This window comes from Oculina patagonica, chromosome 9 (assembly GCF_052425735.1).
Source record: "Oculina patagonica isolate OP01 chromosome 9, crgOcupat, whole genome shotgun sequence".
NCBI classification, from domain to species: Eukaryota; Metazoa; Cnidaria; class Anthozoa; order Scleractinia; family Oculinidae; genus Oculina; species Oculina patagonica.
The window spans coordinates 10,988,736-11,060,824 of record NC_135766.1 but is presented as its reverse complement, the minus strand read 5'-3'; the positions used below and the strand labels follow the sequence as shown (position 1 = coordinate 11,060,824).

General features: G+C 37.1%; 4 protein-coding genes and 2 non-coding genes across 6 annotated transcripts; all 6 read right to left on the bottom strand.

Annotated features, from left to right (window-relative positions):
- Positions 1 to 1,484: 1,484 nt before the first annotated feature.
- Trnap-ugg (transfer RNA proline (anticodon UGG)) lies at positions 1,485 to 1,556 on the bottom strand. Its single transcript has one exon. It is a non-coding gene; the product is annotated as a tRNA-Pro (tRNA).
- An 18,928-nt stretch (positions 1,557 to 20,484) lies between these two features.
- On the bottom strand, positions 20,485 to 21,582 carry LOC144666586 (putative G-protein coupled receptor 19). Its single transcript, XM_078527993.1, has one exon. The coding sequence runs from the start codon at positions 21,580 to 21,582 to the stop codon at positions 20,485 to 20,487; it is 1,098 nt and encodes a 365-aa protein (XP_078384119.1).
- A 10,447-nt stretch (positions 21,583 to 32,029) lies between these two features.
- On the bottom strand, positions 32,030 to 33,127 carry LOC144666584 (putative G-protein coupled receptor 19). Its single transcript, XM_078527991.1, has one exon. The coding sequence runs from the start codon at positions 33,125 to 33,127 to the stop codon at positions 32,030 to 32,032; it is 1,098 nt and encodes a 365-aa protein (XP_078384117.1).
- Positions 33,128 to 43,335: 10,208 nt separating this feature from the next.
- LOC144666583 (putative G-protein coupled receptor 19) lies at positions 43,336 to 44,433 on the bottom strand. The gene has a single exon (XM_078527989.1). The coding sequence runs from the start codon at positions 44,431 to 44,433 to the stop codon at positions 43,336 to 43,338; it is 1,098 nt and encodes a 365-aa protein (XP_078384115.1).
- A 19,950-nt stretch (positions 44,434 to 64,383) lies between these two features.
- Positions 64,384 to 64,458, bottom strand: Trnat-ggu (transfer RNA threonine (anticodon GGU)). The gene has a single exon. It is a non-coding gene; the product is annotated as a tRNA-Thr (tRNA).
- Positions 64,459 to 65,334: 876 nt separating this feature from the next.
- On the bottom strand, positions 65,335 to 70,104 carry LOC144666043 (uncharacterized). The gene is made up of 4 exons (XM_078527397.1): positions 70,015 to 70,104; positions 69,584 to 69,891; positions 67,585 to 67,699; positions 65,335 to 66,937 (listed from the first exon to the last, which is right to left on the bottom strand). Exons 1-4 carry the CDS (start codon positions 70,073 to 70,075, stop codon positions 66,570 to 66,572), a joined length of 852 nt encoding a protein of 283 aa, XP_078383523.1. The 5' UTR covers positions 70,076 to 70,104; the 3' UTR covers positions 65,335 to 66,569.
- Between the last annotated feature and the right edge of the window lie 1,985 nt (positions 70,105 to 72,089).

Genomic DNA, 72,089 nt, shown 5'->3' with positions numbered 1-72,089 from the left:
ATTTATATAATTATGTGATTTAGGAAGGTAAATATCTTAGTGGAACGTTTTTTAAAACGAGTAATGTAGATTTTTATTCGTGGCTCGGAGACTCGACGGCTCTTCAGTGGGTTTAATGCTTTGTAGAACGAGCAAGGTATATTCTTCGCGGCTCCTCAGTGAACTTAACCGTTTTATAAGCAACTACCGAAAACGTGCAGGGTCAATTATAATGAAACGGCTTGACGGCTCGTCAATGGAATTAACTCTTGCTATAGGGAAAGAAAGGTATATTTTTCATGACTTGACGGCTTAACGGTGGTCTTAACACTTTGTAGAACGAGAAAGGTGTTTTATCTTTGCTCGCCCATTCGCTTTAAAATTGGCTAGTGCAGAACGTTTGAAATACTTTAAATTGCCATAAATATTTTTCCTCGCGGTTTCTATTGCTTACATAAAACAAATTTAAACTTCAACTCCTAATTGCATATAAACCGAGAAACAAACACACAAACAGTGACAGAAGAAAGCTTGGAAATATAAACCGTGCTTTACTTAGTTTTGATGCAAGTTTGAATTAAATAACATTTAAAATTGGTGGCCCTTTGTCGACAAACGTAAGCGATTGATTTGACAGATGTGGGATTGTAACAATAATAAATATTTAATAACAACACGTTGAAAGCTGTGATCTGCTTAATGCTCTGTTGGAGATAATCGATGGAAATAGTTTTGCCTCGTGTAACATTTTGTTTTAATTTTTCTTAGCAGTCGAGATCAAGCTTCGTGTTTTATATAATGTTTACAAAAAGAGAGGAAAAGCTTATAATAATAATAATAATAATAATAATAATAATAATAATAATAATAATAATAATAATAATAATAATAATAATAATAACTTATTTAAAGAGGGTAAAAACACTTTACAATTAAAAACTGAGAAACTAGTGGCCCTTATTATATTATACATAAAAAATGATAATTGAAATGACTAAAAACAAAATACTAAAATAGAGTTAAACTTAAGAAATAGAGAAATGGTCGAGACCTATGTATGATTCCTTGAATGAAAACGATGTAAACGCTATCGATCACGGCGATAACGAAATGGCCCTCCTCCTCCACGGTCGAAGGCAATTAAATAAAATAATTATTCGCCGACAATGTTTCTCAAAAGATCATGATGATGTATTTTGTCATCTTACACAAAAGTAGACTGAGGTAATTTCCAAAGGTAACATAATAAAAATTATCAGTTAAATTGGCAGATTTTTTGTCGTTTTTCCACCGTATATTACCCTACATAGAATATATTTTTATTTTTAAACCTATATCCTGATATATAATGTTGCTAATCTTGCGCGAGTAAAAAGCGAATGTATGAAATGAATATATGAAATTCATATATTTGTACTGCGGATATACATTTTAAGCAAATGAAAGATCATCGCAGTAATGTACTCAACTTAAGCAGTTGAGAAAAGCAAGCCTGAAAAAAATTCAGGCTTAAACGGGAATCGAACCCATGACCTCTGCGACCAGTGCAGCGCTCTAACCAACTGAGCTATCAAGCCAACTGGGAGCTGGTCACTTGTGAGTTCGTAATATACCCGTGGATGGAGAAGATATGAAATGAATATATGAAATAAAAAGCGAACGTAATGTACTTTTCTTGGAAAAAAGTAGGGAAAAGGAAGAAAAATTAGGAAAGGAAAACGACTTCTTTCTAATGGTTTGATACCTTCCATCGATTTATAATAAGAAATAAATCAAACGTTACTTTAAATGCTAAGTTCAAATCGACATGGAAATTGGCCACAATTTTGTAAAGAATAAACCGCGCGGTTTGTTTTTCAACTTGGTTGTTTGTAGTCGTTTTCGAAGTGCCTGATTTTGCCTACCTGTGATCGTCGACTAGACTTTTCTCCAAAGTGATTTCTTCTACTTGATGTTGCTAATTGCGTCTAAATATCGCTCTCTTTTCTCAGCGATGAGTTTGGTCTGACTTGATTCTCCGTTCTGTGGGGTTTTCTTCAGAACTAACCAAATTTATAATGCTGGAAAAGCTTTGTTTTCACTAAAGACCTCATTTTATTAAACAACATAAAAGATACAGCGGAAAAATATATTCAAGTGTCATTCACATATTTCGCCATTAAGGTCAGTTAAAAGCCAAGAAATGATTTCCCATTTTCAAGTTTACTTTCATTCACTAGCACATCGAAAAGAACAATAACGCTTCCCCTTAACACTATTATTGTGTTGAGATACTTGAACATTGGTAGCGAGGAGGAAAGTGAAGCGATGACGAGTTTTTAAATGGCATGATTTTTCTGAGACTAAACAATTTATGCAATGGAGATAGATATAATTTGCAGAATTATATGTGAATTAAAAATGAATTTTTTAGGTAAAATAATAATTGCAAAAAAAGTGAAATGACATGATAAAACTCCGAGAAAGGAATACATATACCATATCAAACGTAAGGAATTGTTTTCATTCGTCCGAAATAATCGAAGTGACTCTGATGATTTTAAAGTGCTATCATTGAGTAATGGATATTTCTCGTTAAAAAGGTCATTAAAAATTGCCAGAACTATTAAAGATAGAAGTTAAAATCTGTAACTCTTACGTTGGATATTTAATAGCCGGAAAGCCAGAGCTGCTAAGTTATTTGTCTTATTTGTTGCCAAAGAATTCAATTATTGCGACATGACGGTTTTTCACTATTGATAATCACTGGTTTAAATTCCATTCAAAAGGACAAGTACAGGGGGTGATTCCATTTCCTCCCCATGCTCAGTAAAACAAATCTCTTAGTGTGATATTTCTTATGATCGGTCGGACGACACACAATGTCTATGAAATAAAGTGCAGTACAATTTCGCTAGCAGGAGAAAAATGTAAACGTGTTTCAACCTGTCCTAACTTCATGACCTGTAAAAATTTGTCTTCGTTTCCAATCAATGCAATGATAATATGCTGGAAAGGAACACCATTTCTTGAAGACCCGGCCTACGCATATAATTCAAAGCTTAAAATAAGTTTAAAGCTTTGTAACTCTTGAGATTTATTTCTGAAGTACTTATACTGCGTTAATGGACATGCTCCGGCCAATAACAAGTGTTCATGTTAGTAAAAATGCTTCTTGTTAACCGGGAGAGTTAAAAGCCGGAAAATGTATGTAAATTAGTTCTATCATTCTTCGACTGGATATTACAAAGCGTGTTGATCTCTTTTTGATGTTCTTAAAAACCCAAGCCAAAAGATATGAGTGATCAATCCGGAGATATAGCTATTATGGATTTTAAAATAATCAATTTCAGATGCGTGAAACAAGTTGAAGATGCATCTACTTTTGACATGGAGATATGATTTTGTGAATAATTTTTTATGTTTTTATTTTTATTGGAATTAAAAGGGATCCTTTTTCGCGTATCTTAAAAGGTCGCAAAACGAGCAAATTACCTGAAATATTCATTAGAAACCACTATCAAATTACAATGTCGAATGTTTGCCTATCAGGGAAAAACAAGTTTTGAACTCAAATAACGCCATGTCAAATTACTGTTTTTGAATATGAAACAAAGAAGACAGTTCGTTCCTGGAGGAAGCGAAAATGAGGATTTTAGATTTTTCATTAATACCCGTGCCGTTTCTGCTAACTATTTTTAAAACAACTTCTGAAAGGATTGCATGAGATTTTCAGATATAATTCTGCCTTCTAATGTTACGTTTTCAAGTGATGTTGCACTGCTATTGTATTTTAGCATCCCACATGTACAATTGTATTTAGTGAATAATTTTGACGGTATTAATTCTGTTATTTTCTGTTCGCTGAAAACCCCACATTTTCCAATTTTTGCGAAAAATCTGTCTAACATATTTAATTGTATTTTGCATGAATGTTTAATTAGAGCCAATTTCTATGTTCTGAAATTTTGAGGTGGAGTCACAAGTGTAGATTTTGAGAAAAACGCCATTGAAATTGAAATTGTGCAAGTGCCTTGTCCCCTCTTAAGCATTCAGTCGTTCATTTTGGCTGTTTTTTTGTTCCTGTTTAGAAGCATTTTTATCGTTCAAATGTCGCACATGATGGTTGTACGCTTTAAAAAATAGTAACAAGAAAATCATTTTCTGAAGATTTTACAAAAGAGTTCAAATTTGAGCTCATTTGCAGTAAGTTCGTAATCGCGCGGTTTGCTTGCCGGGTGATCCTAGAGGCTGGTTCTCATATGATCTCCCCGATCGTTTCTATCGCATCGATCGTTTGCAACTACTGAGACGATCGCAGGCAAATGGAAGCGATCATGGGGTTCTCATATGATCGCCCTCATCGCCTGGTATGAGCGAAAACCTACTCAATACAAACATTTAAGCCCTAGATACAGCACAACGACAGCCTTCAATGAAAGAGCAAAGCTTAATTGTGGCCTCATATCTTCTCAGTTATTGCAGATTTACGGCGAAGAAGGGAAAGAGAAGCTAGGAGGATAGAACAATGGCGATCCAAGCGATTGTGATCGTCCCGATCGTCTGTGTAATGTTCTCATATAATTGCCCCGATCGCAAGAAAATTTTTTGAAGTGACAGAGGCGATAGAAACGATGGGGGTGATTATATGAGAACCAGCGGCGGGCTTAATGTACTATTTTTCAAGCCAAGCAAATTGCAATGAGTACTTATAAACACACTTTATTAAGCATCACAGACCTTTCGCGTTAAAGTTGTCCATACATTAAGTGATTAACATGAGCTTCTTCTTATGACAATGGAAATTTTTGATCTAATAGATATACAAAGAGTTCATCACCCCAATTTGAATATATATTCATATGTATCCAAAGCTTTAAACGTCAAATCTAGATTGGATTTTATTTTAATTGCAAAGAACTTGACAAAACATGTTAAAAGCATCGGAATTACTAATTCAATAGCACCAGATCATAAAACAGTTTTTCTTTGTTTGTCATTACCAAACAATTCTCCAAGGGGACCAGGATTCTGGAAGTTCAATAACACCTTACTGAAAGATGACAGTTATATATTTAAAATCCGCGATCTTATCCCTCGATTACGTGAGAAGTATGCATCTTTGAAAGACAAAAGACTAGTATGGGAATTAATTAAAATGGAAATTCGTGACAACACCATCTCTTTTGCTAAAAGAAAAGCGAGAGCTGCTTTAAAACGGGAAGTACAAATCTCCAAGCGACTGGAAGAGCTAGACCATGAAATATGTAACAGCGATAATTTATCAGATATAGAGAATACGCTAAATGAGTACGACAACCTTAAAACAGAGTTTCAATCAATATACGAAGAAAAAGGGCGCGCTGCAATTTTCCGATCGAAATGCAGGTGGGTAGAGAAAGGAGAGCGGCCGACTAAATATTTCTTTAATTTAGAAAAGCGAAACTATAATAGGAAGACAATAACCGAACTTCAAACTAGCGATAACGTAACAATAAAAGAAGAGGTTAAAATCTTACAACAAATAGAGAAATTCTATGAGGACCTTTACAGCTCTAAAACAACTGTGACCCAAGAAGCTTTTGATGAATTTATTCGGGAAATTGAAATCCCAGAACTTAGTAACGAAGAACAGGAACAAGTGGAAGGGATTTTTACCATGGAGGAGTGTAAAAGGATACTAGAATCTTTTGAAGATAATAAATCTCCAGGTGAAGACGGATTCACCGCTGAGTTCTATAAACATTTCTTTGACTTAATAGGACTTGATCTGATCCAAAGCCTTAATCAAGCCTTTGAAGATGGAGAGCTCTCCATTTCATAGCGAAGAGGTGTAATTACTTTGATACCTAAAGAAGACTCTGACCTACTAGACATTCAGAATTGGAGACCTATAACCTTACTCAACATTGATTATAAGATTGCATCTAAAGCGTTAGCCAAAAGAATAGAATCAGTACTTCCAAAATTAGTTCACTCCGATCAAACCGGATTCATGAAAGGTCGTTATATTGGAGAAAATATACGCCTGATAAATGATGTAATGGAGTACACCATGTCGGAAAAGAAAGGGGGCATTCTGGTATCACTGGACTTTAAGAAAGCCTTTGACACCTTGGAATGGCAATTCATAATGAAGGTATTAGATCTCTTCAACTTTGGCGATAATGTCAAAAGATGGATGAGAATTTTTTATACAAATATCGAAAGTACGGTATTGAATAATGGCTTTACCACCAATTGGATTAAACCAACAAGAGGGGTTAGGCAAGGCTGCCCGCTTTCCCCATATCTTTTCATATTGAGCGCAGAAATATTATCTAACAAGCTTCGCCAGACAACGGAAATCAATGGGATTAATTTATTTGGAAATGAGGTTAAAACTAGTGGTAACCATAGGTTAGAAAGTGCGGGCCGACGCACTTAGAAAAGGTACTGGTACGAGAGTGCGTAATTTTAGGCCCGGTTCATACGTCGCATTTCTGCCGTGTCGAATTTAATTCAATTTAGCGCGGCAGAAATGCGACTTGTGATTCATACGTCGCACTTGTGTCGCACTTAATTTGGAGGTTATACTGCAAGTTGAGTTTACTGGCTAGCCGAACTATATATCCAAACGCAAAATATGTGTATCTTTTTTCAGATTCGACACGGCAGAAATACGACGTTTGGATTGGGGTCGCATTTCTGTCGGATAATGCGACAAGACTAGTCGAACGTGCGACAGAAATTCGACAGCCGATTCAGACGTTTAACTTCTGCCGAATTTAATTCGTTTAATTGAATTCGACACGGCAGAAATGCGACGTATGAACCGGGCCTTAGATGGCAGTGTCGATAAATAAAGCCTGGTTTTCACTAGCGACGCAAGCACAAGCGCAAGCACAAACGCAAGCATAAGTAGTTCATGCCAAGTGAAAACGAACGTCGACATAAGCACATTAGCATAAGAATATGATGTTTACAAGTTAGAAGGCTCCGTTCTCGACTCCGTTCTGTCGGCAAATATTGTGGCAGAAACTCTCAGACATCGAGTGTTGTTGTCTCCTCTACTCTTGTGACGAAGAAAGCGAAAGCGACTTATAAAGGAGAAAAACGAAACATTTGGGTTATAGATATTTTAAAAGAAAGCATTCATCTCCATTTCTTTCGTTACTAGAGTCCGCGCTTGTGTCTTTTTGTTTTTTTGCCCACGCTCCGAACAATCTCGAAAAACGTTTATCAAAATCAACCGCGGCCACTGCGACTTTGTTCAAATGCTGGAACGAGTGTTTTAATTGGATAGACACCGGCAGACTTAAACAATTTTCTTGTGCTCTTTAATTTTCTTGTGCTCTTTGTGCTCTCTTTCTTGGGCGCTTATTCGAGGTGGGCGCTTATTCGAGGCTGGGCGCTTATTAAATGTTCACAATTTTCAGCAAATAGTAAGTTTATTTTTGTAATAAAACAATGAATAATAAATAAACGTGAAGATGTACCAAAGCAGAATTTTAACTGTTCAATGAAAGTTTCTGTAAAATACTAAGAAAACTCGGTAAGGGGGAAGTCTTCTTAGTAACACTTAGCCAATTTCAATAATCAATACTCCTCTTGTGCACTTCAGTTTTTTGTGGGGTGGAGGGTGGGCGCTTATTCGAGGCTGGGCGCTTATTAATGTGGAATGTTGATAGCTGTGTAACCGCTCCTCCAGTAGTTTTCCAGTAGTTCAGTCGGGATGAAACACGTTGTCAATTGCTTGAATTAAACAGAGTTGCGTTCTCGAGTTTTGGCCGGTTTATTGGCTCTAGAATATTACATCGGCGACGAGGTCCGGACAGAACCATGGCATTGATCGGGAAAATCGAGGAATACAATGAGAACGACAGCTGGATAGAGTACACCGAACGTCTCGAGCAGTATTACGCAGCGAATGAGAGTACGGACAACAACAAGAAACGGGCGGTTCTGCTCAGTGTATGTGGTGCGAAAACTTACAAACTCATCAGGAATTTGGTTAATCCAAGGAAGCCTACCGACAAGTCATTCGTAGAGCTGGTTAATCTGGTAAAGAATCATTTGAATCCTAGACCATCGTCCATCGTGTATCGCTTCAAGTTTAACAGCCGCTTTCGTCAGCAGGGAAAAACAGTACAACAGTATGTCGCCGAACTGCGGAATTTATCGGAGCACTGCGACTTTGGCGACCAACTGGAGAAAATGCTTCGTGATCGACTGATTTGCGGATTGAATGACGAACGCATACAGCGGAGATTGCTTGCTGAAAGTCAACGAGAGTTCAAGAAGGCGATGGAATTAGCCACCGCGATGGAAACTGCCGACAGGAATACACGTGATCTGAAGAATGGAAATCCGAGTGAGATCGAGAAACCCGAAGAATCGCAAGTTAACCGCGTGACCCAAGACCCACCGAAACAGCCACCAAGGGATCCGAAAAAATCGACCAAAGAATGTTATCGTTGTGGAGGAAGATTCCACGATCCCGAGAAGTGCTGGTTTAAAGACGAAGAGTGCTATAAATGCCGTAAGAAGGGTCACAAGGCAAGCCAATGTATCGGTAAGCGTAAACCGTGGTTTCCAAAGAGCGGCAAATCTGGAAATACACATCACTTGGAGACAACAGACGAGTTGAGTGAGGAAGAATGCGAAGAATACACGATGTTTCACATGACCACCAAGGAGAGAGAACCGTATCGAGTCGAGCTACAGCTAAACGGAGTTCGGACGAGCATGGAAGTGGACACTGGCGCCGCTACTACCATCATCAACGAAGAAACTTACAAGAGAATCACTGAAGGGAATCTGGTGAAGAACCGACAGCAATTGGAAACTGCTAAAGTGAAGCTCCGAACGTACACAGGTGAATTAGTCAAGGTCATAGGAACTTTGAATGTTATTGTGAAGTATGAGAAACAAGAAGAGGAACTGCAAACGCTCGTAGTGGAAGGCTTTGGGCCTAATTTACTAGGAAGGGACTGGTTGAGTGTTCTGACACTCAACTGGAAGGAGTTGTTCAAAATGCAAGTTGTCAAAAACAACCAAGAATCTTCACTTGAAAAATTGGTTGACAAGTACTCAGAAGTGTTTAAAGAAGGACTTGGGACCTTTAAGGGCCCAAAGGCAAAAATTCATGTGGAATCAGAGGCACAACCAAAATTCTTGAAGGCAAGACCAGTGCCGTATGCTATGACAGGGAAGATTGAAGCTGAACTCAAGAGGCTGCAAGATGAGGGAACGATTGAACCAGTTCAGTTCTCGGAATGGGCGGCTCCCATTGTACCTATCCTGAAACCAGACGACTCAATTCGCATCTGCGGAGACTACAAAACAACTGTCAATCAAGTGTCAAAGCTAGACAGTTATCCTATCCCCAAGGTTGAAGACCTCCTGGCGACACTAGGAGGAGGTGAAAAATTCACGAAATTGGACATGAGCCAAGCCTACCAGCAACTGCTTCTGGATGATGAATCTAAACAGTACACCACCATTAACACACAAAAGGGATTGTTCCAGTACAACCGCCTACCCTATGGGATATCGTCAGCACCAGGAATATTTCAGCGGAACATGGAGAATCTACTGCAGAACATTCCTTATGTAATTGTCCGGGTGGATGATATCATGGTGTCCGGAGCTTGCGATGAAGATCACTTAAACAACCTGGAAGAAGTCTTGAAACGACTAGCAAGTGCTGGCTTACGACTTCGAAGAAACAAGTGTGTGTTCATGGAACCTCAAGTAACTTACCTGGGTCACAAGGTCAGCAAAGAAGGTATTCAACCCCTGGATGACAAGGTCGAAGCAATCACCAATGCACCAGCACTAAAGAATGTGTCGGAACTCAAATCATACCTAGGCATGATCAACTACTACCAGAAATTCCTGCCTAACCTGTCGAGCGTGTTGGCTCCATTGCATGAGTTACTACGTAAAGAGACCCGCTGGCATTGGGGTAAAGAGCAGATGCAGGCTTTCCAGAAGTCTAAGGATTTCCTGAAGTCCTCTAGACTCCTTGTCCATTATGATGGTCAGAAGAAGTTAACCTTGGCATGCGATGCATCACAATATGGCTTGGGAGCTGTTCTCTCGCATCGGATGGATGATGGCTCGGAACATCCAATCGCATATGCTTCCAGGACACTGTCCAATGCAGAAAGAAATTATTCCAATCTTGAGAGAGAAGCACTTTCCCTGGTATTTGGTGTGAAGAAATTTCACCAGTACATTTACGGCAGACATTTTAGCCTAGTGACTGATCACAAACCATTGGAATCATTGTTTAATGAGAAGAAGGCCACACCTCCTATGGCAGCAGCTAGAATTCAGCGTTGGGCCTTGACTCTAGCTGCATACAACTCTTCTATTGAGTACAAACCAGGACCAGACCACGCTAATGCTGATGCCCTCAGCCGACTACCCTTGCCGGTTAGTCCTCCAACTACGCCTTTGCCTGCAGAAACTGTGTTTGCAATGGAACTTCTCAATTCGACACCAGTGAGTGTGAATGAGATCAGAACTGGAACCAGATGTGATCCAATACTGTCACAAGTAATCAAGTTCGTTCAGCATGGTTGGCCTAATCACAACTCAGATGAAGCATTGAAGCCCTACTTCACTAGGAAAGATGAATTAAGTGTTCAAGATGGATGTTTGCTGTGGGGCAATCGAGTAGTGGTCCGCCTAAAGAAAGAGCAAGAGTGGTAGAAGAGTTACACGAGACACACCCTGGAATTTGCTGTATGAAGGCGTTGGCGAGAAGTTATGTGTGGTGGCCAAAGATGGATGCAGAGTTAGAGCAGAAGGTTCGCCAGTGCAGTCCCTGCCAGGAAAACAGGAAGTCACCGCCGGAAGCCCCTTTACATCCCTGGGAATGGCCTCAAAAACCCTGGGTTCGACTCCACTTGGACTATGCAGGTCCGTTCCTTGGAAAAATGTTCCTCATCGTGATGGATGCCCACTCCAAGTGGATGGAGGCGTTTCCAATGAATACGTCAACTTCAAGTGCTACCATTGAGAAGTTGAGAATCGCTTTCGCGACACACGGCCTACCGGAAATTGTCGTCACAGACAATGGCAGCAACTTCGTCAGCAAAGAGTTTGAAGATTTCCTCAAACAGAACGGTATCCGTCACATCAGAACAGCACCCTATCACCCGGCGTCTAACGGACTGGCTGAGAGAGCGGTGCAAACATTTAAGGAGGGAATGAAGAAGATGAGTGGAGGAAGTGTGGAGACACGAGTTACAGAATTTCTAGCTCGTTACAGAATCACCCCGCAGACTTCAACAGGTGTGTCCCCTGCAGAATTACTTCTAGGAAGGAAACCCAGATCAAGATTAGACCTAGTCTACCCTGAAATCGGAAGGAAAGTGCGACAAAGCCAGGCTTCTCAGAAACAGGCACATGACTGGCACGCTAAGGAACGCTCCATGCAGGAAGGAGAAGCAGTCTACGCAAGCAACTTTCGAATGGGACCAAGATGGCTACCTGGAATTTTGAAAGAGTCAATGGGTCCAACCTCTTTCGCAGTCCAGCTAGAAGATGGATGACTCTTAAGAAGACACCAGGACCACCTCATACAGCGATCCTGCATGCCCCAAGCGTCCGCTGATAATGAAGAGGTTCCAGCCGACCCCATTGCAACTGGAATTGCTGAATTGCAGCTGGAAGAAACCCCAGTACAGCCAGCTGCTCCTGTGCATTCACCTACCAAAGGTGTTCCGGAGAAGCGTTATCCCACGAGGAACAGATACGCCCCTCGATATTTGACTGATTTTGTAGCAAAGTGACTTTTTAGCGGAGCTCCCACGCGCCGAAGGCGCGTAGCGTAGCCCCATTGGTAACATGCGGGTACAAGGGAACAGACAGGGCAAATGGTATCCTATCGAACCGAGAAATTTTGGTTGTCGCGTACGTACGTACGTCCATCCGTACGCACGGATTAGGCCTGGGAACGAGCTAGGCTCCAGTGGCAACCCGCGTCTTTTGGCGGGAAAAATCATTACTATCAGGCCCTCAGCAAATAAGTTTTTTAAAAACGCCTTTCTACTCAGCTAAGCTTATATAGTAGACGGTTTTTTAAAACGCGAGGGAAAAAAATCATTCTTAGCTCTTGTTGACAATGTTAGAATTACATGAAGGGGAGACTAACTTGAGGAAGTCCGCTGTTGGCTGTCCGGCTCGTCTGGATTTATCAGCTTCTAAGCGAGCTTATTTTAAACTTGTGCATGGATTGATTTGCCAAATGTTCTGGTTCATACGTGATAAGCTCTCGGGAAACGGTAAGGTGAACAGCAGAATTTTGAATATGGTTCAGAGTCAAAAGTCAGGAAACAATCTCACAGCATGCCGATTTACCAAGCGTACGCATGAGTTCACTACTAAGCATGAAGACTCCGCGATTGAAGAGCACACGAAGGACTCAGTTTTAAAGACAGTTTATTACAGATACATTGTTTCTGGATATATTTCTCGTTTCACCCGCGATGACAACCATAGTTAGTAGAGGAGTAAAGATTGTGGCCGATCGAAATGGAAATCTTCCAAGCTTCTTGGTGAGTTTGAAGCAAAGACGGTCAAAGACAACATTCCTTTACGAAAACAAGGTGAGCTATTGATGTTCATTTTTTTAACAGATTAGAAAAGTCTTTGGTATTTAGATTAACCAGCATTCAACCTAATACATTATTTTTAAACGAAGCTGGGTTCTAGCTCTCAGTCGTGTACCGGTATGTCAAACAAGGACATAGACTTAGTGAACTGAAATTCGTTTTGTCTTAAACACGAATTGTATATTCAAAGCATACCTTACTTCTGGCGGGTTTTTCCTATCCGCGTTAATTTGTTTATTCTGTAGTTAAATCACCGAAGAAGGAAGAACACACCACTTTTAAACGTTGGAAAGAGTACAGAACAAGTAGAGAACAAAATTTACATGAAAATTTGTAAGAATGTGGTCGAGTCAGATGCAATGTAGGGGACATTGCTAGCTGAGAGTCTTAGCGAAATATAGTTTCTCCATGACCTCTGTTATTTTTCACTGAGAACTTTGCGTAGTTTTCCTTATTTTTAAATTTTTATAATATGAATGTTATGAGTGAAAACGTTTTGTGAAAGTTTTGTATTTCTTATCTGATAACAGCCTTTCTCAGAATAAATTGATTAGTTTATTCATATTTTTTATAACTTACCGTATTTAATCGATTAAACGCCTCCCTCGAATAAACGCTGCATCATGATCATGCGGCATTCATTTGAATAACAGACTCGGAAAGCAAATGCAGTAATAATCAAGCTTGAGCAGGCCAAAACAAATATTTTTCTTGATTGTAACAAGGTTTTAAGGTATTGAAATTGACTTTTCAGGCATGTACTAAAACATGTTTCTGTTTTTGTTTTTTTTAATTAAAGTGTTCAGTTACCATACTATTGTTTACAAGAAATAAATTGAATTTTAAATGAACGGCGTCCTCGTATAAACGCTTCCCTCTAATGAACGCCGCACTCGAATCACGAAAAATTAAATAAACGCCGTGGCGTTTAATCAAATAAATATGATACATAAAAGAATATAGCACAGTTTCTAAAATGTTATGCAAAAGATCATGAAATTTTCTTAAGTTATAACAACCAAACTGATCCTGAAGTTTTAATGTAGGATAAGGGCTTGGAAAAAAATAAATTCCAGATTTCCCTGTGGTTGACAAGCAGCTCTCAAATTTTGCTTGCCTAGGACTGTGCATGATAGATAGATAGATGGATAGATGCTTTATTAAAACTAAATTGCAACCCAAGGGAATGATAAATGCCACTATTTTGCTTGCGGCTGGCTTTTACTCCGGTTTGCTAGCAGACAGCTGTTATTTTTAGTATCGGGAAATAATACTGTCACTGTTCCAATAGGGGCCCCGTTTGGGGGGTGGGGGGTGGGGGGGGGGGGTTGGACAAGCTACATGCAAAACTTTCCAGTTGTATGCTTTGTATAGCTATAACATACCAGTTATGGTGGGTCTATGGATATTTTCTAGAGCAACGCTTTCTTTGTTCTAGTTTCTCTTTGAGAGTTTATATACCTTTGGGAGGTTATGCACAAACTGCTAGATGATTATCCTCTTTTGATTGATCAACTATTTTTACTTTTATTTGGTGCTGTTGTTCATGGTGAAAAACAATACATAATATATATAAAGAAAATAACACGAATAAAAAATCATTCTAAAAAAGATGTGAAAGGGCATATAACCTGGGAGCTCCGCTTTTAGGCTTGCCTAAATCTATATATTAGATTGTTAGGACAGAGAAACTTAAGAACTACGAGTCGAGCTAGCAGTTTGTTGTTGTTTTTTTTGTATTAGTTCATGACTAAGTGGGGGAGTGTGGAATGTTGATAGCTGTGTAACCGCTCCTCCAGTAGTTTTCCAGTAGTTCAGTCGGGATGAAACACGTTGTCAGTTGCTTGAATTAAACAGAGTTGCGTTCTCGAGTTTTGGCTGGTTTATTGGCTCTAGAATATTACAATTAACTTTTCCTACCTTCAGGGTGGGCGCTTATTCGAGGTGGGCGCTTATTCGAGGCTGGGCGCTTAATCGAATAAATACGGTATTTTACCACATATAATTCAGAATATGTATGGCCTTACTTCAGTCTCGCCTGCCTTTTTACATGCTTGTGAAATCACTGCCGTTGCCAAAGAATTTCACGCAACCGTAAAAACACACGCAAACACACACGCAAATGAAATTAAATAGAAATAACGGGTTCGCAAAATACAGCAAAAAAATATGAATGACACCCTATTTTATACATTTTGATCATAAAAACTGCTGGCTGCTATTTAGTATTTTTCGGATCTTACCAATATGTGACATTCTTTAATTTTACTATAAATTTTACGTTGCTAAAGGAGCAAAAAAATTGTCATATGAATCCCTAAGTAAACAGAAGGGCAGAAGATATCATCTCAAGGCAACCAATTACAAACGTCAAGTGTCATCAACAGCCAATAGAAAAATGCGACAACAGTTTCAGCATATTCCACGTCGTCAATTTGGTTTTAAAATAACCGTCCTTATTTTAGTTGGTTCAGACTGTTTGTTTCATAGAGAAAGTCAGGTAGGTTGAGAACAAGACTAAGCACTTTTTTCAAATTTTTTCATGATCTCTCTACGTATAACATTGCAACTAAATCTGCGACCGTTCGCTTATGTTCTGCAGGTCAGCCGATCAATTGCTTTAACTGAAGTAAACATTGATAAAAATCATTCAGCAAATACCCAAGGTAGGTAAGATCTCAGTAGTCGCGACAAAAAATGCATAGATCGTTGTATTGAATGGTCCTTCAAAAAATGCGCGTGTAGAGTTTTCACCAAAATTCAAGGGTCTCGACATTTCGAATTTTTCACCAACATATCCTACGTATACAACAACTGCTCGTGGGACTTTGTTGGACTAATGACTCAACAATCATTTGGAACACTCTTTTTAGAAATACGTGCACCGAAGGCAGGCTTAAAGACTTCTTACTAAAGCACCGGTAAACAAAAAGGAGTCGAGTGCAGTTACCATGACAAAATCCGCCGTATATAGCGTAACAAGTTCAGCTGAAAGAGCGGTTTAAGTGATCGTTATGAGGAAAAACGTGTTCTGTAAGCCCTTGTTGTTTAAAGTTGTATACATTTTTTTTTTATTTAGGTTTGGTTTTTATTGCTGAATACGCAAACCAAGTTTTTGTTTGCCAATTGATGATTTTCATGTAGCTATAAAACTTTTGTTTAGCAAAGAATTACCGAAAAACGCTTTCCTTAGCGACATGCTTGACTTTTGCAAAAATGGAGACAAAATATGAATTGTAAATATCGATGATAATTGAGGTGTTACTTCCAAATTCCGCACGATCTTCTACCGTCAGGGAATACATGTGCAGGAAAGTGCAGGAACGGTATTTGTCATTTTAGTAGTAACTATTTCAGGCTGTGTTATTTCCAAGTGGCAGAAGATCGTGCGGAATTTGAAAGCAACGCCTCTCTTCGAAAACAACAGTATAATTTCATTCGAAATGCGGGGTTTACAAAGCGACCAAATCTTGGAAAGTAAATGTACTTGACTTTCCGACCGAAATTCTTCAAACCGTATGATATGAACACGCTGAAACTCGGCACAAATCTTTGCAATATCCTGTTCTAGCTGCAGCTTTAAAAAAATGAAAAACAAATCGACAAATTTTCCGCAATTCTAAATAACGTCATTTGTTTGATATTTTCAAAAATTCGGCTGAAAACCATCCATCTTTATTGACTGCTAACATTTGATGTATATACACGATCTTTTTAACTTTTACACACAAGATTAAGGTGACATCAGACTCAAAACTGGCTGGTTCTGGGTTAGTATAAGTATCAAATTTATGCGACGGTCAAGTCAGACGCATAACACAACAGTTTTTAAAGGCAAAATAAAGATGTCGCTCGTTCAGGAAATCTACGGAGTGGATTTTCCTGTAAGTTGTTGTGAGTAAACTTCAACTGTTTGGCAGCGTTTTGGGGTAATTACAGAAAAATTCACCGTTGCATTTTCAAAATAATCGCATTTTATTAAAAACGAAGGCTTCCAAAAATCGCTTATAACTTTAACAAATCGCGTTTGATCGCCATAAAATTTATCATTTTATACAATTTAAACATTTTTTTTTCAGATTCCCAAAAATCTAAGCAATCGCTTCACGTTTTGCCGTTTTAAAACGCGCTTGAAAGAGGGAACTGTCAGCCTCATAAATACCCGCGGGCCACCTTAAATGGACAAAAGACAATTATCCCGAGTAACGCGTCACGCAAGGAATGCATGTTTTTATCAGTTTTGGGAAGTGTAATCGAGCACGCAGTGTGAATTGCGATGTAATTTTTCTCAGTCGGTAAACTCGCTATGTTGTGCTCGCCTTTTATTAACGTGGCGCGATTAATGATAAATCACGCTTAATTGCCGCTAACCGGCCGCGAACCAGTCAGAGTTGTTTTTTGTCGGATTGACAGTTTAGTGAACTGTAGTCGAGCACGCGGTGTGAATTGAGATGTGATTTTCCTCGGTCGATAAACTCGCTATATTGTCAGTTATAACGAATTTCTCGAGAATAACCGTTGTTGGAATCATTCGCTTTGCCGTGGTTTATGCGTGATACAATCAGAGCAAAAGCAACACCCGTAAAACAAGTCTGCAAATTGTAATGTTTGCAATCTTCCATGTGACAGAAGCCTAGATCTTATGTGACAATCGTTCTTGGAGAACAGATTTTCTCTTCCGGTGTTACGACAAACTGTCGTGATTGACACATTTTTCGCATTCCGATCGTTCTTAGTGGAAGAACAAACTTTTCAACTTCCGTTTTCTGTTCGCTATTTATTAACGTGGCGCGCACGCGTAAAACGCTATCCGCTGGTCACTGTCAAGATTAGGGTTGCGGGCCTCTCTTGGGCCCGCAATTAGTCAATTTGCAGATGATACTAACTTATTTTGTGCAGATATTATTTCAGTAGAAAATTCCCTTAACATAGTCAATAACTTTGGAGTCATTTCAGGCTTAAAATTAAATGTAAAAAAGACTAAGGCGATATGGTTGGGAAAGTGGTCAAAGAACAAAACTACACCGTTACAATTATAGTGGGTAAACAAACCTGTCAAAATTCTAGGGCTATATTTCTCATATGATGATAATAAGAACAAACATTTTAATTTCGATTTAAAAGTAAAAAAACTACAAACAAAACTGGATTTATGGAAAGCAAGATACTTGACCTTATTTGGAAAGGCTTTGATTATTAAATCCCAAATAGTCTATGCAGCTTCCAATTTAAACACTCCAACCGAAGTCCAATCCACCATCAAAAGTAAGCTTTTCAGCTTCTTATGGAACCAAAAAAAGGACAAAATTAAAAGAGAAAGCATTTATCAGGATTATGATCGAGGTGGAATCCGTATGACGGATATTGATCCTATGATAAAGGGGTTAAGACTAGCTTGGATCTCAAGACTACTTCACCCTGAAAGACGCAATTTGAAATCAGTACCAAATTATTTTTTTACAAAGCTTGGAGGATTAAATTTCCTCCTTAGGTGTAATTACGATGCAAAATACTTGATACAAAGATATTTTGTCTTTTTTTTCGGAACTAAAGTCTAAGTACAACTACCAACAAGGACAGGAAACAATTCTTTTTAACAACAAAGCTATCCTTATAGGAGAAAAACCATTCTTTCTTCAAGAATGGTTTTCCAAAGGAATCATATCTATTCAGGACCTTTTAAATGAAAACGGACAGCTAATTTCTTTTCAACAGTTCCAAAGGAAATATGACTGTAAAACCAATTTTTTTAAATTTTATCAAGTTAGAAATGCCATTCCAAAAACGCTCCTAACAAGGGCACGTAATTTTGGAAAACTTCCAAAAGAAAGTTATTTGGGAGATCAATCCAAGTTCCAACTAGAGGAAAACATCGAAATTGACTTAGAGAAAGCAAAGGCAAAAGATTTCTACTGGCTACTAAATAATAAGGTAAACCATTCTTTTCCTACCGGCCCAACGAAATGTAGCAAAAACTTGAATTTAAACTCCACTGATTGGGGGTACTTTTTTAAGTTGACAAAACGAATTTGTAAAGAAAATAAATTGAAAGAATTCCACTACAAGTTCTTACATAGAATTATAGTCACTAAGAAGGAGCTACACCGTTTTGGTATTAAAGATGACGAGGATTGTTTATATTGTGGAAATGAAGACTCTATTGAGCATACGTTCATTCACTGCCAATTTTCAAAAGCTTTTCAAAGGAGAGTTATTCAATGGTTTAATAGCGTGAACAACTCCAGTCACCATCCATCTGTTAAAGAAACGTTATTCGGTTTATCTCCCGCCTCTTCACTTGAAAACAAAACTTTGATACCTTGCTGTATATGCGTTATTATATTTATACCAACAAACTGCATAACAGAGCAATTACTCTCTCCGATTATGTTAATAAATTACACAACAAGTATAAAATAGAGAAGATAGATTAAAGTATTATACCTTATTTATTAAATACCTAATTGTTTAAGATGCTCCTTCTCCTGATTCTTCTCCTTTTATTTTTTTTTCGCTTTTTTTTTTCTAAACTTAATAGTGCATCTAATTTATTGTAATTGTGATTTATTGTAATTTAGTGTAACTAGTGTGATACGGACAATTGTAATTTATAATGTTCTATAATAACAATGTAATTGTTCTGTAATAATAATGTAATTGAAGGTAATTGTATTATGTGTATAATAGCAATAAAAAAAATAAAAAAAATAAAAAAAAAAATGAACAAACGAGTCTGGATAGATCAATGCCGGCAGATAACTTTCAAAGCATCTTCATTTGTACCTTGCCTGTTGTCTCCAACAGAGGCCAACCTGGTTAAAAGTTACAGACCGTCTTTCTTCAGTTACTTGCAACAAGTGAACGAAATACAATCCAAAGCTATAATTTTATATAAACACTATCCTAGAAGGAATACGGTAACCTTTATTACCATGAAAAACGTTTCTTGTATATTTTACCAAATATAAGAATACAAAAGAAATCTCTTCTTAAGATGTTAAATTTAGGTCAGTTTCCGTCTCTGTCCAGACCGAGCACGTTCATTATGTCACATAGGCCGTATGGTATTGTGATACACTTACAGCAAGTAATAACAAGGATACGAATAATAAAACTTATTTACCCAAGTAAAAATGAATATTTGAAGTTATTTACATAACATAGGAAATAATTTGCTTCAGACGTAATTAAAATTGCCTGAACCACTTGGTGTACGAATTGATCATGAGAACCGGCACTGCAGCGACCTTAATATTTTTGCCAAGATGATATTTGTTCTGTCCTACAATTCGATGGCACTACTTATTAGTTGGAATATTTTTTTTATAGGCAACTGATTACGTCAACGCAAACCACAGGCTTATCAACTATATTAGGAATTCTGCTAAGTTTTGTGGCATTATGGCTACATGATACAAGTTATCTCAAAGTAACTATATAAATAGTTGAGACTTCATAACTTACTTACTTACTTACTTACTTACATATTTACATATATATTCGGACCCCCTAAATAAGTAATAAGTTAAGTTAATAAGTTAAAAATATCAAACCTCAATGGAATATTTGCCTTGTTTATTTTCTCCCCATATCGAGCTAGTCTTTCTATGAACTTCATATTTAAACGGTTTTTGGTTTATCGTGCACCTGCCAGTTCCCCCCCCCCCTTAAAGCTTCTGTCAGAGAGCTTACCGTGAAGCAACTAAGAGTGACAAAAGATAGAAAAAATTCCCATTAAAAATGTAGAAATGATGACGAAAAACTTCATTAAAAAATGATAGGTTATTTCAAGCAGCAAGGTCGCAAAAAGCATTGTTATTCAAGGATGAAGAAGTTTAACTCTGTTTTGTAAATGTAAGATACATCGAGGTTAGTTACCAAAGCTTTCATGGATATTCTCCCGCTTAGGTCTTCCTTTTCAAGGGTTTCCTTGTGGTTGCATCTCTACACCTACTACCCCTGCCGGAATGGCCTGGTTATGAGTAAAGAATCTCAACATGAACTTTCTCTTCAAAAAGGTGCGGAAATCTTTCATTTGCACAAGGTGTATTGCTACGTTGATAGCACCGTTTGAGAGAGCCATTATGACACTCACAGTGCGGATGACGTGGTCTGTTTCAAAATCCATCTTTGGCTGAGCTACCATGTGGTAGATAACATAAGCAACGTACAAAAGATAAGGAGTAACAAATGCAAAAGTAAGAACAACAACAGTATATATACTACGGATCCTAGCAACCCTTACCGCTGACCTGATACCATTATCTCGCTGAACATCGATGGTTCTCCTTGCTCTTGTCCACAAAGTTATGATAAGAGATATATTTAGTTTAATTAGAATACAACTTGGTATTATGTATTGCAAAAAAGTGAAAGTTACAAAGATAATCCTGAACATAAAATATTGATTATTGGGTCTGCAAAGCACCGTGTAATGTGTATCGTTTATATCATATCTTAACCCTTCGTGTGTGGCGGCAGGAAATAAAGCAACCACAAACCCTGCTAACCAAGCAAACAACACTATTCTTTTGACAGTAGAATGACTAAACGTGCGAGGAACTTGACGGGTTGAAAAATATTTCCCAAAGCTTATTACCAGCAGGTTGTTAATGGTGATACAAGGAAACAGGATGACCAAATACCGTCCAATTTTACAAGCCCAGCCTCTTTGCATTACATCAAGATACAATTGGAGGCTCACATATGGAAGTGAAATTACACTTGATAGGACATCTGAAATGGCTAAACTCTTAATGTAGAAATTAAAGTTCATTAAAAATGAACATGTCCTCATAAACGACTTCGCCCTATCCTTGGTCTTCAGAAAGAGTAGTATGAGGACATTTCCCACAAAGGCTATTATCCCAATGGCAACCAGTGACAACAGCAGTGCGAGTTTGGTCGAGGGATTAATTGGTCTAAAGACGTAGATTTTACGAAAAAAGTCTGTTCCGTTGTTAAGCACAGAGACGTTGTCTTCGTGAAGGCCGGACATCACATGAAATTTATTCATTCCTGCCATTTTCATCAACAAAGGAAATCTAAGCCGGGACAAAAGTAAACAAATTAACGAGAACTAGTGGAATGTGTCACAGATTTGCAATAATAAGACGGCTGACAGTGCATGTCACTCTAGCACCTTTGGCGTTGTATAACCATGGACTTAAGGTGATTTCCTAGTATTGCGTTGCGCATCCTTACTGCGCAGAATTTAGCGCGAGCACATAAACAGAATGGCGGCTTTTTCCTGTGCGGCTTGGCTCGCGAGAGAGAAAAATCATCGTTTTCTCGTGAACGAGTTCGATGACCTATCACTTTTTTCTCTTAGTACGAAAGTAGCGATCAAATTCTTTCTATAAAATGAATACAAATCAACGTCTATGGCAGAATAATACATTATCACCGAAAACGTGCACTTTGCCAGTACTCGCAAAGGAAATATAAGGAATTATATGGTAAATACAAGCTCTTCCTGCTCCTAAACGAATACGGTGACCCCCCCCCCCCCCCCCCTTTTTATTTTAAAATTTAGCTTTCCTTAAGGTAAACAACCAACTGGCAAAGTTTGGTTGGAATTCTATGAGCAGTTCTATTTTAAGGGAATTCCCTTAAAATGTTTACAAATTACTTTAACACAATATTGTAATAATTATTCATTGAATAAAATGTTATGTTTATTAAAGACGTCAATATCAGTTAAGATTTAAACACCACGGGGGATAATCAAAAATGGCCGCATTTGTCGTTTCGATTCTTAAAACTTTAAGATTTACTCATTTCTTACTTTTTCGAGTAACAGTTTTTAATTAATGCAATTAGTACAAATGTATACTTCGCTCATCAGAGTTTGCCCTTTGTATTTTAAAATTTTGAATGTGAAAATTGAGTTTTATATGTGTAAAGTGAGAAGCACAGCATTAAAAATCACTACAGAGCGAGGTTAGAATTCGAAAAAACAAATAACTAAAAGAAAAGTTAAAATAGCGAAACGTCATGAAAGTACCGTTTGTACTTCAGTGGAAAACAGAATAAATACATAAATTCAGTGAAAGAAATCGTGCTTTTTTCTATGTAATGAAATGAAGAAATAGACTTTCTTCAAACCTATAGATATTTATTATTTTGCTGTTGGTTTTCTTGTTTAATTTCCAACCAGTATTTTTTCTCTTGCTCAGAATTTCGGCAGGCGAAAAAAGTAACGATGCTGCAGTTAAAGTACACAAACGAGAAAGGAATTGCCTCGCTCCCACGCCTCTCGACACGTGACCTGTCGTATCGCATTTGAATTATACGAAAAATGAATCAAAAGAAGGGTGTTCTCTGTTGAACAGTTACTTGCATGCCGAAGTTTTTAACTCAAGCAATTTTGCGCTTAAATACTAGTTGAATAATACCTACATACCTTGATAGTAAATGATAACCAGCTAGATCTTTCTCTTGTGTGACACGGATGTGGTTATTCACGAGTGAAGAATATGTGCTGCTGATGTCTCCTTTCTACCTAAAGTGAATATCGGTGCTTGTTAGTTATCGGGTGGTTGTAACACGCCAATCAATAATATAATTTAAGTCACTGGAAGGTTGATTTGCCAGTAGTCTTGCGACATTCAGTTTGCATTTAGTAAATATAGGTATGAATAGATGTAATCAGTCCTAGGTTTAACAACTTTTTTTGGTTTTCAAGTTCACACTGTTGCCGAACTAACTCCATGGCAACGTTAGGAAATTAAATCAAATTTGCCTAAGAAAAGTTGATTGCTTGCTCTTTTCAAATCTTGATCGAAGGACTTTTTCGTAAAATTGTGTTAAAAAACATCTAAAACATGTTTTAAGAAATATTTCTAATGAAAGACGTTTCGCGCAACAACCCAAAAAATCATTGATATATTCCCTTTCCCCTGATTTTCCCTATGTATTCCCTATATCTTTTGCAGTGGAAACACCTTGTGTGGTTACGAGATTTGTATTGAATGTTAGTCTCCAAGCAAACGAAAATTCTATTCGTGAACTTTTACTCTAATAATTAAAGACTAAGAATTTTAGTATGCCTGCCAAAGTACACCATTTGTAAATATATTTTAAAACAATTACTGTATAACTTCTAATCTACTAATGGTACTTACTGTGCGATACTGCGCGATCAAATGTTTTCCTTTTGCCAAGAAATTAAACAGAAATGAGACTTCACTGTATAGGACAACTGAGTTCATCAAGGTTTTTAGTTTCCGCTGAAAACGATCAGTTTAAAGAGAGTAGATAAGTTAAAAAGCTAAATTTCAAAAACAGCAGCGTTCGCAGATATTCTTGAAAATCCATTTAGCAAATTAATAAACGTGGAAAAAAATTGCCTTATTTTGTGAAGTATTTCACACAAACGTTTTAATACTTCGATATCAATAAATGTAAGTTGATATTAGCTGTTGAGTCGCGAATTTCCACCGTAAGATGTCATAAATAAATAAAATATATTTCTCCTTAGTAATTTGATATATTCCCAACCCTTGTCAAATAAAATAAACACTTTTTTCCATGTGTGCCTTTGATTGGTCTTGTAAGTTTAAAGAAAAACAATGCTGTCACTCTAAATCAAAATTCTGTGAGCCATAAAACGGTTGCTTTTACGAGTTCGCACATGATAGAGCCCATTGGGTTTCAAGGTACTTCACACCGGTTTTAAATTGCAATATATTTTCATTTAATCAATTCAATTAATTCTGATTATTGCAAAAAAACTGCTTTGCAAATTGTCTGTGCTTACAAAATGATCATTTGTAAAAAAAATAATGCTATTATGCTATAAGTGCGGAATTAATCAACGCCTTCTTGTTTCTATTTTCGTTTCCAATGCAATAAATCTGCTCTACAAGTATTAATGGTGATATTTTTCCTCAGCTTTGAAATAATCTTTGAAATAAACTTAATCTTTGAAATATTATGTCATATAACATATCTGATTATTACTTATTTTATAAACACCAAGATTGCTCGAAGAGACAAGATGAAGAAAGGAAATCACAAAAAACAAATTATGCCGTAGGAAAAGGGTTATGAAACCGGACAAACTTCAAAGAAGCAAAATGATTCCAAGTCTTTGATAGGGCAGTATATGACCGTACACGATTTTCTCTTTTACACTCACATTCTTTCCCATAACTTTTCTCTTGCTTAGTTGTTTGTATGCATTTTAAAACCTTGTGTGATGCTACACGATCAAGGCCTGCAAGCGAACAAAACAAATAGTTTTACCGAGCGTTAATATCGTTTACCAGCTGCCAACCCTTAACTTGACAGTTGGCTTAGAATTTCTGGTCGTCCTATGGCAGCAAGTGTAAACCAACCGTCCGTATAAATGCAAAATGCACTTTTTCGTAAAGTGGCGTGTTTTCAAAAGAAAAAAATTCCTTTATCTTATTTTATGGACTAACTGCCAAAACGACATCTGCCTTCTTTTGCTAAGATCACCGAATCACAAGACAAGACCCAGATATAATGAAGAAAACTTTTCTGGATTGCCAGCCGTTATTTTATGACGAAACAGTAGTTCTCACTGTCTGAATTTAACTGAACCGTTTTTTGATCTTTACGTAAAATTTTCGCCTTTCAGCTGCGCTTGTCGAAAATGAATATAAACAGGATTTTTTTCAATTGATTGAACTGCAGTAAACCCATTAGTTGTCTTCACTTACCGTGAGTTGATTATATTAAAAATAAAAGTAAAAATTAACTGGAAAACATACGCATTATCTGCCTACCACATATTCGACAATAAATCTCGAGCATCAGGCCGTCTATGATAACCTTATCAACTGAAGGAAACGCACTGTAAGGGTTTAGAAAGGAACAGCGGTAAATGCAGCTGTCGTTTTAAGGCTAGGCTTTTTAGAGGATTTTCGTCTGTGTCATTGGCTATTTTACCACACAATTAGTTTCCTTTCTTGCTCAAAAGAACAGAGGTGCCTCTATGACGTTATAATATACACGTGACAGTAGCATGACATTACAAAAAGGAACGCTAAAGAAAAGAGAATGATTCTCTCTGCATGCAAAGAAATCAACAAGAACATAACACATTATCAAAAAGCATTGTTAACTCGTGTTTGCTAAACCCCATATTTTGACAATTGAGACTTCAGGAAATATTAATTGGTTGTATTTACTGTAGCCCATGTTTCCAAAATGTATAGCCTGCGTAGCTGGCGGTATTTTTGGGTCGCGTCCAAGCAAGCGGCGAAGCCGCGACAACGAGCGGCGAAAGCGAGTGGCTTGGGGAGAAGGCGTTGAAATACCGCCTGCCCGGATGGGTTGCTTTTTTGAAGAGCCCGTACGCTGGCGTACGGACCATTCTGATTGGATCAAAATGCTTAGCTCGTCAATCAAATGTTTTGGTAATCTCCCTAGGGAGCGTTCCAAAGGAACGGCGGCAGTTCTTTGCCGCGAACAAAGCAAATCAAGCATGGCACATCAAGCTTTATCGTGGGCCTTATCGAGTTTGAATATGTTACGCGAAGATGGAGAAATTTTTTGAAGCAAGAGCAACAAGCGACCGCAAACGATGTGTTTCGTGAAAGAGTTGTGATGGCCATTTTGCTAACCGCATTGCAGTTGATTTAATTTAGTGCGACTCCTGGTGCGATTCAGATAAAAGTTTAAGCGAAATTTTGGCATTACGCTTTGGTCTTATTGTATTGTCAAGAAAATCTATGACGTACCTTTGCTCGTTTTGACAATTTGGAAGCAGAATTCAACAAGATAAACTGTTTTTTTTCCTTAATGTGACCAGATTGGATTGGAAGCGGTTATTTTAGCCGAACTTGTTGCGTGACATAGCTTTGAAAAGCACATTTCCTTCCGATATACTGGAGCGCTCTTGTGTAAGCCTAGTTAGTTTCGAATGATGAACTATTTTGTTCGCTGGATTTTGTCGAATGAAGAGTCCGATTTGTAGATCTTTGTCGACTGCCGGTATGAAACGGAGTTTTCCGTGGACGTGACTGTCGAAATAGATCGCCTGGATTATTCAAAGCCACAAAACCTGTCAACAGGTTGTCAAAATACAAATAAGGGGCGGAAGCCAAAAAAGCAGCACATCCGGGCAGGCGGTATTTCAACTCCTTCTTCCCAAGCCACTCGCGGCTGCGCCGCTCGTTGTCGCGGCTTCGTTGCTTGCTTGGACGCGCTTTAAAACCCAAAAATACCGCCAGCTACGCAGGCTAAAAAGGTATGACCCTCAACATTCGTCAATCAGGTCTTACAAAAGTGAATTAACATGTACAAAATATCTGTCATGTAATCATGAATGGTGAAATACAACCATGTACATAAAAATACCAGCGCGGTTGAGTGGCAGCTGAGTAACAAAAGATAAACTTGAAACAAGCAAGTGTTCCACCTCATTGATACTCTGCAGTGCAGTGTTCTTATCCTGTTCTGCCATAAAGGTGATGTTACACGGGACAACTTGCAACAACGATTTTTCGCGCAACAATGTTGCGCGAAAAATCGCTCACAGTGTAACATAGTGTCGCGGACGATTTTTGCGCAACTTTTGACTCGGCAACAAGATGGGAGTTTTTCAACCCCAGTCAAAAACTCACAACGTAAGTTGACGAATATTTAGAAACTTGACACGTGTATCAGGGTCGCCGTCGATTTTTCGCGCAACATCTTCCCAGATTATGTTCAAGAGACGGACGCTCGCGCGCGAAATGTTGCGAGTTGGCGTTACACTGAAAATCTTCGCATGTAACATGCCTGTTGCCAAGAACATTTTGTACGATGTTGCGCGAAAAGTTGACTCGTTTAACATACCACGAAAGGTTGACGCGGTGTAGCGCGAAAAATCATTGTTGCAAGTTGTCCCGTGCAATATCACCTTAAAAGAAATGACAAAAGAGTGTTAGAAGCTGACGAATCGATACCATTGTTAAACAAGAAAAGATAGTGCTTTGCCACTGTTTACTTCATACAATATAGTTCAGCCGCCCCGTCCTTTCGGGTCCTGCATTGTTTTGACAAACGTGTATATACAACAATTACCTTAAAGTGCCACTAAACCGAAACTTATGTATGGAACTCATGTTATCTGAGGGCAGCATATCAACCTCTTGCTAGATTATTCTCTCTTACATACTTGGGTGGTGAGTTCCTAATGGAACTCACGTTATATGACTGGCAGCATATTGACCTCCTGCTAGTTTATTATGTTTTACTCGTGTGGTGAGCTAGTTATGGATCTCATGTTATCTGAGGGCAGCATATTGACCGCGAACTGGAATATTATGTCTTAATCGGGTGGTGAACTAATTATGGAACTGACGTTATCTGAGGTTAGCATATTTACCTCGTGCTGGATTATTCTGTCTTACTAGGGTTGTGAGTTCCTTAGGGTTCTCAGGTTTTCTGAGAGCAGCATATTGAATTCGTGCTAGATAATTATGTCTTACTTGGAGGGTTAGTTCCTTAGGGAACTCATGTTATCTGATGTTAGCATATCGACCTCGTGCTGGATTCTTCTGACTCACGTACTTGGTTCTTGAGTTCCTTACGGAACTCACGTTATCTAAGGACAGCGTATTGAATTTGTGCAAGATTATTCTGTCTTACTTTTTTGGGTGGTGAGTTCCTAATGGAACTCACTTTATGTGAGGTCAGCATAATGATAAATAAAAATAAAACTTTTTTCTGCTTTTGTCGCGTCTTTGTTTCTTTATACGCTGTCTGCAAGTTGGTGGTCTGGAGTCGAGTAACTTATAGGCGGTCAGCCGGAACAAGGAGACTGGAACCGAGAAATATTCGGAAACCCTCGTAACTCTTAGTATATGACAAGGGAGGAAACTTAGATGACAGACTTTAAATTTGACATGAATTCACAGCCAACTATTTGTCTGAATTTTACCACACTTACTCGGCAGACAGGAGAAAGGTTGAACTTGTTATCCATGGGCTTATTTTGTCCAAATGTTCCTAGGGTAAACGATATTTTGGCGTCCTTTTTAAATCTTTGATTTGGTTAAACGTTTCTGCCAGTTAAGGGTCACGAAAGTAAAAATTTCAAATCCTTGATTGACAGATTTAAGGCGGAAGTAAATGGCATTGTTTGTTCTCATTGGTTCTTTTCAACTCCGGTAGTATTTTTGTCTTGTTTCGGAAATAGAATGATCGACTGAAATTTAATTTCGTTCTCAGATGAGATTTGTAAAATATGCAAAGATTTAAAAAACCAAAATGCACGTGTAGAACGGTGGTTGCTAATAAAACCTTTTCCTAGGCGGTTCTCGTTGCCAATGAAATACATCGGCCGCGGACTAGATTTGTTTATTATTTACATCATTACCTACCATTCTGTTATTTTGAATTTGCTTGTCGAGGAAAACACCGCCTTTTCCCAAACTTATCGTCATTAAGCCGAAACAGAAATTGCAAATCAGAAGGTCGCAGAACAAAATGCGTAATTAGCTGAACACTGCCTGCACGGTTCTATGCAAAACAACAACGAGAATAAATAAATACAGGATATACTTTTTTCAGAACGTGTAATTTTACAGAAATTTTTATTTAGATTTGAAAAGTTGCTTTTAGTATCCGGCTACAGGGAGGTACTGAACTGACAGACCAAATGAATGTCTTCAAACAAAAGCATGACAGTCTAGTTTATTTCAATATTTTAAAATTTACGCTTCCTTCAATTCAAGAACGCCACCGAAGTTGTTTTTACAACTTTGCGCAAACTATATATAAGGATTTAAAATGTTTGGTTGGTATTTAGACTATTTTTGACAAGTCGGGAAGGTATAAGGACATTTTGCATGCATTGCTGTCTCTTCTGCACGTTACATTCTTACTTTCGGTTGTAAGATGGCATTCCACTTCCGTGACCCTTAACTGGCAGAAAGGTTCGACCATAAAAGCTGAGAGTTTCCTCCCTTCTCACTATATAGCACTCGTATAGTGATCAGATGTCGTCCCGAGAATTAATATTTCCGAAACGAACGACCGTCCCGGACCCCACACTTTTCTCGACCGCTATGAAATAAAAACGCAACAAGAGCACGTATGATTTTTTTTTATATGTCCTCATAGCTGATGCGAGGGCCCCTTGTGTTTTGACTGCTTTAAACTTCTGGTCTCGTAGATATTTTCCATTTTTATCTCTAGCTGGTAATTTTACTGCCTGCGATTTTAAGTTAAATTTACCAACGTTTGCTTGTTCTCTTTACTTTTTATTCTCGTCAAAGATTTTGGCTCTTCCATTTACTATTTTTACCCGAAACCAGATATTGTATGTGTACATTTGTTTTTAACTTTCTCACCGCACTGCAAATGTAACCGGTCTAGATGCCGGTCTAGATCGGAAAATCTAGATCGCGGTCAATATCGGTTTAAGCCAATCAAATTCATGAATTCGGTAGGTCTCAGTTCTTGTGAGACACGGCTATATAACAATTTGTTCTTATCAACCAAGTCACATGGCTTGGAAGAATCTTGTTAGAGGTGATGACTATAAACCGAGAGCAGTGAGGTTTGTACTGACCACCTCGGTCAAGATTCTCCCATATTGACCGACTAAGGTTTTTTTTTAACAAAATTGTATTATATGGCCAAAATAGAAAGCCGAAATTCGCGGAAGTGAAGCCAGCATTTCGTACTTGCATGGTTTGGCTTGCTGAGTGATCCTTATGTTCTTTTTTCAAGCAAAGCAAACAAGCGATGAATTCATTTAAACACACTTTATTAAGCATAAACACACAGTTTATTAAGCATAACAGCCCTTTCGCGTTAAAAGTCGTCCATGCATTAAGTGATTAACATGTATTTACAAAAAGTGGACGAATGAGTCTGGATGGATCAAGGAAACAAATACCTTAAAAATCCTTCATTTGTACCTTGTCTACTTGTCTACAATCCATGTTATTGCAGTAACTTGCAACAAGTGAAGACTCGAAAGCTATATTTTCGATAATCATTGTCCTCGAAATCGTCAGGTCCCGTTTCCATCGAGACCGTGCACGATCACCAGTCACAGAAAACGTATCTTAATCTAACTGCTCTACCGTTAATTCACAAACCGTAGGTAGTAAGAAGGCTATTGGTATTAATATTTTTACACAATGTTATTCGTTACATTACGGTGCAGGTGGTTTGCTTCTGACGTCATGACAACTGCAAAATCTGAACTCAAATGAAAATGCTCGTCTAAAAAAACCAGTACTTTCAGTCTATTGCTAGCTTTTTTGCATAACAGGAAATTTATTGTAAAACTTTAGTAAACAACAAGAACAGTTTGCTGTATGATTTTCAGTTGACGTCTTTGCCAAGTATTTAATTTCGAGGCCATGATGGTGTACTAAGCAATCGGCCGTCAGTGGTCTTTTAGATTTTTGCCAAGATGATATTCTCACTACTAATTAATTCGTTTAAAGAAATTTGCTTTAAAAGCAACTGATTACGTCACCACAAACCACTAGCGCCATCAACTTTATTTTGAATACTTCTTAGTTTTGTGGCATTTGGTCACTTTGCAAGTGACCTTAAGGACGTTCGCGCGAAAATCTTCTGACATTGATGTTTTCTAAAACTTTCACCACTGTGATTGCTTGAGTTAACTGTGATCGCTCGCTTGAGTAAACTGCAAACGAAGCTAACGCAACGGCAACCAGCCCCATACGAATACGGTCCCCAATACGTGTGTATCACGGCTTCCTTAGCGCACGTGCTAAATGCATGACGTGGCATCAACGACATTGCGTCATAAATTACGTGCGCAGTAAGGATATGCGTATATTTACATGGTGGAGTCTACAAAACGTATGTACTTACTTACATATCTACATATACATTTGGACCGCCTAGAGTACCAAGTTAAGTTAAAAATACCAAACCTTAATGGAGCAATTGAGGTATATGATATATTGGCTACTTTCATGTATTGTTCGCAGGTGTTTATTTTCTTTCCATGTCGAGCTAGACGTGCTATAAGCGACATATTTAAACGGGTTTTGGTTTATCATGCACCTGCCAGTTTACACCTTCCCTAAATCTTCTGTCAGGGAGCTTAACCCGCTTTCTACATCTACATCTACATCTACATCTACATTTATTACGTTGATAAAATTTTGTAAGACATCGCATCAACTATAAATAAAAGCCAAAATAAATACAAAATATGTACATATGCATAAATTAGATAAAATTGATATGTCAGAATAGGAGGATAATTAAATAATAATTCTTTACCGGGAAGCACTTACGAGTGACAAAAGGAAGAGAAATACTCATTAAATATGCAGAAACGATTACGAAAAACTTTACTAAAATGATAGGAGGTTATTTCAAGCAGCAAAGTCAAAAAGAAAGCATTGTTATTCTTGCAGAAAGAAGTTTAAACTCTGTTTTGTAAATGTAAGATACATCGAGGTTAGTTACCAAAGCTTTCATGAATATTCTCTCGCTTAAGTCCTTTATTAAGGGCTTCCCTGTGGTTGCATCTCTACACCTACTACCCCTGCCGGAATGGTCTGGTTATGAGTAAAGAATCTCAACATGAACTTTCTCTTCAAAAAGGTGCGGAAATCTTTCATTTGCACAAGGTGTATTGCTACGTTGAAAGCACTGTTTGAAAAAGCCATTATGACACTCACAGTGCGAATGACATGGTCAGTTTCAAAATCCATCTTTGGCTGAGCTACCATGTTGTAGGTAACAATACCACAGTAAAATAGATAAGGAGTAACAAATGCAAAAGTTAGAGCAACAACAGTATATATACTACGGACCCTAGCAGCTCTAACTATTGCCCTCATACCATTATCTCGCTCAACATCGATGGTTCTTCTTGTTCTTGTCCATACAGTTATAATAAGCGATATATTTAGTCTAATTAGAATACAACTTGGTATAATGTATTGCAAAAAAGAGAAACTTACAAAGATAACTCTGAACGGATAATATTGATTATTGGGCCTGCAAAGCACCGTGTAATGTGTATCGTTTAAATAATGTCTTATCTCGTAGAATGTGGCAGCAGGAAATAAAGCAACCAGAAACCCTGCTAACCAAGCAAATAGCACTATTCTTTTGACAGTAGAATGACTAAATGTGCGTGGAACTTGACGAGTTGAAAAAAATTTCCCAAAGCATATAGCCAGCAGGTTGTTAATGGTAACACAAGGAAACAGAATAGACATATATCGCCCTATTTTACAACCCCAGCCTCTTTGCAGCACATCAAGATACAACTGGAGGCTCACATATGGAATTGAAATTACACTAGAAAGGACATCTGAAATGGCTAAACTCTTTATGTAGAAGTTAAAGTTCATTAAAAATGAACATGTCCTCACAATCGAGTTTGCTCTATCTTTGGTCTTCAGGAAGAGAAGTATGAGGACATTTCCCACAAAGGCTATTATCCCAATGGCAACCAGTGACAACAGCAGTGCGAGTTTGGTCGAGGGGTTAATTGGTCTAAAGACGTAGACTTTACCAAAAAAGTCTGTTCCGTTGTTAGGCGCAGAGACGTTGTCTTCGTGAAGGCTGGACATCACATTGGACTCATCCATTCCTACCCTTTTCATCAACAAAGGAAATCTAAGATGGAACAACAGTAAATAAATAATTATTAACCAGAAGTAGTGGAATGTGTCAAAGATTTGCAATGATAAAACGGCTCACAGTACATGTCACTCTAGCACCTTTGGTGCTGTATTGTAAAACTATTGACTTTAAATGTTGAAAACTTACTTTAACACCGTTTTGTAATATTCACTGAATTAAATGATGTGTTTAAGACGTCAATATCATGTACGATATGAATACCACGAGGGAAAATGCCCCGATATATCGTTTGAGTCTTAAAACTTTCAAACTAACTCACCTGTTACTATTTTGCAAAACATTTTGTATCATTTTTGTTTCAATATGTAATTAGTATAAATGTACGTTTTTTTGGTCATTAGATGCTGCCCTTTGTCTATTCAAATTTTTAATGTGAAACTTAAGCTACCTTTATTTGTAAACTAACTAAAGAAGCACAGCAATAAAGATCACGTCAAAGTAAAATTGGAAATTCGACAAACAAATAGCTAACTAAAAGAAGCGATAATTCATAAAAAGCGAAAGAAGCATTTGTGCCGTTATGGATCCCGGGGGGGGGGGGGGGGTGGGGGGTTTCGCATATAAAAGTGACAGGGATGCTCGTCGTCTAGCTTAGGAGTGTAAATTTCGGATTTTTGGTCTCGCTTAGGGTGTTCCGGGCAAAACGCCAACATTTTTAGCCATAATGGTCTCATTTATGGTTACACACGAAGAAATATACAAATATAAATTCAATTCTTAGACTTTTGGTACCTTTTAGGGGTCAAGAAAAGCTTGAGCCACACCCAGATTAATTTCTCTTAGCGTTCCTTTTCAAAATTTCCGACGAGCATCCCCGTCCGTTTGATATAGGAGTCCCTCCCCCCCCCCCCCCCTCCCCGGTTATGGATATCAAAATCAAAGTTTATTACCATACTTATTTTTGAAAAGGCTGGAAGTCCTGACTCGGATAGGTCATTAAAAATATTTAAAAATAACATTCGGTGAAACAAATCGTGTTTTTCTCTAAGTATGTTACGAAATGATGAAATGGCCTTTAAAAGCATTTAAACGTTTTGCTGTTGGTTTTCTTTTTATAACTTATAACAGTTGTGTTTTTTTTTCTCTTGCTCAAATTTTCTGCAAGAGCGGAAAGGTAACGATACTGCAGATGAAATACACAAATGAGGAAGGAATCGCCTGCTCCCACGCCTGTTAGCACTGGATCTGTCGTATGGCATTGGAATTATTAGCAAAATGAAAGGCTGATTTTTTTAATTTGAGTAATTTTGTAAAAAAAAAAACAAAAAGGGAAGCCGGATTTATTGCTCCTCGACGTTTTGGGGTCATCTTGACGCCATTATCAAGAGGCTAGTTAAATAGCATGCAAATCAGGAACGAAACGTCGAACCTCAATAAATCTTTCCTGTTTTTTTATATGCATTGCTTCAGCAAATCCCTCTGATGATCAAACGAGTAATTTTGTGCTTGAATAATAGTTACCTTGTAGCATAGTTCAAAGAGGTTATCATGAGCATTTTGGGCACACTTAAATCAGCGAAAACTAATTACAAGGCAAGGGACTAAAACGTAAAATTTATATTTACTGCCAACAACATTGGACAATATAAAGCTATAAGGTCTCGTACAGTCCCAAATATGTACACACGAACGGGACGTTCGACTAGCAAATATTGTTCATAAAGGCGAAAAAATTAAAAAAAGTGCTTCAGGATCGAAATCAAATCTTAGACTGTCGATTTTGTCTTCATATTTTAATAATACAAAGGTTTCAAGACACATGCGGTATAAATTCACCCACTTGACGTTGCCAATCAAATTTCCTTGAGGTAGTGGCAGTGTGGGTGTCTGTTTTCTAAGCATTTCTATTGATTAAAAGCAAAGTTAGAAACAAGATAGTTTGGTTTGATTGAAAAAGCCATACTCAATTAACCAGAGCTGAAGTGTTTTGGGAGGGTCTGGTTTTGCATGCGACAGCTGATTCGGTTCCAAAATTATAACAGGAGCGCCTGCTGACAAAATGAAGTGAAAAGAGCGAAACAAAAAACTGACGATAGGTATGAAAAACATGGTTCTAAGTGATATCTACATATCTCGGTAGTAAATGACATCCATTTTGATCTTTCTCCTATGTAATTACGTTGTGGCTATCCACTAGTGAAGAATATAAATTGGGCTGTCGGTATCTCTTTTCTTCCTAAGGGAAGTGAATATTGGTGTTTTCAAGTTATCTGGTGGTTCTATAAATACGGCAATCCAATATCTAAACATAGTTTATGTCACTGCAAGGGTGTTTGTCAAGCAGTCTTATTTCGTTCAGCCTTGACCAGTCTGACGTACAACATTTTTTGCGGGTTTGTTTTGAATTTCACACTGTAGCCAAACTAACTTTATGGCAAATTTGAATATTAACCCCCATTTGTAGCGAATTCGTCTAAGAATAAGTATTTTTTGCTCTTTTAAAAGCACTTCTAATAATAGAAAGTTCATGCAACAATCATTTTGTTCCTTTACCCTGATTTTCGCCATTTGTGGAAGCTATGCAGTTGTCCTATTTTGCAGTGACAAATCTGGTGCGTGGTTTTGTTGTTTGAATACTATTCTCTCAGGCGATGGAAATTCTCTTCATCAGCTTGTATTTAACTGCTATTGTTAGTCACAGCGACTTCCAGCGAAAAAAGTCTAGACCAAAAGTTGAATTTTGGTGGATACTAATTAACTCCGCTACTTTGCCGAAAACTCGCGAAGAGAGGAAATATCAAACTGATTCTAAGTTAGAATAATCCTAGGGGATTAGATGAACACATTCAATGAGTTAAAATGGGAGGATTCGTCGAAATATTGTTCGTTTTGTATCGGCTTTCTTCCAACATTTATTTTGAAAATGTTTGTTTCGGCACGTTTTCTTGATGGCTGCCGTATCTTTTTACAAATGTGATTTTCGAGCACGGTACGAAAACAAAAAAAATCTATGTTGTTGCTGGTCCACTGAAAATTGCCTTACTAATTTTGGCCACTTCAATGACTAGTTATTGTTTAGTAAATACTATAAGATTCAATATTTTCACGTCATTTTAATATATTATGACGAATGTAGTCGGGTTCATCAACCGTCATTCGCTTATCTATGGATTAAAATTTTTTCAAACCAAACAAACCAAATTTAAATTTATACCAAAACAAATGCACATTTTTGTACTTATTAATTTTATACAATTTTTGATTATGCAAACAAAACTTTAATTTTTTCCTAGACACACAACACGTTTCGAACGTAGGATTTTATATATTCTTTAGGTTTAACGTTAGAACCGTGACCCCCAAAATTAAAACATAAACGTTTTACGCTTGATCTTAATACAGTTGTCGTATCCTGTGCGTATTTCTTGTGGGTGTTTTGTTGTTCACACCCTTATGGGAACGTACATTAGATAAGCATAAAATAAGTTCCCAATATAATCGTGTTCAAAGTCTGTAGTTATCAGACGAAACCATTAGGAGAATAAAACTTCAGTCAACAAGATTTTTTTTGGCTTGTGCTGCTCACTGGTGTTTTTTTAAAAATGAGAAAAAAAAAACGTATTTCTGTTAAACACACAGCAAGATTCGAACGTAGTATTTTATATATTTTTGAGGTTGGACACAATTGACTATTTACCCAGCGTTGAGCATTAATCATCAGAAGGCGGAGATGATTGTATTTGTAAACATATTTGTATCTGTAAAATATTTTTAAACAATTATAGTTTCTGAAATAGTAATTGCACTTACTGTGAAATATTGAGTTATCAGGAATGAGACTTCGCTGTAAACGACAGTGAGAGTTTATCAAGGCTTTAACGTTTAGCTGGAAGAGAAGAATTTAAAACTAAATGAGATGATATCTATACAAAATATATTCCCCTTTTAAAACTATGGTGCTAATCCTGCGCGTTTAAGAAAAACAAATTTAATGTACTTTTCCTGGGGAATAGTAAGGAAAAAATAATTGTGAAAGGAAAACGACTACTTTTTCGATATAGTTTGTGTCATATTCCATCGATTTAAAGTAACGAAGTCAGTTAATTACTAAGTTCAAATTGACATCCAAATCGGTTACAATTTTTCAGAGATAAACGTGCGGCTTTTATGTCAACTTGATTGTTGTTATTTCATTTTCTCTTTTCAAAGTAAAATTCTGCTCACCTGTCTGAACTTAAGCTGGGTTTTCTTTAAATTATTTAACTGGTTTCTATTTGATGACGTTCTTTGCGTCTAGATATCATTCGTTTTACTCCGCGAACAAGTTTCTTCTTATTAACAACATTCCCATTTAGGTTTCACTGATGGACCTGATGACAATAATCTATTTCGTTTGACCTATTAACGATTCATTGTATTTGCCGACGAGATTAAAACTTGCTAAATAGATGTTCCTCTTTTCTTTTCAAGCGTTATAAAATCTGCGCTGTAACCGTTTTCCGTGCAATCACCGAAATGGCTCGGCGACTCGCATGCAGTGAATTCAAGTCGGTTGTTTATAATTATGTGGTTTACAGAAAAGTATATCCTAGTAGAACGTTTATCTAACAAGTAAGGTATTTTTTTTTCGTGGCACGGCGGCTTGACGGCTCTTCAGTGAGACTTCAGTGGGTTTAATGCTTTGTAAAACGAACAAGGCATATTCCTCGCGGCTGCTCAGTGAAGTTAATCGTTGTCCAAGCAACTACAGAAAACAAGGCAACTTTCACTGAAATGACTCGGCGACTTGCCAGTGAAATCAAATCGGATATGTATATGGGATTTTGGAAAGAACGTATCTTAGTTATTATATAAAAAAGTAATTTAAATATTTTCGTGTATGTGGTCGTAGAACGAGAGAGGTATATTTTCAATTCGTGGATCGGCGGCTCGACGGCTCTTCAGTTAATGTAATGCTTGCAGAAGAAGAAAGGTATATTTTTCATGGCTTCGCGGCTTTTCAGTGGTCGTACCGCTTTGTAAAACGAGAAATGTGTTTTTATCGTGGCTCGGCGGCTTCTCAACGAGTTTTTTAAAACCCATTAAGATGCTTACTAGGACGATAAAGGTATATTTTTCGCGTATCCGCAGCTCTTCCTGTGAACTAAATGCTTTGTAGAACGAGAAAGATGCATTTCTTTTTCGTGCCGCCAAGACTTACCGCTAGCTAAATTATCGAGTACAGAAAGTTTGAAAGCGTAATACTCTAAATGACTATTAACGTTTTTCCTCACGGTTTGTATCGCTTTAGTTCACGAAACAAATGTAAACTGTTTGCTTAGATATACAATCCCAAATTGCCTGTAAACCGACAAACTAACAACAGTGATAGGAGAAGCGGTGAAATGTAACCGCAGTTTACTTAGTTTTGATGCAGTTTTTAATCAAATTAAATTGAAAATTCTGGTCCTTTTAGCAGACATTTATGTCAGCGATTGATTTAACGCATGTGGGATTGTTACAATAATTGTTTCTTTTTAACAAAAGTTGAAACTGTGACCTGCTTTATGTTTTGTTGGAGATAATTGATGGAAATAGTTTTGCCTCGTGTAACAACGTTTTGGTTTTAATTTTTCGGGGCAGTCAAGCTAAAGCTTCGCGTGTTGATTAGCACATTATTTTATTTAATGTTAACAGAAAAGAGGGGTAAAACAATTGTAAACGCCATCTTGGCGATAACGAAATAACCCCCCTCCACCACGGTCGGGGACAATTTATAAAAATAAAAATAATCATTCGCCGTCAATTTCGCTCAAAAAACATGATAAAATATCTTGTGACCTTACACAATACTAGACTGAGGTAGTTTCTAAAGGTTACATGCTAAAGGCATTATCAGTTAAATTGGCCGATGGTCTGTCGTATTTTAACCGTATATAATCGCGCATAGAATATATTTCAGTTTGAAAGTTATATCTTGACATGTAATTTTTCTAATCTTGCACGACTATAAAAGCGAATGTAATGTACTTTTCTTGGGAAATATTAGGGAAAAGGAAATAAGTTAGGAAAGAAAAACGACTTCTATCTTATGGTTTGATACCGTCCATCGATTTATAATTGGAAATAAATCAAACGATACTTTAAATCCTAAGTTCAAAGCGACATCTAAATTCGTCACAATTTTACAAAGATTAAACCGTGCGGGTTTTTTTTTTCAACTTGATTGTTGTTTTTGTGGTCGTTTTTGAAGTGTAATTTTTCCTACCTGTCAGACTCGGCTGGGCTTTCTTCAAAATGATTTCTTTTCGTTGATGGTGTTGGCATCTAAATATCGCTCGCTTTTCTCAGCGATGAGTTTGGTCTGACTTGATCCTACTTTCTGTGTGGATTTCTTCAGAACTTACCAATTTTATAATGCTGGGAACGCTTTGTATTCACTAAAGACCTGATTTTTTGTGACAACATCAAAGTTACGGCGATTAAAACATATCCAAGTGTCATTCACATATATGGCCAATAAGGTCAGCTGAAAGCCAGAAAGTAAATGATTATCAATTTTTAAGTTTACTTCCATTCACTAGCACTTCGAAAAGAACAATAACGCTTCCCTTAACACTGTTATTGTGTTGAGGTACTTGAAAAAAGGTAGCGAAGAGGAAAGTGCACGAAGCGATGACGAGTTTTTAAATGGCATGATTTTTCTGAGACTAAACAATTTAAGCAATGGCGACAGACATGATTTGCGGAATTATATGTAAATTATAATTGCAAAAGTAGTCCGTTGACATGATAAAACTCCGAGAGAGGAATGCATATACCATATTAAACGTGAAGGCTTGTTTTCATTCGTCCGAGATAATCGAAGTGACTCTGATGATTTTGAAGTGCTTGCATTGAGTGGTGGATATTTCTCGTTAAATAGGTAATTAAAAATCGCCAGAACTATTAAAGGGAGAAGTTAAAATCTGTAACTATTACGTAGAATATTTAAAAGCCGGAAAGCCAGGGCTATTTAGTTATTTGTTCTCCACGAATCGAAACTTTGCGACATGACGTTTTTTCACGATTGATAATCACTGGTTTCAACTCCACTCAAAAGGACAAGTACAGGGAGTGATTCCATTTCCTCCCCATGCCCAGTAAAACGAATCTTTTAGTGTGATATTTCTTATGATCGGTCGGACGACACGCAATAGCTTTTAAAAAAATATTTTTATTTTCAGTTTTGTAGTACTTTTAGTGTAGTATAATTTCGCTAGGTTACTCGCGATAACAGAAAAAAAAAATGCAAACTCGTTTCAACCTGTCCTAACTTCATGACCTTTAAAATTAAAAATTTGTCTTCGTTTCTAATCAATGCAGTGATAATATGCTGGAAAGGAAGACTATTTCTTCCAATATACGAAGATTCGGCCTACGCATATTGTTCAACGCTTAAAATAAGTTTAAAACTTTTTAACTCTTGAGATTTATTTTAAGTACTCATACTGTGTTAATGGACATGTTCTGGTCAATAACAAGTGTTGACGTTAGTAAGAAATGCTTCTTGATAACCAGGAGAGTTAAAAGCCGGAAAATGTATGTAAATTAGTTTTATCAATTTTCGACTGCAAATTACAAAGGGGGTTGATCTCTTTTTGATGTTCTTAAAAACCCAAGAGAAAAGATATGAGTGATCAATCCGGAGATATAGCTATTATGGATTTTAAAATAATCAATGCGTGAAACAAGTTGAAGATGAAAATTTTGCGAATACTTTTTTTATGTTTTTATTCTTATTTTACTCGAATTAAAAGGGATCCTTTTGCGCGTATCTTAAAAGGTCGCAAAACGAGCAAATTACCTGAAAAGTTTCTTTTTCATTTTATTCATTAGAAACCACTATCAAATTACAATGTCGAATGTTTGCCTATCAGGGAAAAACAAGTTTTGAACTCAAATAACGCCATGTCAAATTACTGTTTTTGAATATGAAACAAAGAAGACAGCTCGTTCCTGGAGGAAGCGAAAATGAGGATTTTAGATTTTTCATTAATACCCGTGCCGTTTCTGCTAACTATTTTTAAAACAACTTCTGAAAGGATTGCAAGGGGATTTTCAGATATAATTCTGCCTTCTAATGTTACGTTTTCAAGTAATGTTGCACTGCTATTGTATTTCAGCATCCCACATGTACAATTGTATTTAGTGAATAATTGTGACGGTATTAATTCTGTTATTTTCTGTTCGCTGAAAACTCCACATTTTCCTATTTTTGGGAAAAATCTGTCTAACATATTTAATTGTATTTTGCATGAATGTTTAATTAGAGCCAATTTCTATGTTCTGAAATTTTGAGGTGGAGTCACAAGTGTAGATTTTGAGAAAAACGCCATTGAAATTGAAATTGTGCAAGTGCCTAGTCCCCTCTTAAGCATTCAGTCGTTCATTTTGGCTGTTTATTCCTGTTTAGAAGCATTTTTATCGTTTAAATGTCGCACATGATGGTTGTACGCTTTAAATAATAGTTACAAGAGAATCATTTAATTTTCTGAAGATTTTACAAAAGAGTTCAAATTGGAGCTCATTTGCAGTAAGTTCGTAATCGCGCGGTTTGCTTGCCGGGTGATCCTAGAAGCTGGTTCTCATATGATCTCCCCGATCGTTTCTATCGCATCGATCGTTTGCAACTACTGAGACGATCACAGGCAATGGAAGCGATCAGGGGGTTCTCATATGATCGCCCTCATCGCCTGGTATGAGCAAAATCCTACTCAATACAAACATTTAAGCCCTAGATACAGCACAACGACAGCCTTCAATGAAAGAGCAAAGCTTAATTGTGGCCTCCTATCTTCTCAGTTATTGCAGATTTACGGCGAAGAAGGGAAAGAGAAGCTAGGAGGATAGAACAATGGCGATCCAAGCGATTGTGATCGTCCCGATCGTCTGTGTAATGTTCTCATATAATCGCCCCGATCGCAAGAAAATTTTTTGAAGTGACAGAGGCGATATAAACGATGGGGGTGATTATATGAGAACCAGCGGCGGGCTTAATGTACTATTTTTCAAGCCAAGCAAATTGCAATGAGTACTTTTAAACACACTTTATTAAGCATAACAGACCTTTCGCGTTAACATGAACAAACGAGTCTGGATAGATCAATGCCGGCAGATACCTTTCAAAGCATCTTCATTTGTACCTTGCCTATTGTCTCCAACAGAGGCCAACCTGGTTAAAAGTTACAAACCGTCTTTTTTCAGTTACTTGCAACAAGTGAACGAAATACAATCCAAAGCTATAATTTTATATAAACACTATCCTAGAAGGAATACGGTAATCTTTATTACCATGAAAAACGTTTCTTGAATATTTTACCAAATATAAGAATACAAAAGAAATCTCTTCTTAAGATGTTAAATTTAGGTCAGTTTCCGTCTCTGTCCAGACCGAGCACGTTCATTATGTCACATAGGCCGTATGGTATTGTGATACACTTACAGCAAGTAATAACAAGGATACGAATATTAAAACTTATTTACCCAAGTAAAAATGAATATTTGAAGTTATTTACATAACATAGGAAAAAATTTGCTTCAGACGTAATTAAAATTGCCTGAACCACTTGGTGTACGAATTGATCATGAGAACCGGCACTGCAGCGACCTTAATATTTTTGCCAAGATGATATTTGTTCTGTCCTACAATTCGATGGCACTACTTATTAGTTGAAATATTTTTTTAACTGATTACGTCAACGCAAACCACTGGCCTATCAACTATATTAGGAATTCTGCTAAGTTTTGTGGCATTATGGCTACATGATACAAGTTATCTTAAAGTAAGTATATAAATAGTTGAGACTTCATAACTTACTTACTTACTTACCTACTTACTTACTTACTTACTTACTTACTTACTTACTTACTTACTTACTTACTTACTTACTTACTTACTTACTTACTTACTTACTTACTTACTTACTTACTTACTTACTTACTTACTTACTTACTTACTTACATATTTACATATATATTCGGACCCCCTAAATAAGTAATAAGTTAAGTTAATAAGTTAAAAATACCAAACCTCAATGGAATATTTGCCTTGTTTATTTTCTCCCCATGTCGAGCTAGTCTTTCTATGAACTTCATATTTAAACCGCTTTTTGGTTAAACGTGCACCTGCCAGTTCTCCCCCCCCCCCCCTACCAAGGCTTTCATGGATATTCTCCCGCTTAAGTCTTCCTTTTCAAGGGTTTCCCTGTGGTTGCATCTCTACACCTTCTCCCCCTGCCGGGATGGTCTGGTTATGAATGAAAAATCTTAAAGTGAATTTTCTCTTCAAAAAGGTGCGGAAATCTTTCATTTGCACAAGGTATATTGCTACGTTGATAGCACTGTTTGAGAGAGCCATTATGACACTCACTGTGCGGATGACGTGGTCTGTTTCAAAATCCATCTTTGGCTGAGCTACCATGTGGTAGATAACATCAGCAACGTACAAAAGATAAGGAGTAACAAATACAAAAGTAAGAACAACAACAGTATATATACTACGGATCCTAGCAACCCTTACCGCTGACCTGATACCATTATCTCGCTGAACATCGATGGTTCTCCTTGCTCTTGTCCACAAAGTTATGATAAGAGATATATTTAGTTTAATTAGAATACAACTTGGTATAATGTATTGCAAAAAAGTGAAAGTTACAAAGATAATCCTGAACATAAAATATTGATTATTGGGTCTGCAAAGCACCGTGTAATGTGTATCGTTTATATCATATCTTAACCCTTCGTGTGTGGCGGCAGGAAATAAAGCAACCACAAACCCTGCTAACCAAGCAAACAACACTATTCTTTTGACAGTAGAATGACTAAACGTGCGAGGAACTTGACGAGTTGAAAAATATTTCCCAAAGCTTATTACCAGCAGGTTGTTAATAGTGATACAGGGAAACAGAATGACCAAATACCGTCCAATTTTACAAGCCCAGCCTCTTTGCAACACATCAAGATACAATTGGAGGCTCACATATGGAAGTGAAATTACACTTGATAGGACATCGGAAATGGCTAAACTCTTAATGTAGAAATTAAAGTTCATTAAAAATGAACATGTCCTCATAAACGACTTCGCCCTATCCTTGGTCTTCAGAAAGAGTAGTATGAGGACATTCCCTCCAAAGGCTATTATCCCAATGGCAACCAGTGACAACAGCAGTGCGAGTTTGGTCGAGGGCTTAATTGGTCTAAAGACGTAGATTTTACCAAAAAAGTCTGTTCCGTTGTTAAGCACAGAGGCGTTGTCTGCGTGAAGGCTGGACATCACATTGAATATATTCATTCCTGCCCTTTTCATGAACAGAGGAAATCTAAGCCGGGACAAAAGTGAACAAATTAACGAGAACTAGTGGAATGTGTCACAGATCTGCAATGAAAAGACGGCTGACAGTGCATGTCACTCTAGCACCTTTGGCGTTGTATAACTATGGACTTCAGGTGATTCCCTAGTATCCTTACTGCGCAGAATTTAGCGCGCGCACATAAACAGAATGGCGGCTTTTTCCTTGGCGACTTGGCTAGCGCGAGAGAGAAATCATCGTTTTCTCGTGAACGAGTTAGATGACCTATCACTTTTTTCTCTTAGTACGAAAGTAGCGATCAAATTCTTTCTATAAAATAAATACAAATCAATGTCTATGGCAGAATAATACATTATCACCGAAAACGTGCACTTTGCCAGTACTCGCAAAGGATATATAAGGAATTATATGGTAAATACAAGCTCTTCCTGCTCCTAAACGAATACGGTGCCCCCCCCCCCCCCCCTTTTTATTTTAAAATTTAGCTTTCCTTAAGGTAAACAAACAACTGGCAAAGTTTGGTTGGAATTCTATGAGTAGTTCTATTTCAAGGGAATTCCCTTAAAATGTTTACAAATTACTTTAACACAGTATTGTAATATTCATTGAATAAAATGTTATGTTTATTAAAGACGTGAATATCAGTTAAGATTTAAACACTACGGGGGATAATCAAAAATGGCTGCATTTATCGTTTCGATTCTTAAAACTTTAAGATTTACTCATTTCTTATTTTTTCGAGTAACAGTTTTAAATTAATCATTTAACTTGATGCAATTAGTACAAATGTCTACTTCGCTCATCAGAGTTTGCCCTTTGTATTTTAAAATTTTGAATGTGAAAATTGAGTTTTATATGTGTAAAGTAAGAAGCACAGCATTAAAAATCACTACAGAGCGAGGTTAGAATTCGAAAAAACAAATAACTAAAAGAAAAGTTAAAATAGCGAAACGTCATGAAAGTACCGTTTGTACTTCAGTGGAAAACAGAATAAATACATAAATTCAGTGAAAGAAATCGTGCTTTTTTCTATGTAATGTAATGAAGAAATAGACTTTCTTCAAACCTATAGATATTTATTATTTTGCTGTTGGTTTTCTTGTTTAATTTCCTTAATGCAGAACTGACGTCGGCAGTGATTAACTTGACACAAGGTTTTGTATAAAGCTCTGTTGTATTCTTTTTGGTTCTCATCTCATAATCCAATCTCACCTTCAAGTAAAAAAAAAAAGATCAACTCCTAAATGTGTACACAAGAAATGAATATTTGGCTAGCATATGTCAATGAGTTTGCCAATAATTCGAGATGCCTTCTCCTTTGAGCTCCTAAAGTTCTACAAGTGTCCAAAGATCTAAATAAATCAAATCACTGCTTAAACAGTTTTCAGATTTTAATCGTACAATTGGCGTTACCAATCAACTTTGTTTGAAAGAGGTAGTGACAACTTGCGGTGACCGGTTATGATAGGCATTTTCTGACGATGTTATGTTGTTTGTCAGTCTTCCCGTCAGTCCAACCGTTGACGGTGAATTGCAAATGAAGGGATTTCCGATATTAAAAAGAAGACGATGGAGAACCGGATTGGTTGGCACACGATTAAAAAGGCATATTCAGTTGGAACTGAAGTGTTTAGGTAGAGAGTTTGGTTTTGGGCGTGACAGCTCCCTCAAATTAATACAGGAGCGTTCGCAGAAGACATAAAATCAAATGAAGAAAACGGCGATATGTGAAGTCCACATGGTAGTGAGCAGCTACAAAATAACCTACATACCTTATATTAGCAAAAAATGATACCCAGCTGTATCGTTCTTCTTTGTAACATAGCTGTGGTTATCCACGACTGGAGAACATAGGATGGCTGGGTTTCATTTCTTCCTGAATAAACAAGAGAATATGGTATTATTCTTGTTTTCAGATGGCTATAACGCGCGAATCAAGAATGGCACAGCATGGTTTATTTGCCAGTAGTCACGATCGAGTAGTAGTTGCATTACATTCAGGTTGGATTTAGTCTATATAGCTTTATAACCCACTCATTATTTTTTGCGCGCGCTTATTGTACAAAACACATCACGTGATACAAAATCGAACGACGGGTATCCGTCGCCCCATTTGGTAGCCAAGCACAAAACAAACCAATAAAGTCACCTTATTCAATTCTAACTTTTAATGAAATCACAGATTGAAAAAAATTCACGTTAACCGATCAACTTACATTTGTTTCAATCACAGTTACGCCAGGTTTATTACGTAGGTTTTTTCCTATAAATTTACTGGCGATAAAGCGCGTTGTAGAAATTAATCGGAGGGTTATAAAATAAATAAACCTCTTTCTGGCTTGCTAGTATATTGGAGAATTTTGCCGTTGGCTGAAAGGTTTTCCTCAAAATTTCACAGTTGCCCTCGAAGCTTCGCTTCTCGGCCAACGGTTCATTTTTCGACAATCTTTCAGCCTCGGGCATTATCCTCCAATATACCAGCCGCCTGAAGGGGTTTATTTACTAAATAACGTGATGTTGTCAGTCTTAGCCTTTTAATATTTTTTGCGGGTTTTGGTTGTCAAATTCATATTGTTGCTGAACTTACTCCATGGCAACGTTTTAAAATTAAATCAAATTCAAAGTGGATTGATCTGAGAGCAGGTGATTGGTTGTTTTGTTTAACCCTATTCAGATCGGGCTTTTTTGGACCTTCTCAGACCGGGGGGGGGGGGGGGGCTTCGGAAGCCCACTCTATGTAACTTCCAGAATATTTAAGCAATCACCATGAAACTTATAGGATGTATTGGTATACGTCACGTGGGATGGTGACGTCACATCACGTGACAATTACATCATGATAACAAAACAGCCGCCATCTTGGATCCGCCATTTTGGATTTCAAAATTTTTCCAAAATGCCAGAAAACCACCCAAAATCACTGCAAAGTACTCAAAATGAATAAAAATGTGCTTTAAACCCGTAAAAATGTAAAAATAATCCCATTTAAGTTGATTTCTATTAACAGAAACACGCAAAATTACAAATTTGGAAAAACATGCCTGTCAAAATGCCGTTGCCATGGGGATGTCAAGTTCCTGACACACCATCCAACCCTACCAAATTGTTGCCAGATAAATTTTAGCAAAACTCAGAAAGTTTGGCAGCGTTTGGTTAAATCTTAAAAAAGTTATAAAAGTTCAAAGTCAGCGCGGGCCTCAAAAGCCGCCTCCCCCCACCCCACCCCCCCCCCCGGTCTGAATAGGGTTAAAATCCTATACCTTTCTTTGCCTATACAGTTGAAGTTGTCAAGCTAAACTTGATCAAAGGCCTTTTTCGTTTAATTATAATGTCAATCATGTTTAAAATCACGTCTACTTAAAGAAACTACATGCAAGAATCCAGAGCAATCATCGTATCCTCTTTTGGCATGAATTGTGCATGTGTCCTTTCTTGCAGATTAAACACCTGGCGTGGTTACGCGATCGTTGTTTGAATGCTAGTCTCTCGCCAGTTCAAAATTCTTTTCTTCAACTTGTATTCTGATAACAAAAACTAAAAATTTAAATATGTCTGCCAACCCTCACCCGCGCGAGCGAAACCTCATACCAATAAATAAATAGTTAAACCATCCAGCTAAAGAATTGTGGTTTTCACGTAAGTGTTTGTCCGTTTGCGCAGCCATGTTTACTGTTGTTAATGCAAGGTCAAACAAATAAAGGAGATAAAAAATTCTCAGTACTGACAATGGAATCATCGCGTAAATTCAGAGCTTTATAAAGGGGCAAAATAAATAACTGTGGAGCTCCGCTTTTAGGTTTGGCTAAATCTTGCACGAATCGAATATTTACGCAAAAGCCTTTTCGGTTTTGTTGCGAGTTACCGACTTAGCAAAAATAAAAGTGGTGCTTGGAATCGAAATACTGAGCAACAATAAAGTTGACGATTTCGACGTAATCTTTTTTTTATTAGCTAAAGAGATCAAAAACAAGATTACGTTGTTGTAGCAAGCAACGCCTCGCGAAACACAAACTCCAAATAAGGACCACAGAGCAAGACAAAATACGCACAACGAGTAAAGCTACTCAGCGACACTACACTGCAAAACATCTCTGAGAGAGATTTATTATCTAACATATCGAAACGGAGTGACGATATGAAAAGGCGGCAAAATTTGTTGCGTGATGTTCACTGTGTTAGTTGAATGAAACGCGAAAACGAGCGAGACGGAATTCTCTTGCAAAATATTCCACGCACAATCCTCTCAAAAGCCGTCTATACTCGATCTGTGAAAATTAATTGTGAGAAACGAAAACGGTTTACAGGTAGATGCTATATGTTACACTCCTTGTGCAAGTCTGCTCAGTAAAGCCGGTTTTGCTGTGAGTTTATTTTATATTTACGCGAGTTAATTCCGACTTAAAGCCACAAATTTCTCAAAGAACATGAACGAAATTCATACAATGTATCTAAGAGAAGTTTTTCGGAGTACTGAGCCATAAAAAAGAGAAAACCTTGACCAAAACTAACTTTATTTAGCCTAAACTTGTTCCATAAATCAAAATTTCCTCATCTAACATGAGCTAGTGCGCGCCTTGTATTTCAAATTGACTACTTTGAGGTAATTCAAAATAAATTTCTTTGGCTTCATGAACATCAAGCATCAATACCTTTTTCAAAGAATAACTCGTAAAAAGAATTAGTGTACATTAAAAGTTTTTCGGTAAGAGGTACAAGACGACCGTATTAAAGTATTTCACACAAACGTTTCATTCCTCATATCTTCCATCGATTTATACTTAGTCCAGAATAAATCAAACAATTTTTGAAAAAAAATAAATAAATAAATAAATCGATCACAATTTTGCAAAACTAACCGTGCGACCATCCTTCTATCTTCGTTATTATTGTTGTTATAACTGTTTTCGAATGTAAATGAATATTTGCCTACCTTTCAAACTCAGCTTGGCTTTTATCCAGAGTGATTTCTCGTCGTTTGTTGTAGATGTTCAGTTTGCGTCGATATTTTGTTCGTTTAGCTCTTCTTATATTTCTAAAGCCACGGCATTCGCATATGGCGATTAACTCTTTCTTTTGATCTTTTTAGGTTAATCGTATTTGGCGATGGGAATAAAATTTACAAAATAGATGTTCGACATTTTTTTCAATCGCTAATCGCTGTAAAAAATTTTTCGTTTTACCAGTTTACGATTCATTTTAATTTGCTAAATATATGTTTCTCATCTCTTTTCAAGCGTTAATCTGCTGTAACACTTTTCTAATCTTTCACTGCTGTGGCCATTCAATTTTTGTTTAGTACTTTTGTTTTACTTTCTCCCATGAGATTTTGAAAGTGCCGCAAAAAACGTGGGGCCCTTTGTAGACCCAATTTGATGTTTCATTTCCTAAATTATTTATTATATAGACGACCCTTTTACTACTACGTATATCATGTTTTTTCGGACAAATTATGGAATTAATTCAATTTATTTAAATATTAAAAAAGTCGACTGGTAAAGTCGGGGATCTTCTTATTCTGAAGACGAGAAAATATTTTAAAGTGGAGCAAACAAATGCGATTCTTGGAATTGTTCTTACTTTTGAGGAATTGCTCTTAGTTTGAAATCTGTCAGGTGGCGATTCCCAGGATTTTTTCGAAGAGTAATTTAAATTTCTCGGTTTTCTTATTCCGCGTTTTTTTTTTTCTGTTTTCCGTGTGTTTGTTTTTGTTTTCCGCGTTTTGGGGTGGTTGCGCGATCGCTGTTTGAATGCTTGTCTTTCGAGATGAAATTCACTCCGTGAAGTTGTATTTCATGTGTATTTAGATAATAATTAAATGACCGTTAAGCAAACTCGTGAATTATTAAATTGAAATTATGTACATTGGCGGCTTATAAACAGTCGATTTTTTAGCGAGCCATGTTCACAAAAGACAGCTTGGGGTTTTTCCCGTATAATGCCGACTAGCTGATTTGACCGATATTTTTTCATAAAAAATGAGTGCTTGGGGGGGGGGGGGGGGGATCTCTTTTGAATTTGACTTATACATTTTTGCAATGATGTCCTTCATATTTTTGGATTTCTTGTTCATAAAAGCTATAAGCAACCCTAGAAACTTTAAGACAACGCTCTACGCTCTGTTTATTTTATAATTGGTGTGAGTTTTCATTTTGTTTTGCTGAAGAAATTTTTTTGTGCCGTGAGCATTATTTTGCTGTGTTTTTGTATTTTTCGTGCACCAGGAGATAACAGTGCTTTTGATAGTCTTTCTGCTTCTTTGATAAAATGGAAATATTGTATTGTAAAGTCCATTAAAAAGAAATAATTGTGCTGCTCTGCTTTAAGGTTTTGCCTATACCGATTTTAGCTTTAATCGATTTACACTTAGTCGAAAACTAATCAAGCAATGCTTCAAATAAGTTTAAATCAATTGATAACGATTTCTCAAAAGCAACAGTGCGACCATTTTGCTATCTTCGCCATTGTTTTTGCTCAAATAGAGCTCTGTTCTCGACGTGTTATAAGCATTTTGTCTATCCGTTAACCTTATCTTGTTTTGTTTTTTTCTACAAAGCACTTTCTTGTCCATGATGTTCAGTTTGCGTCAAGATATCGTTCGTTTAATTCCGTGAACGCTTCTACATCTACTGCTGGACTTAAATTTTGCAGAACAAGAGAGGTTTTTATTTTTTCGTGCCGTCACGGCTTGGCGGCTCGTTAAGATCAGTATTAAACAACCGAGAGTTTGGAAGCGTAGCATTCTAAACGCCTACTAAAATTTATCCTTACGGTTTGTAACGCTTTTTAAAAAAACAACAACGATCAACATGACGTTTTTCAACAAGAACACTTCTTAAGATGTAAGACTATGAAGAAATTTAAGAATAAGACTAGTGAGAGGTACCAAAGCCAGGCTACCGATCGATTCGAAGCCTTGAAGCGTATTGGTAATCATGGAAACCCATGTTCGTGAGTTTTTGTAACTTTAGCAATCAATTTGACTTCTTTTTATACTCAAGCCATTAGAAACTCAATAAGGAAATCTTCACGGGTGCTAACACTTTAAATTTGAAAAAAAAAAAATACATCGCAAAAAAAAATAATAGATATTTGTGTATATTGCATTCTAGCGAAAAAGCGACAGCGACATTTGCCCCTAACCAAATAAGCGAGGGGTGGGTTGGAAAACGAGCGACAAAGCGACATCAGAAACCCCGTTTGGAGGCCTAAGGGTGGTTGTTTTGAAAGTTAAAATTACCTAGGAAGCCAATGTTCGATTTTTGCCAAAATACACCATAATGATCAAATGTGACCAAATTTTAATTTTTTACCCGTCACTTAGTCACAACGGTTACCATAGCAACGATTGACGTTTTCTTTTGTTCTCAAACAAGCTTGATTTTCTCGAAATCTAGACTGACACTTGGTGTTTATTTTTTGATACGTTAAAGTTTAGTAGACTGACTAACTGTTGACGAAATTTTAGAAAAATCTGTAAGAGCGTTTTCAAGTAAATCAAGAATGAAATTTTCAGAAAAACACCGTTTTAATATAAAATAGGCGCCTTTAAATTGTTTCGTATTATTTGAGCACAGTTTCTCTCACTGAAATATATATGGGTTATTGACCAAGCGTGAGGTCAAGATGGCAGGATATTGGCCAAGTTCTTTTTTTGCGTGTTTATGGACCGAGACGAAGTCGAGGTCCATAAACACGCAAAAAAAGAACGAGGCCAATATCCTGCCTTCTTGACCGAACAAGCTTGGTCAATAAAGGATTTATTATATGACTTTTTTCGAGTACTGAAAAGGAAGCCAGTTGCATGCACGTTCACTGGCGCACGCTAAAATCATTTCATTGGTTTAAAAGTTTAACGAGTGACTGTCAAATTCTTGAATGAATCGAGACGAAATAAAACGACGCTACAACAGCGAAATTTACCTCTTTTTAACCCTCAAAAGGATATTGAAATGGCTAAAATTGCAAATCAACGTTGAGTTTGAAGCCTTAAAACAAGAATGTCCATTCCATCTGGCCGCCAGCTTTTGATTATTGGACGTTTTGCATAGTATTTGCTCGCTTCAGGCGCTTAATAGAGGTTTAGTGGTGCAAGCCTGCCGTCACGGTGACACGAGCTGAATATTGAAATTGTGATTGTTGAAAGCGTTTGGGACTATAAATTTACGGGAAGAGCTTGAACTTTCCTACATCATTGATATCATTTAAATGTTCGACCCGACTTTATTCGACGTGAGCGTTAGAGGCTTTTGTGAAAAGATGTTTTAAAAGCTTACAGTGCCTGGTTCGCCGTGCCGACCGCTTTCTCCATCAAGATGTACACAAACGACAAGTTTGCCGAATTCTTTATTCTTCAGGTATGTCACTGTCAGACTTCTCTCCTTTTTCCGCCGAACAAAACCGATATCATGTCTTCAAGTCGCTTTGCGTTTTAGTTTTTGTATTTTTAGCTGGTTGTTGTGGCAAATAAAATTCACGAAATTCGTTCAACATTTGTTGTTTTTAAAATTAGTTTGTTCTCGTTCGCTTCAAGACCTATTTCTTTGTAATAGGACTCTCTTTCGCTAGAAACAGGCAGAAAATATTTGTGTTGTTTCGGTAAATGGTTTCATAGCTCAAGTTTACGACGGAAAAGCTTTTTGTAGTAGCGTCGACGGAACAGAAAAGTTTTTTTGCTTGCGGGAACACAGCGGGCGATCCCGAGCGGTCAAGATGGCTCCATCTTGACCGCTCGGGTAGCCAATCAGAGCACGCGATTCGTTTCATCTTGACCGCTCACGGAGCTAGTCATATAATAAAAATACTTACACCATCAAAGACCATTAACTAAAAGCGAAAAACTTTTTGCTTTAATTTGTTAAAATATATCGACTGCCGATTGTAAGAAATTATAAGAAAATACCAAAAACTTCATTCTTGATTTACTCTAAAACGCTCTTACAGATTTTCCTAAAATTTTGAGCACAGGTAGTAAATCTACTGTACTTGAACATATCAAAAAATGAATGCTAAGTGTCAGTCTAGATTTCGAGAAAACCAAGCTTGTTTGAGAACAAAAGAAAACGTCAATGGTTGCTATGGTAACCTTTGTGACAAAGTGACGAGTAAAAAATTAAAATTTGGTCAAATTTGATTATTATGGTGTATTTTGGCAAAAATAGAACATTGGCTTCCTAGATAATTTTAATTTTCAAAACAACCACCCTTCGGCTAAAAATACTACATCGAGCCTCCTTAAGGCCTCTTGTTAAGGCGCGCGCCTCTGTTAATTTAGAGTTACCGGTGATTACCCTCCATGTGTACTGTAGAGTACTGTGTGACGTATTGTCATGATACTGGGTTCATGGGCGGGGATCGTGCAATTATATAATGTATCACCCTCTTGGGTTTACATGCTTTTCACCAGGGACACGTTTCGGGTGGCTTGGTCACTTGGATTGTTTTATCAAGTGAAGAGGGGGTTATGAGCCTTTTGCTCACAGCCATTTTTTGTTTATCCTACTGCCCAGCAAACAGAGCGACGGGATATGTAGCACCGACTCATTTAAAAAAGGGGGGAAGAATAAAGATATTATATAAAAAGAGGTTAAGGCTGTGAGCAACTTCATGTTTTGTTGGAATAATCTATGGAAATAGTTTTGTCTTGTGTAGCTAATTAAATGTCTTCAGGACAATCGAGGTAAACATTCGTTTGTTGATTAGCGCATTATTCTATATTATGTCATCAAAAAGAAGGGGGAAAGTGGAATGTAAACGCTACCTTGACGATAACGAAATAACCCCCTCTTCGCATATCAGGGTTGACTCTGTAACAAACAGTAACAAGAGAAATATTTTCTGGAGATTTTACAAAAGAGTTAAAAGTTGGGCTCATTTACGCCCTCAAAACTGCAGTGAGCCACCTGAATGACACAGTTCGTACTCGCGCGGTTTTGTTTGCTGATTGATCCTAATGTATTATTATTTTTTCAAGCAATGCAAACAAGCAATGATAACTTTTAAACACACTTTATTAAGCATAACAGCCCTTTTGTGTTAAAGGTGTCCATACGTTAAATGATTAACATGTATATACATAAATTAAAGTTGCCACAACTTGGTGCACCACTTGGTGTACGAATTGATCATAAGAACCGGCTCTCTTTCTATCCTACAATCTGATGGCACTACTAATTAGTTCAAATGAGTTTTTTCTTAAAAGGCAACTGATTACGTAATTGCAAACCACCGTATTTAATTGAAAAGATAGCGTTACCAAACAAAAAACAAAACAAACAAACAAAACAATAAAACATCAAGAATTGCTAAGAACTTGTTAGCATTTATAACGCCCCTGTTATAGGTTTGTTAAAATTACATACCTTTCAATCTAATTTTTTTACACGTTAATTGTCACATTATTTTCTTATTACATTCATTTTAAACAACTCAGGAACGCCTTCAGTATTTCCTTTTTTTAGCTGAAGAAAGATAGAGCAGTAACCGAAACGTCCTGGTACCGCCGTATCAACTTTTTAACCCATCGTTTATAATTATGGTATTCACGCTATTTCGCAATATCGTCTGACGTCGCTTACGCAATGAGCTTGAAATACCTATGCTAAAAACCCGAGAAAGTGACACAGAGAGACGACGCCAAGCTCTATATCGTAAAGATTGGCTTTGAAGCAGGCATATTACGAAAACTTTGAAAAATGAGGTCGTTTTAGACCAATGCAACGGATAGCAAATTACTTTGCAATTGCAGACAGTTTGCCGAGATATTGAAGTTATTCGCCTATTAAGAATAATTTATTTATCCAATTTCAAACCCGGTGTTTGCTTCTGATTTATTTTGTCTCTTAAGACTTCCCCTTTGTACATGGTTTATTGTGTTAAGACTAGGGTGCCGTCTCTACACCAACTGCATTCACATTTTGACAGACCGGTCTACCAGGATAAATAAAGTTATTATTAGACCCTTAAGAAGATTTGTCTCTTTAAAAAGGAACGAAAATCCTTCATTTGCACCAAGTAAATAATAACATTTATAGCACTGTTTGACAGTGCGATTAGGCCACTTATGCAGCGGACGAGATAGCCGGTTTGAAAATCAATATGTGCCTTAGTTACCATGTTGTAAATCACATAAGTAACGTATAATATATGCGGAATGAAATATGCGAACATAAGGGTGATAATAATACAAACACTGCGTATGCCAGCAGCTCTACGGGCCAACCTAATACCATTCTCTCGCTGAACATCTACGGCTCGCTTCATTCTTGTCCATACAGTTTTGATAAGCGATACACTTATTCCAATGATAAGAATGCTTGGTAAAATAAATGACAAAACTATATAACTTAAGTTCATTATTCTAAAAGGAAGATACTGATTATCGTGCGTACAAACCACAGTGTAATGTGTATTGTTTAGGTCGTGTCTTGTCCCCTTGGAGGTTGCAGCAGGAATTGACACAAGGAAAAAACCTGCTAACCAGGCAATAAACACCAATTTTCTAACAGTAGAGTGAAGAAACACACGTGGATTTTTACGAGTTGCAAAATACTTCTCAATGCTGATAACTAACAGGTTGTTCATAGTAATTTTAGTAAACACAATGTTTAAATAACGAGCAATTCTACAACCCCAACCATGTTGAAATAAATCAATATAGATCTGAATGCATACAACTGGAATTGAAATCGCAGCAGATAGGATGTCGGAAATAGCTAAACTCTGAATATAAAAATTAAAATTTTTTTCAAAGGAACATGTGTTCAGAAAATTATTAGTCCTTTTCTTTGTTTTCAAGAAACATAACATGAGTATATTTCCCACCAATGCTACTACCCCTACAGTTGCCAGTATCAACACCAAACTGAGTTTGGTTGAGGAACCTGCTGGGGTGAACACGTAGATTTTACCAGTCAGTCCTGTTCTGTTATTAGGAGTGGAGAAGTTGCTGATGGAAATGGCGGAGGACAGATTCGTCTCCTGTATTCCGGCCATCTGTATCGGTAGCTACAATCTATGGTTGAAATAAAAGTATTTAGTAACTAGTTATTACACAATCTTCTAACAACTGGACACTTAACGCTTTTTCATAATGTTATTTCTCGACATAAGCCATTTTTCCTTTTTTGACAAGAGTAAACTCCGTGTTACGAATCAAATCTTAGTCGCAGACAACGCTGAACTACAGCAAAATGCCAAAGTCAGTGTTGGTTGTTCAGCGGATTGTCGGCAGGAGACGAGCAACTAAATATAGGAATGGCTCTGAAATAAATAGCACTCTGATCAGCCTTTATAGCACTGTAGTTAGCTTGATTGAATAGCACTCTGGACAGCCTTAATAGCGATGACTCGAGAGTGGTAACAGGTCTTAACACAATATGCAATATTCAGCCGAAGCGATTTTTGAGTTCACATCTCGAAAGCGACCGCGACCACTCTTAAGACTGCTGGTTTGAAATTTCCTATGTTTGTTATTTATTTGGAAAGATTTTTCATGCCCGATGTTAGCAAGTGACTTTCACGATTTATGCGACACTGCCTCTATTACAACTTGGGAATAGACCACGTTCGATATCAAAATTCCATCCAATGTGACTCAGAGACTTTCCCTAAAAATGTACGTTTTCGAATATTCGAGTTTGCCATTCCATTCCCACAAGAGACTCGAAACGAAGAGAACAAAACTAAATATGGAAGTTGGACAGAAAGCCTTGGTGCCAAGTTAATTTTTATATATCGAGCATTGGGCTATTAACCTAGACTCACTCACTCACACACTCAAACTCTTCATCCCGTCGGGGACATAAGGCCGCAATAATACTTCGTCGCCAACCCTGTCCTGAGCTTTGACTTGAATGGTAGATTTGTTCTCGAATACAGCGCATTTTATGTTTACGAGTATATTTGTACATGAATAAGCCTGTTTTGCATAACTCAATATTAATTTTAGACAGCTGTGGCCTGGAGCGCTTTCGATTTGTACCGGCCGAGGATCAAGTTGTTCTGATGTAAAATTAAATGGAACGGTCCTTCTGGAAAATGTTTGGAAAAATGAAGTACCTTCAGAGTTATTTTCTTTTTCATTTTTACAGGAATTCTTAAAATATCACTTTCTGCTTTTCCCCACTATGATCCTCGATGAAAAACGAGGCTGTTCCGGTGGGAAATGAAATGGAATGGTCCTTTCCACTGAAGAGTTTTCAAATTGCACATTGTGGTTGTTGAAAAATTGTTCTGTTCCATTTGCTGGAAAATTCTCGCCGGGTTTTCCCACAACGAAAGCGCTTCTGATTTTCCGTAAGCAGCCGCATAGGCTTCACAAATCTTATGATCAGTTAAGGCAGATTTGACGTGACCCGGACATTTGACTCGGATTCGGACATGATTCGGAGCGTTAAACGTTTGGAAAAGAGGTGGAGACACGATTTTAGTTGCATTTCATATCATTTTTTTCATTGTAAAATTATGTGTACGTAGGCCGTTTGAATTGCCAGTTATCATTAATTACAAGGTCTACAATATATATATACAATTTGCTGGTTAACCCTTAATATGCTGAAATTATTCCTAAAAACGCGTTTTTCTTAACCGTTAATCGATTTTCTTGGCTCTACGGTCCAAAAGTTCTCTAAATTCGCTAAAAATGCACTTTCTGAAAATGCAGGAAGATTTTGATGAAATTTCCATGTAAAAATGTACAATATTTTACTTTGGCCCATGCGCATAAGCCAAAATTTGCCCTTTTTTTTTTTTGCTGAACCTTTCCGATATTTTTCCCTTGCTCCTTTCCTTTTCGTTTTTCTCTGCTTTCTTATTCTCTCTATCTTTTACTCTGTGCACCCCTTCTACTGGCCTGAAAAGTTTTGATCTGAATCAATGGAAAACCCTGAAAAGGAGATCATGATCAAGTACGGGTATTTTGGCCTGTTTTAGCTGCACCAATTTTACACCAAACACTGATCGTGTTTTTTTTCGATTAGCTCTGTCGGAATGCAGTCAATATTGAAGATGGATAGTCCTGTGGAAAGATCTATCCGAGCTCTATAAGATGCAACTCACAAAAATCTGCTGACGTGTAAATTGGTGACGTCATAAGTGGCAGAATGGCCATTCCTCCAAATCCCGGAATAATCCGCGCTTAGCATCTGAAGGGTTAAAACTGCGAACCTTTTGCCATTTGACAGCAAGAGTTTTCATTTTTTTTTAAAGGTATTTCATTTTTTTCAGTTTCTTCTTCCATTTGCAAGTTGTTAGTGGATGTCACTTAGTTCCGGAGGTAATTTGTCAGTTGCCATGCAATTCTAGAGATAATGTCGCTTGTCTGTTGCTTTTCAATAACGTAGGTCAGTAGATATCAAGATGTGTTTGCAGGACGATAATTTTTTAGTCACAGTTTAGGAGCTTTGTCTGTTGCCACACAGTATGAATGTTACTAATTGCCATTTAAAGATGCTGCGTTTGTCTGTGGCCGGCTAATCCCATCCACACCTTGAAATAGAGAAAGCATCTTATGTCACAAACAATAGCTGAACCTAAACTCAATTTCTCCTAAGTTTGGACGATTAATATCATTATGTTGATTAGTGAAATGGACTCACTACACTCAGATATGTGCACGATTAAAGTTGTAAAAGTATCCTTAAGGACTCGTATTTGGCACAACGATCTTGAAAATATTAATAATGTAGTAAACTCAGGACTTAGACTAAATTTAAAAAAAAAAAAAAGGCTATGTGGCTTGGAAAATTAGTCAATGAGAGCGACAAACCATTAGGACTGACTTGGATTAAAAACCCAGTGAAAATTTTAGGAATCTTTTTCTCATATGATAGTAACGGTAACAATCAGCACAATTTTAATCTAAAAATTCAAAAGCTTCAGGCAAACTTAGACATTTGGCGATCGCGAGATTTGACCTTATTTGGAAGAGTTCTTATTATCAAGGCAATGGGTGTATCGTCCCTCGTTTACTCTGCTTCGAATATCGACGTACCAAATGAGATTATAGGAAATGTGCAGGGCCGTCTTTTTAAATTTTTATGGAAAAATAAAAGAGACAAGGTTAAAAGAACTAGTGCCTACCAGGACAACGTAAATGGAGGACTGCGAATGGTTGACATAGAGATAATGATAAAGGCTTTAAGACACGCGTGGATCCCTAGACTGTTAAAAAATGGGGACCCAAATTGGAAAGCGGTACCGAATTACTATTTCCGAAATTATGGTGGATTGGAATTTCTACTGAAGTGTAATTATCGGATGGAGGACTTAAAAGAAATACCACGTTTTTACAGGGACATTCTATTATATTTTAAAGAACTCAAATCGCTTTACAATTGTCATGACATTCATGACACAATCCTGTTTAATAATAAGGAAATACTAATAGGAGGGAAACCCTTTTTGTTTCATGAATGGCTAAACAAAGGAATTAAGACGGTCATGGATCTTTTAGACATTGAGAGTAAAGTTCTATCTTTTGCGGATTTTAAATCCAAATTTCATCTTAAAAAGATATCGTTTCTCCGTTTTTATCAAGCCATAAGTGCAATTCCAAACCACCTACTCGAAGAAGCAAGAGAGTTACTTAATTCTGAAGACAGCGGTATATGTTTTGAAGATATGACGTCCTTTCAGGTCGACAATAACAGTTTCTTAAACTTGACGAAAGCCAAAGCCAAAGATTTTTATTGGCTTTTAGTGAATAAAATCCATACAAACAGCCACACGGGGCCGAAACGTTGGGAAAAAATCACTTACTTCCGAAAACATCAACTGGAAGAAAACATTCCAATCGGTCCACAAAACTGCTAAAGAAAACAAGTTGCGAGAATTTCATTTCAAGGTCAAGGAGCTTTTCATATTTAAGATTAAGGAGGATGGAGATTGTACATACTGCGGAGAAACGGATTCGAGAGACCATACGCTTATTGACTGTCATTTCACAAAGTCTTTCATTCAGCAGGTGTTTCAGTGGTTCAATTCAACCAACAACTCGTCCTTTCACTCAATACTGAAGAGATTTTATTTGGCCTTCCCAATACACCGAATGATGTGATTAGCTGCCGCATATCAACAAAATGGCGGCTTTTTCTATATCGCTTGGCCCGCGAGGGAGATAAATCGTCGTTTTTCTCTTAAATGAGCACGGTGACCTATATTTTTTATTGCTTAATTTTGGTGTGTAAATTATCTTCTTTGAATTTCTAAATATGGACACGTGAAAGGAACGTTCGACAAGCATACATGTATTTCAATGAGTATGCAAAGAATTCGAAATGTCTATAAAGGCAATGCACCGTCCTTTGTGCTCCCAAAGTTATACAAGTGTCCCAGCATTTAAATAAATCAAATCATGTCTTAGACCTTTTTATGATTTTAATAGTACAAAGGGTTCTAAACCGGATTGGTTGGTACACGAGTATAAAAGCATATTCAGTTGAAGCTAAAGTGTTTTGGTAGAGAGTGTGGTTTTGAGTGCGAGAACTAGATTCAGTCCTCAAATTATTACGGGGTGTTCGCTGACGAAATAAAGTAAAATAAGCTGGAAAAGCAGCTAAAGAAGGTACATACATACCTCAGTCAAAATGATGTGCAGCTATTTCGTACTTCTTTGTAACAACGTTCTGGCTATTCACGAATAGAGAATACGGGCTGCTGGCATTTGTTTCTTCCTGAAGAAAAAAGAGAATCTCTTGTTATCGGGTAGCTGTAACACCTAAGTATCAGGCGATATTCCGCGCGATTTCGCAGGACAATTGTTAAGTAGTCGTATTAGATTCAGCTTGGGTTTAGTAATAATAATCATAATTTGCTAATTTATATAGCGCATATTTCCATATTCTGATTAATAGCGCTTTACATTTTTAAGAGAAAATTAAAAATTACATCACCATAAAATTAAAATAAAGTTATAAATTATAAAAATACTTCTTAAAAAGATAAGTTTTAAGTCAAGATTTAAAACGGTCAAGTGATGTTGCTTGACGAAGCTCCACAGGTAGGCCATTCCAGAGTTTTGTAGCTGCTACTGAAAATGATCTAGCTCCCAATGTTGACAGCATCTTTCCCTTGGGAGGGTCCAATGATGTTATCAGTGTCAAGTTTGTCCCAATTTTTGCGGGGTTTTGGTTTTCAAAATCATACGCTTTCTCAACTTACTCTATGGTGACGTTTAAAAGTTAGAAAAAAATGGAAGCGAACTTGCCTAAGACTGGTACATGATGACAGACACACGATAACGGTTGTTTTTGTCAAGGTTAACATCTTCCTTTGCATATATGGTTTAAGAATTGTCAAGCCAAACTGATCTACATGTAAGCCTTTTTTCGTATAATCATCGAGTCAAACATGATTAAAAATTAAAGGCACTTATAGTAAAATAAACTTCATGCAAGAACCCAGAACAATCATTATATTCTCATTTGGTATAGTTTATGCATGTATTTTTTATTTTTTTGCAGAGGAAATGTATGGCATGGTCTGGTGATTATTGGATTATTGTTTAAATGCCAGTCTCCCAACAGATCAAAATTTATTTCATCAACTTAATTATATTCTCATATTCTAAACCTTGAAACATTTCTGCCAACCTTTACCATTTTGAAACGTGGTTTAGCGGAGTTCCCGAGCGCAAGCGAATGCGAATTTATTTACGTCAAAAATTGTCGCTTTCATTACGAGATAAGCTTTCTTTGACAGACAAACATTTGAATTTTAACTGTATTGGACGCCGGTCGCATTTTGCGTAACTCTAGGGAATTCCGAAACTCTAAAACAAGCAATTGATTTATCCAATTATCATTCCACTGTACGATGTGAACGTTCTATTTTTTATCGAAACGAAGTGATGGTACATACGAAAAGGCGGAAAAATTTGTTGCACGATGTTCACTGTGTAGGTTTACTGAAAGGCGCGATCCAGTTTATTGCATAGAAAGCGATCGAGACCGAATTATCTTCCGAAATATTCTACACACGATTCCCCCAAAAAACTGTATGGATCATGATACTATTACAGTATTGCCGTTGGTTTATTTTGTTCTGCCACAAGATAATTCGTTGTGCCGTAAGTATTCATTTAAACCGCGATTTAAATTTATTTTGCATCTTTGGGCCACCGTATAACACCTTTGCCGCTTGTTAACCAGAATGGGAACATTGTAAACCTTAAGCTTGCCTGATTCTATATATTAAAAAAATAATGATGTTTTGTAGAATCTATTAATGACACTCACTGTCATATCTTACGTGATCAAATGTTTCCCTTTTTCCAAGGCATTAACCAGAAATGGGACTTCACCATATTTAACAAGCAGAGTTCATCACGCCTTTCTAGTTTTCGCTGGAAGAGTTATATCCAAAAAAAATGTTTTTCGAATTTGTAATCTATTTGGTATTAACCGTAAGATATTTACATAATATTGTTCGCTTAAAGGAATGTTAGACAAAACTGATATAATTTAACGATATCAGATATTTATTTTTTCAAAAGACTCATTTTTTTCGAGAACTTTTGGAAGAAACTCCTTGTCCTAGCGCGCAAATTCTCAGTATTCAATTCATATATAAATACCTAATAAATACCTAATATTTATTATCTTGCTTGCTACCAAATACCTTGCTAATATTAATATTGTAAATTTAATTAGTGGAAAAGAAGGTAAGTCTAAATTATTTTACACAAACGTTTCATATGCTATACCCTCCATCGGTTTATACTTAGTCAAAAATAAATTAAACAATACCTCAAATATATTTAAATAAATCGATCCCGATTTTGCAAAACGAACCTTGTGATTATTTTGCTATCTTCGTTATTGTTTGAAGCTCAATTTGCTGTTTTCGAAGTTTAATAAATATTTGGCCTACCTGTCAACCTCAGCTCGGTTATTCTCCAGAGTGGTTTCTTGTCGTCGATGTACAGTTCGAGTCGAGATGTAGTTCGTTTGACTTTCTACTGATATCCCTAATTGTAATGCCACGTCCATGTATTTATATTCGCTTTAGCTATCGATGATCAAAAGAATTGGTTTCGGTTGACCTCTTTATGATTAATTCCATTTCTCAATGGGACTTAAATTTGCTAAATAAATGTTCACCATTTCTTTTCAAAACATTAATCTGCTGAAGCAGTTTTGTAATCCTTCACTGCCGTGGTGCTTTGTTTACTTTTTCCCATAAGATTTCGAAAGTATCAGGAAACATGTGGGACTCTTTGTATGCCTAATGTGATGTTTCATTTCTTAGATTATTTGCTAAATAAAGGAACTGTTTACTGTCACGTTCATAACGGTGATATTCTTATAACAGGTTTTTTTATAACTTAAATTTACTTAAAACAGAAAAGTCGATTAGTAAAGTCGCAATTCTTATTCTGAAATATAGAAAAAAAATATTTTCAAGGCGAGCAAGTAAACATGTTTCACTGAACGTGCTCTCTTGAAGCATTGTTTTTAGTTTGAAATCTATCAGGTGCCAATTCCCAGAATTTTAATTTTCGGAAAGAAATCCAGATTTTCTCGCCTATTCGCTGGTATTGAAAGAGGTGTCTCGATACTGTAATGTATTTTTTTATGGAAATCGCTATTGTCATGACACCAATAAACATAAAACTCGAAACAGTAAAACTTGAATAATGTGCGATCCAGGTTTCATAGAAACAAGCTTATACCAATATATTAAACTATGGTGAAATAATAACTAAAAAATGTGTATTTTTACACGTTACTGTCATTCTTATTGCTTCGATCGACGCAGTTTCTTTGGCAATTTTGATTTTCTCTTTTCAACAAGCCTTGCAGATCAGTTTGGCCTTTTTTCCAGCGTGGTCACGTAATCGTTGTCTGATTTCTAGTCTCCCAGCGGATAACAATTCAAAATTTTGAAGATGAAGTATTCAACATGACACGAGCATGGAACAAAGAAAAATTCTGAGTCCCCGATGGGAATCGAACCCATGGCCTCCCAGATACCAGTTGGGCGCTCTAACCAACTGAGCTACGAGAGACTCGTTGTGAGCTGGGCCAATTTACTAGGTTGATAAAATTTTCTTTCTCAATTTGTGTTTGGATAATAATCAAAGTCTGTTTCAGCAAACTTGTCAATGATCAAAATAAGGTTATATGAATTGACTCTGTGACTGGTCATGGATGATCATTTGCAAAAAAAAAAAAAAAATGTGGGGAATAGTGGGGAATAATGAGGACCGACATTTTTCGAAAAAGTTATATGCTCGGGGAGGGGATGGGCTCTCTTGGAATTGACTGACACATTGTTGTAAACTAAACTTGGAATGCAAGACAACTCTCACCTGTTCTCATTAAGGAAGAAACATTTTTCGAACTTTTTACGCGCCCTTTACAGTAGCAGCCAATCCAGGCTTTGTTTTGAGGCAAAGTCTGAGATATGTTTTTTTTAGCGGGATTCATTTCTGAAAAACTCAACTAACCAATTAAGTTTTACACTAAATTAACCCCCCCCCCCCCCCCCCCCCCCCCCAGGGGGGGGGAGCACCCAGAAAAAAATAGTAATAATAAAAATAATATATTTTAGAAAAAGGCCACGATTTATTCTATAACAATTTTTAGAAAAAAGAGGCTGCGCGCTAACTAAATTGTTTTTTTTTCATCTGAGACTAGATACTGTACACAAAGAAGTCTCGAAAACCTACAGTCGCGTCGTGGACGAATTTTCAAGAGAACGAGAATGGTCGGACGAGGTAAAGTCAAGATAACAAGAAAGAGGAGACTTGGAGAACAGGCCGTGACAAGAAATCAACAACAACAACAACAACAACAACAACAAAGGATGGAGAAAAGAGAAATAAATGCGAAATACAATTAATAAATTTACTTTAAATCTGTCGTACTGGATGTTTAATGAAAGACCATAATTGAAACATCTGAATCAACAATTTCAAAGACAGGCATTGCTGAAAGGTAGTAGAAACTTGTCCCTGAATGCACCGCGTTCAAATTGCATTCTGGGGAGAGCCGGGAAATGAGGGTATCCTTCTTTGATCATATACTTGCTTAGCGACTACTAAAAAAAACAAAACAAGCTTGACCAAAAATTAATTTTATTTAACCTTAAGTTGTTCTGAAAGATTACACGCACGAGCTGGAAACCTTCTGCTTTGAAGTAATTAAAAAAAAAAATTCTTTGCCTTCATCAAGCGCCCATAGTACACTGAATGACTCTTAGCGATGAATATTAGCGTACAAAAGTTGTTCAAACCATATGCAAACGGCGCGAGAAAAGATTTCCATTCCAGTCCAACAACGTCGATTTCAATTTTTGAACCAACCACAGGCCTGACAGCAATATCAAGAAATTGTAAGAGGATCGCGATACTATTCACCGTTGCCGTGATGTGATTTTGTTCTGTCTCAAGTTTATTTGCCGTGCTGTGAGAATATTTTTATATCCTATAAAATATAAATAAATAAATAAAATAATAAATGGGACTTTACAGTGGGATCTTACACTTGGTGGCTCTTCTTTATCCCACTGATTCCAGTTCGAATTGGAATTTGGAAGTGTTGGTTTTTGTGGAGGGAGGAAAACCGGAGAACCCGGAGAAAAACCCTCAAGGACGAGGATCAACAACAAACTCAACCCACATATGGTACCGGGCCGGAATCGAACCCGGGCCACATTGGTTAGAGGCGAGCGCTCTCCCCACTATTCCATCCCTGCTCCCTACATAAGTAATAAAAATTGTTCTGAATCTATGGGCCACAGTACTTTTAACAGTTTGGTGGCTAGTTCACCAGAACGGAAACAAATATATGGTAAGTAAAAAATAAATACATCGGAGCTTCGCTTTTAGGCTTGCTTAAATCTATATGACTTGTTCCTAATTAGTGTTCAGGAAAACACTGCAACGAATTTCCATCACAACGAAAGCAGAAGCTCTATCTTGTAGGGTTGATCGCAGACAATCTACACCATGCAACCAGGCAGGGGCATGTGTTCCACATCTGTTTTCAGATGGACAAGTGCTATTGTCACCTGCGATTCATATTCTTTACTTATTCTACCTTTTATAATCGTAAATACAGTAAGAGCTGGATAAAATAAAACGTAGGTCGTGGAGCGGTTTCTCGTGTGCTTTGGTTTAGTCAGTGCCACAGTACCGCAAGTCACAGCCTGGTGTTGCATCCAATTTGTAGACATAGTATGAGCCGCAGTTTTTAACTTTAACAAACACGGCCTTACTGCAACAAGTCGAGAAACTGAAACAGAGCTGCCTTTCGACTTCGCCGTCTTCTACTTTTGGATGAGCACCATTTAACCAGCCTTGGCGCAGTGTACCACATCTCCCTAGGGCAAAGTTTGGACATGTAGTGGGCATTCTTGTTCCTGCATCTCCTTGGAAACGATACCAGCCAGGACTGAGATTGTTGTCACACAGAAAAATCTGTGATATGTGCGTGACTTTTCTATCGGTATTGTCTAGGATTTGGTATCCATGGCATACATCACCTTGAAAACAATATGTTTTTTTTTTATTAACTTCTCCAGACTCTACTGCTCCACAGATAGATTTAGAGGGTTTGTTTTAAAACGTTAGTAGGCCAGGGAAATTTGATCTTGGGTATCATGCCAAGGTTACGATTTTAGGATACAGCCGAGAATCCCGATCTTTCGAACCAATTTTCATTTACTTTGAATTGTATTTTCTTATAATTTTCCCCTCCCCCGATTTCTCAAGGTCGGCCAGGTTTTGTTTAGGTACACACTGTACACGGGGGATTTGAATTGGGTATACACTATTTACGCTAAAATCGAATTGGGCCTTTTATGAACACAAAGTAAACTGTGTTTTTCCAAAAAAATGTGGTATTTTGCATGATTTTGAAGAGACATTTGGGTAAACTGGGCACATCTTTTCAGGTATATTAGTATACCACTTACCCCTTGACCGACCCTGATTTCTGGAAGCTCCAGATTTCTCGAGACAGTTTTCATTTCCCCCAAATCTTCGAGGAATCGGGAGTCTACTGTACTTTACTTTAAGGTACATGGTTTTGCTGGAAAAGTTTAAATCGAGTTGTTCGGCCCTGTTTTTTATCAATACATCACTTTAGAATCAGAATCACAACAACAACAACAACAACAAAGCGCCTTACTTGTTTCGCAGTGCCTCCCTTTGTATCCTTTTGTGCAAAGACACATATAACTGTTTCTCTCATAAAGTGATACGCAAGTTGCATTGTTCTGGCACGGTCCACTTATGCATGGAGACTAAAATGAACAAAATCTCCGTCAATATTAATCCTTACTAGCAAAGACAAAGCAACATGTATGCTTGAACGCGGTTGGTGATATATTTGCAACCAATTTTCAGTTCATAACCTGTGATATTCAGTTTTCGTATATAATTTTCTTTTTCAAATAGCACAAAAATGATACGAAGTGGCCAATAGAGTTTTGAAGTTTTATAAGTGTCAAAGAATGGCGTTGTGTTATTTCTCGTTTTTTAGGCTTTGTTTTTTTCAATGATTTAGTTGTGTTGTTATTTCGTTTCCATGGCAGCGAATGTTGCTTACACGCAAATGAAAACAAGCTATTTCGCCTGGATGGTTCTGGGGCAAACGGTAGACAATTTGTGTAGTCTTACAAGCAATAGTATTGGGCTAATCCAGCAATGAAAAACCTATTTTAAATTTTCAACCAACGAATTATTCGAAGAAAATAAAACTTAACTTAGTTATCCGGCACAAATGCCGCATGGTCAATAATCTTGACAGATTAGAAATTGGGTTAAATTAATTCTTTTTTCTAAAAGCAAACAAACGGCGGGTATGAAGCTGCTTTAATATTGAAGTCTGGTTACTACGAATATAGAGAAAGCAATCGCATGTTTTTTTTTTTTTTTTTTTTTTTTTTTTTTTTTTGCGATAACGGCTCATTTTGTCATCTGCACTATTAAAACTGTTTATGAATATATTCCCGCAGCAACTGCTACCAATTTTAAGTGTTTATACTTCTATCAAACAGCTGACATATCGTTATTTACACCTTCGAATTTAAATGACGCATCACTGTAGAAAAAACAAGTTATGAATATTTGCTATGAGGAATTTTCGTTCCATTATTTTATTATTCCCCAATTTTTTTTTAATATGCATATTTTTCATGTAAAGATGTTCTTCACCCAGACGTGGTTGTTCTTAGGATGGATAGCGCTTTCCATGCCGGACAAAGCACTATCTAGTTAATACGTGTTTACAAAACAAACTATGCCATCCAATGGATATTGATTTATCAAGTGGATAGCTTTATCTACCCTTCGATCAAATTGGGCCCAGTCACAGTTGGCAAAACAAACTACCCTATTTACTGGATGGTGTATTTTTTTTTTCGGTGAATAGTCTTATCCATCTTTTGAACAACTGGGTCCTATCAGGAAAAACCGTGCTTCGCAAAATACAATTCACGAATATTAAATGTCTGTTAAACTAGTAACGGTTAAGCAACATGACTGTCGCCCAGAATATAGACAATAATGTTACAAAATGATTTTCAACCAGATGTCTCCAAATCCTATAGAATAATATCTGTGGCTAAATCGTTTGCGGATGTTGCCTTTAATTGAATGAAGTGTTTTTACAAAATCCATATAAAGAGGTAATTGTCGTCAATGGAAAACTACTTCGCCAATTTGAAGCTGACTAAATTTGCTTAAGAAATACCTCAGTATAGCCAAATCGAACCTCCATAATACGGACACACCTACTGTATGTATAACGGACAGTTTACTCGGTCCCGTATAAACTCCAATTCACATATATCTCTCTAATAAGGACACCCCATAACACGGTCACTCAGCTTTGTCCCTCTGGTGTCCGTAATCAAAAGGTTCGATTGCATTACTGCATTACTGCATAAGCATTAGGGACCTTACGAAACCACGACGGCGACCACACATTTTCATGTTTCTAGTTTGAATTTCATAATGCCCTTACATATTCAGCTCGAGATTAATTAGTTCTGACACCAGTGAACGCACTAAATAAATAAAGATAGTTGCAAGAATTTTTAGTAAAATATAATTTTTATTTTAGTCGTCGTTGTCGTCAGAGTCGTCGTGGTGGTCTCGTAAGTTCCCTATTATAAAAGCCTTACCCGAATACTAAAGTGATGAAAAAACTGGCTTGGAACGAACTTGTCCGAGTTGTTGTACTTGTCAGACGGGAGCAGTTCACATAAGATTTTTCCATTGATGTCATAAAATGCTGCCAGATTAAAGGAGAAACATGACGGTATGTTGACACACGCAACTCCACACTCTTTACCATCGAAGATGTAGCCTGTACCAAGACTTGTGATGTTCAAATAAGAGAACTTGTGAGCCCTGAAGTTGGCAAAGGCGATTCCACTATGAACTCCACGGCTGATACTTTGACCACTTGCATCTATAACTTTAGGCTTACCTGTGTTGATTTCGGTGACATATTTATTAGAGGAATAAATATGAAGCTTCTTAGAGGTTTTACAAAAGGTTAAAATTAGATTTAAGGACAGGCATTTCTTTCTAATGATGAATATGAAAATACCTTTCGGCGTTTTTGCACAGCTGATTGATATCATCAAAACATAAAGCAGAAGAAAACGCATCAAATAGTTCAAAGCACCTAAGTTTGAATACAAACCCATCTTGTTGTTAGAGTAAACGAAAATATGACGAACAGAGTGTCACTCAGGCTTTAAATAAAATAGTTTTATGAAATGCTATCCTTATGTCATCCTGTCGTGAAAAAAGGTAAACAGAATCTCCAGCCATCATTAAAATATGAATTCGTATTCTACTTAAACGAAGGAGATAACCAAGAAACGGTTGATATTATTTTATCAGTTTTCAGAACAGAATTCGCTTGATTTGTTCATGCTGTATATTTAGCCTTTCAAACAAACTTAAAGCATGCTGTAAATATTCCGTGGATATATTTTTAGCGATAATGGGTTTTGGCTCTACTTTACATAGTCCGTCCTTCGAGTTTAATTTAAATATTAAATATTTAGTTTTGTCATCTTACGAAATTAAAGCTAAAACTCCGTGAAAAGGTCTTTTAAATATCGCTCAATATCGCTTTTCATGGCGCTAGTGCTTCGCAGTTGCAACTAAAATGTGTCTTTTGACGAATGCACGCTTGCAATCATGCGTTTTTTTTAATTCTATAACTAATTGCAAAATAAACATAAGCAAGCCGAACATATTGCTCAGCTGCTTGTCACATTAACAGGTATTCCTTCTGCGGTTGAATTCAAACTGAATTAATTTCTTAAGTGAACAAAGATTGGTCATTCGGAAGGTGCTTAAAAAACTGAAATGCTTAAGCATAAAATCACTCGAAACTGAACGGTTTTATAAAGTACAAGTGCATTTTCATGATTTCTTTCCAAACGAGGAAAAAAGACAGTATAGATTTAAACACGTCTGCACTTAATTTGTTGGCTTCCATTTTAAAAAGCCTTGACAGAGTAACGGTCATGAACGGAAGCACTTTGCAAATTTTGCTTTTAAATGCAAACCCCGTTCATTCATTTGGAATAAAAAAAAAAAATAAAATAAAAAAAAAAAAACAGAAATTTGTACATAATCTTGAAAATCACAGATTTATGCCGGGGCCGCTTGCGGGCTGCAGTATAAGGTGGATTATACGAAGATAAAGGAGGCGAATATAGCAATGTATGTACCCAACTTTATTTCGCTCTGCATAATTAAAATTATAGCGTGTGCATAACCGGAACATATGTGAAAAGAAACATAAACCAAGTCTCATAATTCCCCACGCGCACCTCCTCTCCTATATTAAGCGTCGTCCAAACGGGGCAAAACAGGACAATAAACAAACAGGCGAGAGCTGCCTCACTGCTATGGCAAAAGAAGTTTGTCATTAATAAATCTTAATTGAGCTAACTGGATCACAAAGTTAACAGGGAAAGTTCCTCCAAGTTGCCAAGTGCGTTTGGTACGTTGCGCAGATTGTTACGAAATGGGAATTGCTGGTGTAAAGAGCACATGGAAACATCACGACAGAAATTAAAGGAGTTCCTGAAGTTTTCTGACTGCAACTAGTCCACCGCGAAGGGCGGAAGAATGTCCCTTTACATCGACAGAAAGATGGACCGAAATGTAAGTATGCTTCCAGCTGATTCCTGTCCCCAGCTGCGAGAGCTAGTTCATATCTGGAAGAAGCATTCGCCAAGATATTCGGCATAAAAATGATTAACTACTACATTTTCGATAAGTTGTTTTAAGTTTGACGCCGATCAGAAAGCAGTTGAATCATTTAACGAGGGAAAAGTCCTACCATTCACTGCTGCTGTTGATACTTAAACTTTGGTTACCTACATGTGCACACCATTGATTACAAGTCTGGATGCTAATACACCAATAGCCTGTTTCAACTACCGAGAGGCTGGAACAAGCTAATCACCCTCATATTAAAAGTAACCAAATTTTGGGCACCGAAATTTGCTATTCTCATATACGCTTGAAAAGTACTTACCTACTTCATCCTCTTCGTTCCTAGTGGAACATAGGCCCTAAACTAGTACCCGCCATCTAACATTGTTTTTTGCAGTACATTTTGCTTCTTTCCACGTAAGGTGTTCCTCATCCAGCTCT

Coding starts and splice junctions, on each gene's coding strand:
- LOC144666586 (XM_078527993.1), bottom strand. CDS start 21,582: ATGAATAAATTTCATGTGATGTCCGGCCTTCACGAAGACAACGTCTCT.
- LOC144666584 (XM_078527991.1), bottom strand. CDS start 33,127: ATGGATGAGTCCAATGTGATGTCCAGCCTTCACGAAGACAACGTCTCT.
- LOC144666583 (XM_078527989.1), bottom strand. CDS start 44,433: ATGAATATATTCAATGTGATGTCCAGCCTTCACGCAGACAACGCCTCT.
- LOC144666043 (XM_078527397.1), bottom strand. CDS start 70,075: ATGCGTTTTCTTCTGCTTTATGTTTTGATGATATCAATCAGCTGTGCA. Junction 69,892..70,014: donor CTGTGCAAAAACGCCGAAAG/GTATTTTCATAT, acceptor AAATCAACACAG/GTAAGCCTAAAGTTATAGAT. Junction 67,700..69,583: donor TTCATCACTTTAGTATTCGG/GTAAGGCTTTTA, acceptor TGTTCATTTTAG/TCTCCATGCATAAGTGGACC.